Source organism: Paramormyrops kingsleyae, chromosome 16, assembly GCF_048594095.1.
Source record: "Paramormyrops kingsleyae isolate MSU_618 chromosome 16, PKINGS_0.4, whole genome shotgun sequence".
Lineage (NCBI taxonomy): Eukaryota > Metazoa > Chordata > Actinopteri > Osteoglossiformes > Mormyridae > Paramormyrops > Paramormyrops kingsleyae.
The window spans coordinates 15,737,971-15,791,197 of NC_132812.1; the positions used below are offsets into that span (position 1 = coordinate 15,737,971).

The window sequence follows — 53,227 nt, forward strand, 5'->3', positions numbered from 1 at the left end:
TGAGTTGTCTGTCAAAATATGTGCAGCTTTAGTGACCTTGTGTTTTAGGCTTTATGAGATTTTTATCTTCTATATTTTATCTGCCTTAGTTATTTTTTAAATGTGTGCCTCTGCACTCACTCAGATCCAGGTTTCTCAGCATTAATGGAAAAATACAGAAATTCTTTTTAATTTTTTCTTGCTGTGCAGTGACTCACTGTCTCTTTAAGGGTATTTTCCCTGCTGTGCGTCCTGTGTATCCTTGGATAGGTTCCTGCCCCCTTTGTGATCCAATACGGAACGCGTGGATGGATGGATATAAGGAAAAAATGAAAGGTCATGGTGATGGATGATGGCTAGATAATGAAAAGAACATTGCCAAGCTAAGATCCCTTCCCGAAGAGTGTTTAAAATCTGTCCACAACCAAAGTGAGGAAATTCAGGCACATCGTCAGATATCTATGCACGTTATATGTAACAAAGGGATTCCAAGAGACAGTCACACCATTACCTGTTTCCTCCTGAAAATAAGCATAGATAGAATTCTAAAGAAACCCACATAGACAGTGATTCCAGAACACATTGTGATGTAAGCTTTGTTATGAAAATCGTTGTGAGAATTGTATAAATCAGTGTAAATATTCACATGACTCTATGTCTCCTACACCTGTGAAAAACACCAAAGGACACAGATATGTGATGTGAAGATGTGAAATATAGGGTATATATTTTTTTTGGTTACAGTTCACACCCCTAAGTAAAATCAAGTCGAAATAAATTATAAAGAAACAGAGTCTGGAAACTGCATCACGATCTCCATTGATATTCAGTTACCCCACAGTATAAGGGAAAAGAAACCTTTGCAAATGCTCTGTCAGTAGCAGAGATGATGAAAGCACAGCGGCACATGAAAGGTTACCGAATGAAGAAATCATAAAAGGCGGGAGGCAGATCTTCACAATCCTCTGTCAATCGCTAGAACTTTTAAGGCTGTGGGAACATCGGCTACAATGGCAGGTAGGGCGCGAGTTCACAGCGGCCCAGCGCGCCCCGGCGCAGACGATCTGACACAAAATCTCCAAGCAACAGCTGGAATTCCTGGCAGGACTTTGGGGGGGGGGGAGGTGCATTTGTTTTAACATGATGTCACCGCCATGAAAATGGTCTTCATGGCATGGGATCAACAAGTAACATCTGTAGTCATCTGGAGAGATGACTACAGTTTGATTAATTGTGAACCAGTTTGATTAATTGTGAACAGTGTCCTACATGGCCAGACATGGTATCTTTGCTCTGACAAAAGCCTTGAGATGAATTCAATGGCCACTTTATTAGACATCCCTATGTAGTATGTCATAATTCTACAGTTATTTATTTAAGAGACACCTTTATCCAAAGCAGACTACTATTTTTTGAGGAAATAGGGTCGGCCAATCCCTGCAACGATTAGGTCATAATCACACTGCTGAGCCTGGTATTCAAACTGGCAACCTTCCAATTACAGGCATAGCACCCCAAGCTGCTGAACCACACCTAGTACCAAACAGGGTTACAATGTGTTTCCAGAACCACTTCAAGGGTGAACAAATCGTGCATTGGCCTATGCCTTCCTACACACCACTGTTGTAGTGAGTGGCTTTTATGCACTTGTTTGCTCTAATACATCCAGCCATTCTTCTTTGTCCTCTCTCATTAATATTCTGTTTTTTGGCCCTGAACGAACGTGTTTGTTTATTGCGCTGCAAACTCTACACACTGTAGCGCATGGAAATCCAGGCAGGTTGGCTCTTTCTCCCTGAGTTCCTGGAAGCACCACGTCTGGCACCAATCACACCATATTCAAAATCGCTTAGATGAGGTATCTTGGAGAATGTGACGCTAAGCCCAGAAAGTCTGCAGTAACTAGCAAGTGTACCTAATAAAGTGGCCATTCACTCTCTCTTGCTCTCTCTCTTTCTCTCATACACACACACACACACACACACACACACACATATATATATATACATATATATATATATATATATATATATATATATATATATATATATATATATAATTTAACTCCATATGATTTCTGCAGACTTGGCTGATTTACCATAATGCAGGTTTTTAAATCCGCCTCAGGAATCCGGATTTGGGCTATTCTGGCCTATCAGGCATATAGCAGGTTATTAAACAGCTCTCCCTGCTGACAGCAATGAGTAATCCTTCCTGGAAGGGGGCATATCTTGCTCAGTAGGAAAATGTAGGTCCTTGCAGAAATTATAGAGGCAGAAATGATTTGAGGTGCAAGCTTAGGAGCACGGCACGACCCGACTGGAATGATATTATTATGAGGAGACTCAAAGGAGAGAAATGGATGGCACAGAAGAGGAGAGAAGACTGACAGTAAGGATGGTGCAGCTTGTCTGATCTTAGCGGAGAGCAGCTTTGATGTCAAAAGGAGCAGAGCAAGTGGTTTATGAAGACAGGAAAATGCACCCGAAACGTATAGAAATGAGCATGTGTCTCCACTCCGTTCCTCTTCCAGAATCGATTATCCAGAACAGGTCACAGTGACCAGTGATATTAGCGGTTTGATTCTCTCTTTTTAGTTTTTTTCTCTTATATTATTTTCAGATTTCATTTGAGATCCAGATTAGTTTTACTTAGTCTGTAGTTGGGGCTTATTAGTTTTTATTTTAAAAATATATTTATTTAAAGAAATGTTCGGGGTATTATTAATGATCTAAAGAAAATATAATGGATTGTGTTTCCTCGGATGATGTCCATCAAGGAGGAAAGACACATGAATCATTACTGTAGCTAAACAGTATTAAAACTGTAATTGAAAGTATTTGATGTTTGTGTTTTGATTTTAGGGAAATGTTTCGTTATATTCCTAGTTAACGACAGTAACCATGGTGCTGACCCTGGAGCACATGGCAGGAGCACAGGTTACGAGGAAGGGAACTGCAGGAATGGGATGGCAGCCCATCACAGGGGAGACCCGATCACAGGCAACCACAGACAGGCTTAGACACAAATCACACAATATGGGCAATTTGAAGACAAGGAAAACCTACTGACACATCTTTGGACAACAAGAGAGCACATATATATATATATATATATACACACACACACACACACACACACACACACAGTTGTGTAATCATGTCTTTTTTCTATGCTGCTTTTCTATGCTTTTTTCTATGCCAGAAAAATGCTAATGCTAACTATAACCTTAATCCCTACCCTGCCCTAACCATAACCATAAGTAACCAAACAAAATATAAGAGTTTTTGCATTTTTAGTTTTTTCATTGCACAGATTTGTAAAAAGGGTTACAAAATATCCACCTTTTGGTGAAGTAGCTTCATCTCACACTGAAAAAAAAGAAAAATCCAAAGAAAACGAAATCCTTCATAAAGAAATATTTATTTTCTAATTTGCTTTCTAGTTGAAGCTACTTCACAAAAAGGTGGATTTTTCTAACCCTTTTTATAAATCTTTACAAGATGTTCCAATAATTGTTTGTGTGTGTGCGAGCGGGTATACCCATCCTTATGGGGACACAATGTCCCCATAACGTGATAAATATCCATTTTTTTTCCTTTGTGGGGACCAGTTTGTATGTGTGTGTGTGTGTGTGTAACAATTTGAAATTAGAAAAGAAAAAATAATATTAGATGATTTGGACACACTGGAGCAAGCAACAGACACAGAAAGACTTTTACTGGGAGAACTAGGGCAAGATGTAAAATTGAGCAGGACCTTTCCAGAATCCCATCATAACCTGAGCTAGGGGGATGTTAGCTCTTGATGGGAAGTTTAGATTAGGGATTAGGTAGAGTATTAGAGGAGCCTTGAATTTGGGGCTGAACAGTAAAACCCCAGACAGGTTAAATTCCAAGATGAGGCTCAGATGGATGTTTTTAAATACCTTCCCCGAAAAATCCTACTATATACACAAGTGAAGTGCATAACTCACACTGTGTAAATTATTCTGGATTGACCAAGCATATCACATAATAGCGTAAAGTGAGCGCTGAGTTAATCGGTGTGTCTGTTACCCAAAGTGGCACCACGTGTTGTTATTAGAGAGGACAAACTGCTCATCAGGACTTCGCAGGTTCTGTCTGGCTGAAGGACAGGCTAATGCCACAGCAGGCAGCCTCCTTGGCTTCGCCTTATTCCAGTGCTAAGGGACAATTTGTAATCAAATGGCCAGGGGAAGATTACCAATCAGCCTGGCATTCTGGGAATGTACTGCTCTCCGAAGCAGAGGTGAGACAGTGGCCTGGAAACCAATGAACATCGACAGGGGGCTACAATTTACAGAATTTTAATTATACTTAATTTTCCACTGCGGAACTGTCGTAACGGGAGACCGCAATAAGACAGGGAGATGGACAACAAGACTAAGGTTTTAAACAAAATATTAAACTTTACTGAAAGTATCCAACTCAGGCAACTGTAACTGGGGGATGAAAACTTGGAAAAAAAGAATAGCTGCTGAAAACCTGTGTGTGTGTGTGTGTGTGTGTGTGTGTGTGAGCGGGTTTACCTATCCTTATGGGGACACAATGTCCCCATAACGTGATAAATATCTGTTTTTTTCCCTTATGGGGACCGGTTTCCTGGTCCCCATAAGGGAAAACTCTATTTTATAAAAATCGGTGACTGCTATGAAAAAACTAAAAATGCAAAAACTCTTGTATTTTGTTAGGTTACTTATGGTTATGGTTAGGACAGGGTAGGGGTTAAGGTTGTCATAGTTAGCATTAGCATTTTTCCCATTGAAATGAATGAGCGGTCCCCATAAGGATATGTTTACCCTACATGTGTGTGTGCGTGTGTGTGTGTAAAAGAGAGGGGCGGAGCTTATGCCCAGACTCCATGCATTGCCCCTGCAATGTCACCACAAGGCCACATGGGGGCACAGGGGGTGATTTACATACACAGTGTGTACGGGTTAATCAGTCTTAAAAAGAGATTTACAAAGTGCAGGACATTTGCCTTGTACCTTGTGGCTTTCAAAGGCAGAACAGTCATTACCTTTTGGAAATTAACAGCTGGGTTTAATCAGTCTATCAGTCTTTTATCAGACATGCAGGGAGGAAACGTTTCTAAAATGTCAGTGGTCTGGCCTCAGTTCTCTGATGTAATGCGAAAAAAACCCCAATGCTTGACTATCTAACTTTCAAAAGTGGCCAACAGTCTGAGGCCAGGACTGAAGAGGAACCTTGATATATGGAGGGAACAGAATTTGAGTCAGTTTTATGCTGAGAATATGTCTGAAAGGTTTTTGACCTCTGATGGATGAGGTCATACATGGTCTTAAGTGGTTGAGTGCTTCTGCTATTTCACAGGGTAGCGACTAAAAGGGAAAAAATCAGAGCATTTAAAATCTCTGCACAGCAAAAGGGTAGAAGCTGTGAGGCTTGTCTTCACATATTTATGCACCTGTTATGTAAGAAGTGGATTCCGAGAGACAGTTGTGACGCAAGCTGTATTATGGGAATTATATAAACCAATATAAATATTCACCTGGCTAGAGAAGTGACACGGCACATTCCTGTCACGGCCTAAACTGACCTGTGTCATCCACACCTGTGACGAACATTAGCAATAGGGCTGTCTTCAACAGAAAATCAAACCATCTCCCCCACCCCCCAAATGGAATGTGAATAGTCGCAATGCACACGGGGGTGTGGGGATGCAGAGGACCCTGTTCAGCTGAGCACAGGCTTGCTTTCACGTAGCTGCGCCAAGACGTCAGTGTGACGCTGACTGGAATGCAGTCCAGGTACATTCAGTTCCTCATGGATGTGAAAGTCCTCAGTGCCACTAAGGGCTGTTTGGTGCAACATAATGAACTTGTGTGAGGATATAAACCTAATGGACTCCTACCATCAGTGCCCTGTGGCTGCGGTAAGAAACCAACAGCACTGTGGAGGCTTTCGGTCAAACTTTTGAAGGCTTAAGTCGGGTAATTTGTGGCAATAAAGCTGTTATGAATCATACTAATTGACCTCTCGATTCTACTTGTCATTTCCCCACTACTCAGCGCTAAAGCCCAATCACCACTTCAACACATCTGAGGGATCAATCTCATGGATGAATGCAATGGGAAATGGCGTGTCCGTAAGGCACCCCTCCTGGGAGCCAGGCAGGCTCCGTGACCTGGGGAGAGGATCATGTCTGAACCATGCCACCCAAGATGGGGAACATGGTGTTTGCTGTGCTGCATGGTTGCCATGGTCCTCTTCCTCCTGCTGGTTTCCTATACACACTCTCCTTCAAGCCTTAATGAAATTTGCAGCACTGCATACTGGAAGCTTTGGTAGCTTTAAAGCAGGTTTTGTAGAGCTGACCTAGTTCTCCCTCTCTGTAATTTTAAATAGAGGAAAATTCCAGTATTCTATGCCAATGATCATTATTAATGCGTATTATCCACTTATTGAAATGTATTCCTATTCACTGACAACTGAACACGACGCACACGTGGCTAAACCCGCAAAGCTACCCCCGAAATTCCTGCGCTTTTCCTTAATTAAGGAAAACACGAAGAGAAACATTGGCTCGGTGAATTTAAATGCTAATTATCGTAATTCGGTAATTTATACATGAAAGGCGGCGCCGGCATGTTTTACAGGGAGACGAACGACGTGCCTGGCATCCGATCTATGCGCATTACTACGGTCTGGGGACCAGGGCAGTTACGTACACATGAGTTGAAATGAAGAATGCATGCCTTACACGGGGATCGTGTAAAAAAAGTCACTGGTGACCAGAAAAGCAGTATGATAAATGACAAATGACATAGCATGAATAACTTGTATTATAACGCTAATTACGGTGCAGGATCAAAGATTGCCCGCTGCAGTGGCAGCAATTAACGCATCGGCCCGTTATTGCCTTCGTCTCCCTATAAGCATGCACCCATACCCAAAAATGCACTTTGAAGCTTGGATAGATATTTTAAAAATTAAACCATTAACATTATTCTTCCTATTCAACTAAATTAGTGTACTGTATTGAATTTAGTTTAGCAGCCTTTAGTTGTACTTCTCATTTTAAAATAAGGAAATTGGAAAATATAAATAAAAAGCTTGCTTTCGATACAATGCCATTTTTTAGACTACTTATCCAATCAGTTAATTATTTATCAGACCGTAGCTTTAGTAGTTGTGGTTCTATTATGAAAATGCTACTATGGGCATTTAAGAGGTTTTACAGCCATTGCTACTTTTACATAAAATCGTTCAAATGCGACAAAATCAGCCTTTGGTGGTATACTTTATTTGGCATCGTCTTTATTCGTAATATTAGCAAAAACAAACATACTCGCAGAAAAAGGTTAAACTAATCCATCAGTAATTCACTGCTAAACCAGAGCATCTAGTAGCTGTAAATGCTCTGCCTAAACTTTCAGTGCTGAAATAATTACAGGAATACCAGAAAGCCATACAACTTCCCAAAACACCAGTTGATAATACGACGAGACTGCTAACTGTAGCATTAGATGTGTTGAAAAAAGCAGAAAAACATCTTTGAAAGCCTGAAAACTCAGTTAGCTTGTTTGGTTTGGCCCATTTCCCAGACATGCATTTAAATAGGCGCACAGATGGTCAAAGTAGATTTTTTGGCAATTTTAATGACTGGAAAGAGTGACTTGATTTGATGTTTTTCATATTACTCACAGATGTCAACATTCATTTACAACTCCAGTAATAATCTGACACCAGCTGTATATGAAAATGAATCGGGGGTCATAGACACTTTTTCTTATTAAGAAGGAAGTGAGCAGTATGAAAGAAAAAGCTGGACAAGTTCCCACGTGGTACAGGTACAGGTGACGGTATCTATTGTTCATGACACGTGTGCGCCCCCTGTCGGTGAGGCGTCTTTTCCCCTCTGAAGTTAATTATGTTCTCTTAGCACCCTCTGCTGTTCGTTGCTCAGATTTTCATCTTTTGCTTAAACTGGCAATGAAAGTCTTTAGGAGACCGGAGAAGACATTCCTCATCTTGCATTGATTGCATACTACACATGAAAATATCTACCTGATTTACACACGAAAAACTTCTGATCAATTTCATTAAATATTTAGATGATATATGACGACACAACTATAGGCGTTTCTTCTTAACTGCTATTAAGTATTATATGGGTGAAAAAAATTCGTAGTGTTAGAGTACCACGTTCGTCTAATGTACCACCAGGGGGCACTGCGAGTGCAGTTTGATATCCACTGTTCTACATTATTATGGAGCCGCAGGGAACCTGTCTGGTGGCCTTTAGCCTTTAAATAGCGTCAGACAAACACTTCAAGTCTTCATGAAAAACAATATTCTTACAATGTATGCTTTTCACTTTAAATGGCAAGACTTAATAACCAGAAAAAAAATAACAAGACAAAAATTTAATATAAAAAATCACAAAAGTAGGGAATCACGCAGTACAATGGTAAGTAAGGAAAGGTCATAGTGCTTTATAGAGTCACCTCACCCGAAGGGATTTTGTCTTTGCGGTTTACGTAATTTTATATAAAGGCCACTAGATGTCAGTATTTCTGTGTCTTAACTGAATATAGATAAAATTGACACAGTATGCTTGACTTTCCATCCACCCATCTATGCATCCATCCAAACATCCATCTTCTGACAGCTTATCTGAGTCAGAGTTTGGGACCTACAGCCCAGGGCACAGGAATACACCCTGGGTGAGATGCCAGTTCAATGCATCTGGATTTTAGCGAATTTTCCATGGGCAAAGAATTAAAATTCTCATATTATGGCCATTTTTGTTAAACATGTTTCTTTTTATTAACCTTACCCCACACATTAATAATTACGGTAATGCATTAATGCCCTTGCCTGGATTAGAAAAGAAAGTAATACTACCTTTTCAAGTCTTTCACAAATCTGAGCTTTACCCTTGTCGACTTGGCGTTCCACAGCTCCAGATGAACATGGTGATCCAAGGCTCCAAATGAAGCACGCAGTTCCATACTTCCAGAAGCAGTACATAAGCTTCAGATGAACCATGGTAATCTGGAGTTCCACCATAATGACCCAGAGGTCAGAAGGCCCATGATCTCAATACGATCCTTTGGGATGACATACCAGATAGGGCACAGTAAACATCCCACATCCATTTTCTGTTGATTATCTAGTTGGGGATTGAAGTCTCAGCAAGTGCTTTTACTCCATGTAGGTTGTATGATGTCGTCTTAAACTATCGACATACTATCAGACTCATCACAGAAGTAAATAACCACATATAATAAAAATATTTCAATTCCAAAATCTCATAAGAAAACCTGGACATAACTACATACAAACTGTATATAAAGAGAAGAGGAAGAAATCCCCTAATTTGGCACTATGCATTAAATTTATTAATTAAATAACTTTTTCTGTTTTAAAAATATTGAATGCATGTCCTCCATCTTGGGTTGTTCCCTGCCTTGTGCCCATAGACTCCGGACCCCCGTGGCCCGGAATGGGACAAGCAATTACAGAAAATGGATGGATGGATGGATGGATGTTTTAAAGCACAGATAAAGTTTAAGAAGCCACTTATCATGTTAGCGAATTCTTTTAGGGCATTTGGCAGGGTTTTAAAATATATATTTTTGTTTAATTTGAATGTTTCAGGTGTTGCGGGATGGACTCCCCCAGTAAATACTATGGTGTCCCATGAATGGAAGTTATTATAACCATAGGAGAACATTTACACCTAACATCACATCAAGCCATCTTCCATATCCTTTCATATAATGCAGGTGGTGGCGATCAAAGGGAGATGCACACACAGGCCTGCACACACACACACACACACACACAGGCCTGCACACACAAGTGCACACACACACAGGCCTGCATGGACACTCACACACACACAGGCCTGCACGCACATGCACACACACACAGGCCTGCATGCACACACACACAGGCCTGCACATGCACACACACACACAGGCCTGCACGCACACACACACACACACAGGCCTGCACGCACACACAGGCCTGCACATGCACGCACACACAGGCCTGCACGCACATGCACACACACACAGGCCTGCACGCACACACAGGCCTGCACGCACATGCACACACACACAGGCCTGCACGCACATGCACACACACACAGGCCTGCACGCACATGCACACACACACAGGCCTGCACATGCACACACACACAGGCCTGCACGCACATGCACACACAGGCCTGCATGCACACACACACAGGCCTACACACACACACACACACAGGCCTGCACATGCACACACACACAGGCCTGCACACACACACACACACACAGGCCTGCACACACACACACACACACACACAGGCCTGCACACACACACACACACACACACAGGCCTGCATGCACATGCACACACACACAGGCCTGCATGCACATGCACACACAAAGGGCAATTTAGTGACACCGATCCACTTAAGCTGTATGTCCAGTGCTATTGGAATAACCTACGGCCCACAGAGGAAATCCATGCAAAGCCATAACCCTGCAGGTGTGAGGACTCAGCACTAACCAGCCGAACCACTAATTTAGGCTCTTATTGACTTACTGAATGTCACACACTTTCTAAAAGCTACAGTACAACGTAACATTTACCTTTACTTAAGTTAGTATAATGTCATTATTATGACAAACTTTTGAGTTACACACCATATAAATACAAGGTCATTCCTCTTCAAAAATGTTCCATATATTCTCTATAATTATGTATATATAAATATAATATGTTCCAGCTTCCTCGTGACCCAGATGGATCAAGCAGTATGGAAAATGGATGGATGAATGGATATAATATGTTACCTTGTGGGGACATTTTTACACAAGGGAAAACTCAATTTTATAAATATCTCTTAATGCAATCAAAATAATTAAAATAGGCAATAGTCTTGTATTTTGTTTGGTTACTTGTTACTCATTTGTTTGGTTAGGGCTGGGTAGGGGTTAAGTTCATCATAGTTTGGATTAGCGTTATGACCATATAAATGAATGGAGTCCCCACAGAGATATAGATATCCAATGTCTTTCTCTCTGTGTGTGTGTGTGTGTGTGTGATTAAAAACCTCTTATTTTTACATTGTGGGGACCACTTTTTTCGGGGGAAACTCATATTTATAAAAATCAGTGACTGCAATGAAAAACTAAAATAGCTAAAAGTGTTGTATTTTGTTTGATTTGTTTGTTACTTATGGTTAAGGTTAGGGCTGGGTAGGGATTAAGGTTGTCATAGTTAGGATATGGGTTTTTCCCATAGAAATGAATGGAGAGTCCCTACAAAGATATGAATACAAAGCCGTGTGTGTTTGTGTGTGTCATAGGTCCGTGTATAGAAAGACGCCTCTTCCTCAGATGCGCTCGCCAGCCAGCTCCCACCGCTCACTGCAGCTCGTCCGCTTCCTCACGCCTCCCTGGACGGCTCCATATTTTTAATCCGTCTGGGGAGGGTTGGCCAGCCGGAGTCACGTTGCTGGTGTAACTCTATCAGCCCGATCCTGCACCATTGTTTCTCCAAAGAGCCGGAAGAGCTCTCCTGGCTGCGGATCCAGCGTGCGGGGCGGTCAGGCGGCTGCCGGCCACTGAGCCCCATTTCACAGGCGTTATTCCGCGTCTCAATTCTGTTCCGTCGTGTGGTGTGTAGATAAAACATTTAAACCACCGTGAAACAACTAATTCGGGACGATGTGTTAAAATATTTTAAAATACGTTCTCTTTGATATGCAGTCCTGCGTGAAGATTTGACAAGATGAATGGTAAGTTGCCCATTGATTTTTGCCGTATTCATTGTCGGGTATCTAAGTTTTTCATTTGTGGGGAATTGCGTTTGCGTGATTTTTTTACAGCGTGCACTGCGTGATTTGCACCAGTTTTCTCATATTATGTGACAGTGAAACAAAAGCCGTTGCGAAGCAGGGCGCCTTGTCAGCGATCTATCTGTTAAGATTGTGTGTTTTAATAATTAAGTAACAGTGATGGGAAATGTAGTGCATCATCGCATATACAAAGCGAGAATGTCCTTAAGCTCTTCTCTATCTCCAGTATGTCATGAAGCTTTATTTTAGCTAATTTCTTTATTAAAAGACTTAATGACCACAGATTGATAAACTGAAATGATATTCTTCCGGATGTGTTTATGTTCACTGAAGATTGGATAAAGCAATGTTTTTTGATAGTATTCCTTCTATAAAGAGAAATAACAGATATGCATAACATTATCTTGATAAGTCGTATGTCTGTATAAGTCTGTTCTGTAAATGCTAAAAAAGAGAGACAAAAATAAACAAATGTAATATAAATCCAAGACAACTGTTAATATATGCATATTACATTATGAATACATACAGTTGAAATCTATGTTTTTAATGTGGTGCCATGATATTCATAATATCAAATTCTATGGTGAACCCTGAGAAGAATATTTTCAGTAAAATAAATATATTAATAATTAATTGATTAATTCAATATCAACATGTAAATCTATTATATGTATAGCATTTTTGTTTATTTTAATTTTACTTAAGTTTCAATAATATATTCACATCTTGCTCTAGTGTTTGGGATGTATCATTTTAAGCTTAATGGTTGCATAATTATTATTCATAATTTAAAAATAATGTTTGCCTAAAGGGTTCAGTGGTATACAGTGGTATACAGTGGTGCACTATTGAACTCTTCAGTAATTGTGAATTGCAATGCAGTCCCATTACTGAATATATAAGGCAGGATTCTTCCTCATTTACATGTGTGATGCACATGTATTACATGCATGTGTTAGCCATGCTCTCCAGGACAAAAGCCAGCATGGCTTTGTCAAACTCTGTCTCCCTCATAGTCTTTATTTTACTCTCTTGACGAAAGGAGCTCCAATGTGAACGACATAAACGAAACAAACACACCTCTCGCCGATTGTAACAGTCATGCAGACAAAAGCTCTGATTCCCAGGGATTCCAAGGGAAATCCTGGAAATCCAACCTGCTCCGGCAGCAATGCTGTTTATCTGAAGATCACACTGATGTCGGACAGTGAATCACGCATGAAACGTGACGAGAGGCTGGTGACGTTAGCGGTCGAGTGGAGGTTGCACTTTCGTTTGCCGGGCTAGTTTAATGTTTGGTTGTTACAGCGATGCCGCCTCCTTGCCTTTGGCGCAGGTCTCCTACACACCACAGCCACGTCTCACTACCTCTCCGAATCACAAGAACGTCGACACAAAACAAGCTTGCGTTTCACGCCCGAATCGCATGTGGTCACCCTGCCATGGCTGACGGTGGTAATTCTGTCATGGATGGAGGCCAATTCGCTCATCTCTCTTTATTTCCTTGTAGGGCCCAGACATTGGAGAAGGTCATAACTCCATCCATCGCTCATCTGAGGTAGGAGAATTCCTCTGCAGGAGCATTTTGTTTGGGGCGGGCTTGCTGCTGTGCACGGACACTCCCTGTGATTTTGTGCTGAGCTGTGGGATGTGGGATGCTGGTGTAGTGGTGATATGTCACAAGAGTGTATTGGATGCAAATAACAAGGAATCAAAGTACTTCAACCACAAACCCAGAAAGTTCTCAGATGGAATTGGCTGGTCTCTATTTAGTTGTCCGAGGTTCTGGAAGATTCTCAGAGCAATGTTGGTGGCTTATGAAAGAGCGCAGAAGTCGAGCGGATGGTCGTGATCGCCTGGGGCTTCAGGCTGCCTGGATGCTCTTCTGTTCTTCTTCATTGGGAATGGATTCAGAGTAAGGGGTGTTTCCGGAAAGGCCGTCCATCCCACTTGATTTTCAGAGCATCGCAGAAGAAGGAAGCCAAAGCCTTTGTTTCCATGTGGGAGGAAGGAGGGTGTAAACGCCCAGCATGTCACCATTAGTGACGTGAAGCATATTAACAGTTTTACCGCGTCATCCTTCCATACCGTGTGGGCAGTAATCAGTCCATCCCTGGCCAGCTTCTCTGTGATCACAATCCATTTATTACCACACTCAGCAGGCAGCAAGCCTAGCATAATTGAAATTACCTGCAAGGATTAATTACTTTTCTGAATGTCTAATAAATATCCAAGTGACCATCCCCCCCATCCCTCCACGTGTTCTTGTGTTTAAGTGGCTAATAAAGGCAAGTTATCACAGGGGATGAATTTGCAGATATGGATGAGACCAGCTGGGTCAGGCTGGTTCTGGTGGTTTTATACCAGTGCTGGCTCCTTCCCTGTCTGAGTCTGCTGCAGTCTGCTCCTTCTGACAGGAAGTGTGACCTCATCGCATCCACTCAATCCACGTGCTCAGGCTGCTGGGTCGAGAAGTTGTTTATAATGTGAAATGTTTGCATTTCTTCTGCGGGCCGCCTTTTGATTCCCTGTGAAATTGTACCTCTGCTTTTTTTTTTTTTTTTTTTAAGTACTTTTGGGCGGCTTTCAATTCATACGAGCTTGGAAGGCGGAGCAAAGATGTGTCATGACAGGTGAAAGGTCGTCACGCAAAGGTTAGAGGTTTGCGGCACGGCCTGCTAGCTTAACAGTCAGCAGCACGTATGAGAATCCCCCCCCCCCACGCAAACACGGAATCATGTGTTAAGTCCAATGAACCCGGGTTGGTTTTGTTGAAGAGGGGATATGTTTCATCCCTGGTCGTGGCTTCAAGATGGCGCTGCCTTCGGGCGTTCTGGGGGAACAATGGAAAATGATTGGTTTACAGATTCCCAGCCGGAAACGAGAAGGGGAGGAGAGAGAGTGGTGCAGAGTTGTGTGCTTTGGTTTGGGCGGATCTAAAACATAACTGCCTTTTGGGCAAAAACAGCCCAAAGTTTGGGACTAATCTGATTTTAATTAAAGATATAAGGAACACATTGAACTAAATGAATTTGACTTTGGAGCACGAGTCTGGTTTTATATGTTGGTGCCATTTTTATTTACTTTTGTGTTTTAAATTTTTTAAGCATGATATTACATTTTCTAATTGAAACCATTCTAGTAAGAGTCCAAGATGTAGATCAGGCTGAAACATGAGTGGCCTTGTTTTAAAGAGGAAGGTCCTTCTTGAGTTCTGTCCTGTATCCTCAAGCAACACGTGAACGTATAAGCAGGCCAGCCTGTTTCAGGCTGCAGACACTGATCCTTAAGAAGCCATGTCATTCCCAGTAGCTGTAATATAACACTAGAGGTCCAGGGTTGCTCTTTTGGCTTATTTCTCTCTCTCTCTCCCTCTCTCTCTCCCTCTCCATAACTCTCTCCATCTCTCTGTCAGTCTCTCCCCCCCCCCCCCCCCATCCCTGCTCCCTGCCCCCTTCTCGGCACGTTGCCATGGCGGCTGCGAGGAATGTTCTGTCTGTCTCCAGCTTATTACGTGTTCGCCCCAAGGAGGGAACATGCTTCTTTTTATAAGCGATTGATAGGCTGGATGCGCATGAGGTCCCTATGTAGACCAGGTGGGCCAGACCAATACAGGCCATTACCCGTTTTCAACAGTTTTTTTCTATATATTTGATGCTAAAATAACCTTTTCCAAGGACAAATACTATGGTCTTTAACATTTTTTCTCCCACTATGCCCCAGGAAATTCTCATAGCTTTGTTACTGTATCGATACAGTAAGTGACGGCTAATTTTCCGAATTTGTAGGACCGTGGAAAATATACTACGATGTAGTACGAATGAAGTATTGTGACATGAAGGAAGTAATATAACAAGAGCAACGCATTCATATGGATATTGAAAGCGGGATTGCGGAGTATCCGTTGCTATAGTGCATATTTAAATTAGAAGACAATGTGCAAAAACCTCCCGCAGATTCCTTAGTTAAATGAATTACTATACATTCTGGCTCCCATTGAAAGTAAAGCACTGCAGTGAAATTTGTTACAGCTGCTGGAGGTGGGTTCAGTGCTAATTTTGTGTCCATTTATCTTAAGAAAGTCGGACATTAGAGGAATCTGGCTTTAAAAAAACACAGACGTGCCTCAAATATCTAGGAAGCGTCCATGAATGAACGCAGCCTTTTCATAAGGTGTGAGGGGTGTGGCTGATTTTTCACTGTTTCTCTCATACGCCCTTTTTACTGCAATACACTGTGCTTTGATGTTCCGCAAACTAACCATGAAAAAAAGGAATCACATATTAAATAGCACTCAAGGTGTATAGCCTATGTGCAGAGTGCATGACTCATTAATAATAATAATAAAAAAAAATAGCATATTGCCTGAACACATCCTGAAAGTGCGCAAAGAAGAAATGTATGCGTTTCATCACTGTAAGACTTGTCTCCATTGTGGCCTACTTAATTCCAATAATACTACATAAAGTATTACATAATTTAATGCTTTAAAATTTCACCAGCAGTATATCTAAAAATACTCTGAGGTGTGTACCCATTGTTGGTGAGAAGTAAATTGAACAAAACAAGTAAAAGTTTTATGGCGAAAACAAAAAGTAAAACATTACCTTTTTAATGCGAAATTTAAATTAATTGTCACTCTTTTTACTGTTTTCTTTTTTACTGGGGGGGGGGGATTACAGCGGTTATGAATATTCTGATTGGTGAAAAATGATGTGTTCCAAGCACAGGGCGCATGATTGGTCTGAAAAAGGAGGATCGTACAAATGTAAAATCAGGCCTGGTGTGTTTGTGCCGCAGTGCTTTAGCCTGCAGTTAATGGTGACTGGCGGAGATATCATGACTAACGCTAAACCAGAACTCAATGGACATCTGTCCCGAAAAGCAGTCGAATTCACCACACCTGTGAAAAGCAAACAGAAACCGGAGTGATGCTAAAATGAAAAAGGGAATGGGTGGATATAAAAATAGTGTGAGTACCTGCCACTTGTTGGGTATCTGAAGGACGGAGAGAATCACATCCGTGGATATGGCCTTTCTTAACCTAAAGGTCGTAAGTTTGTATCCCATGCGGAAAAGGCTCCTGCATATTCAGCTGGGCACTTTCTATAATCTAATATCGTCCTGTAGGAACTCACCCAAATGAATGTGAAGCTGAGTAACTGTTACCAAACTAAAAACCAAGTAAACAATATGATTTATGATATGTATTCTTGGTCTGAGCCTTTACATAGAGCAAAAAGTGTTTGACATTCAGAGCTTTATTTATGGAATTGTACCACGTAAACAGTACAAGAATTGACCTGTATTTATTATACAAAATGTCATTTTTAAATTATTTTTTTTTAGCTAGCAGACTCAAAAGGTTAGAGTAACACATTTATATTGTAAGATAACACGTGCAAAGCGAATTACACTGATCTTTTTAAAGGCTGTTTTACAGTGTACACAGTGACTTTTATTGAAGAGACATAAATGGTGATTGTGAAGAAACTATTCCTTCAATAAAGAAGGATTTGAGTACAATATTTTGAAAGGTCATTAATTAATCTGAAGACATTCATAGATGTGCAGTGCTTTGCAGACAAACGTACGGACCTCACCCCAACAAAACATTTTACTTCAGTATTAAAGGGTGTGGATATGAATTGTCTTATAAACAAACAATTAAAGCAATTGGTTACTCATCAGAAAAAAATACAGGGATGGAAAAGGCTTTGAAATTTGAGGTAGGTGAACGTATGACCAACCTCTATATAGACCTACCTGGTTTAAACCAGTACAGACCAAAAAAAAAAAAACATTAAGTAAGTTAATTACATTGATGGATTCAGTTTATTGTGGGTTCCACTATGCAATGGAAATCTTATTTGGATCGCTACTAAGCGTTGGAAACCATCAATGAATTACTGGTAAAACAAGTATTTAAATACAATTACAGGTAAAATAGGTAAGCGGGTGAAATGCTCATGTTATAAATTAGGAAAAAAGGCAGTTAAAATGTAATCCAGTGGCAAGTATTTTCCATTAACTTATTTTCATCCCCCTTGTAAAGATAATTATTTCAAATCTTATTTTTCTTATTCATTGTATTGATTATTATAGTGACTATTATTATTAACAAGTGCAACATTATTATTATTATTATTATTACTGATGATGATCTTATGTCTACTTCTTGTGTGTCATGTTCAGCAGTTATTTTCCACGGGAAAAATTCCCTAACAATCTTTCGCGTCACTGCTTTTTCATTCCCGTCATCTCTATGGCAACCGTGTTTTAAAATGTGGGAAGGCTGTTTGGTGAGGGATCACCAGTGGCTAATTATATTTCAGCCTGTGTAACAGCCAAACAGTAGACACCACGTTAATTAAAACCATTTTATTCTGCTGCGCCGGGGTAATTTGACGGTGACGTTTACGACACTAAGCTGTGTACGGGTCCATTTAAGGACAGCCTATGTCGGATTCTTCGCAAGGTTACGGTGAATTACAATGTTAAAAGTACTGAGAAGTTTATGCATGATTTAACCAAAACTGCTCCCAAAAGACTAAGGCAAGCACTGGTAATGGTTGAGTAACCCAGGTGCATTCGTTATTGCGGCATCCTCGCCACATTTAATCGTCTACAGTCGCTCTTATTGCGATGTCCTGACTTTACACACCACTATCGTTGCGGCTGTTTCGCCCTGATGGATGGTAAAGCCGCAGCTCCATGCGGGCTTCGTGCGGTAACCCCCCCTCGGCGAGATGCGGGATCGCCGGCAAACGCGCTGCTGGCCACTCAGGCCGGCTGTTGAGTCATTTTCTGTGGCGTGTGCTGGTTCTCCGCGTCTAATTTTAGTCCCTTAACGTCCCTCCGCTGTGACTTGGATTTAACTTCAGCGCTGTCTGCTTCAGTGACTGTCCCCTGCCTGCGCTTATTGTCGCATGTGTAAGACAAGCAACACCGGCGCGAACTCCATTTAAACCTCTACGTCTATCCACATATATACATATCCAGTTATATATTTCTGTTACGTTTAACGAAAGTATGTTTTCTATTTGCTTGATGAAACAAAATAATCTGGGTTTATGTTTTGCATAAAATGCATGGGGTTTTCTCCAGGACGATAATGAGAGTCCCATAGACCATTGAAAGAGCTCTGTCTTTGCAACTGGGTTTGGCAGCTCTGTTACTGCTGGAGTGGAGATTTTTTTTTTATCTTTTTATAACTTTTTTTTTTTTTTGGAAGCCCGGGAACATGCAGTCATAAATAAAATATACTTTTATGAATAATTCAGGTAATCATTGTGATTGACACCTAGGTGAAAAAGCCTGATTATGGCACTCCGTGACTGGAATTACCCAGAGTGCTGGAGAGCCAGCGAGAGAATATGGCTTTGGGTTTCTGCAACTGATTCTTCGCTGATATGAGATTATAGTTCTGCAATTAAACCTAAAAAACCAAGGATAACGGTGTCAGTGTCTTTCTGGTTTATGTGCCGCACAAGTGTGTAAGTGTATGGTACAGTACGTAAAAGTGGTTTTGCTATATATATATATATATATATATATATATATATATATATATATATATATATATATATATATATATATATATATATAATATATATATAATATATATGTATGTACACACACACACCATATCTTGGAGAACATTCTAGATTCCATCTGCACTGTTTACAGTGATCCTGTTTTTCCTGTTCAGCGGTGGGTCCTCTTATTGCATATATAGCACCAGCTCTGCCTACAGAGATTCCCGTATCATCTTTCTGTGTCTTCATACGTGTGGCTTCATTTAGAGTCTGCTTGGCGAAGGATGAAAAGGCAGGAGACTCTAAGAGGCGAGTCCATGCCTTGGTCACCTCGGATCTGAAAGAGCAGGCAGGAGACGGCAGGACCCCCGGTATCGAGCCTCAGCCTCGTTTCCACTCCACCTCTCCTGGTTGTCATCCAGCCTGGCATCCACTGCATCTGCGAATATTACGTGTGGAAGACAATTGGTGTTTTTTGTCTGGGGAGGGGACTGGGGAATATCGATACATTTGTGCTTTACACAGAGCACCCACGCATGGGGGGAGCGGGTTCGACTGGGCCGACAGCCTCGCATGCTAGTGAGTCCACACGCATGCTGATGAAGGCGACTGGAAGCCTTATTTAAAAAACAAAACAATCCGTCCTGCCTTAAGTTGCTTTAGCGTGCACTGCTCTTCTTCAATGTGTGTCTCAAACAGAATGGAACTACAATTACAGCCACTCTCTCTGTCACGTCATCTCGATAGGTTGGCTTGTGTTGCATAAAAGGAATTGGTTAAACAGAGGATTTAAAAGATGGTTTGATGTGTCTGTCCTTCTTTTCCTTCTGGTCTCTGCCTCTCAAAGACTTGGAGATGTTGGAGTTTCAAAAGAGGATCCTTGACTCACAGCATGACGTCATGCACTTTGCTTCAAGCTCAAACTTTATTCAAAAAAGGCTTAATGGTAAAAACTTTTTGATTTGGTTCCTTGGGCTGAATAAAAATCACCTTCAGGAAACCACTGTTGGATTGTTACTTGGTGTACCCAAGTGACGTACGTGTTGTGGTATTATACATGTGATACAGCCATCAGTCTTGAGGTGTAACTAAATGTCATTCCTTTTGGAAACTATGTCACAATGATACACTAATCTAATTGATAGACAATGTGAGCCCTATGATGTTATGTTGAATCAGAGGAGTTAAATTAAATGAAATTTTCTTCAGAGGTCATCTTCTGCACCAAAATTACATTTAAACTGTCATCCAATCTTCACTATAATGAAGAATGAAATATGACACTTTGTGTTATGTTGCGATATTTATTACTGTGCAACATTTCCAGCTATTAGGAAACTAGTGAATATAGTAGTTTGTGTTGCCATTCTGCAAGTCATGAAAATAAAGATATCTAGCCTCAGGTTTATAGGTCAGCAGATGGAATCTGTTCTGTTATGTGCTGAAAGTTGCATTTAAACATCATAATATTTAATCTTCTGGGGTCCAGGGTGGCCCCAGGGACGCTGAAATGGAAAGCGTCTTGCAAATCATGTCGCTGCACATACTGCCTATGATGATGAAACAAGAGACTAAGCTGAAGAGGCTGACCCCTGACCCCAATGACAAATTCCATTGTGGTATTATTCTTGTGTAATTTAGGACAGTAGAAGTAATGCAATGAATACTTGTTCAGTCAGCCTTTCGTTTGTCTGCATTGATCCTTGGCCGTCCTCTGATGCACGTTTATGAAGCCGCCACCCCCTCTCTGGGGACCCCAGCAGGCTGCCATGCTTTCAGGCTCTGACTAGAGCCGTTTGTCTGGTTTAGTGAAGCGTCTGACAGCTACATCTTTCTAGCTGAAGGATTTTTTTTTCAGACTCTTGATTTCCCACGATTCCGTCGTCTTTCCGCTGCTTTTTCCAGCTGGAGTTCGACCGCGTGACGCCCTGCCAGGAGGAACGTCCTGTCACCTGAGCTCCTGGAAGGCTGATGTCATCTCTGACAGTGACGTTGGTATGGGTTGCAGTGAGCTTAGCTGCTCTCAGCCCTGCTTGAGTTTGCCAAGGCCTCTATGGATCATGGGAGTCTCCTCCTCCTCCTCCTCCCTGTCACACCTACTCCTCACCTCTGACCAATGCGTGTCCTCAGCTGCCCAGATTCACGAGACACACCTGCTTGTGCTTCTTCTGCTCTCAATGTCACACCAAAAACCTTACATATCAGCAGGTGAATAAGATTTCCTTATTTTTGAATAAAAAGGAAGAATTTTGAGTTTTATCTGGCTGCAAATGACCATCCCATGTTACTCATAGAGCATTGGCATTCAATAACTCCAGCAAGACTTCCAAATCATTCATCTGAAATCAATTATTCAAAGGGCATTCAGTAATCCTTGACAAGAATGTAAAATGCCTGGATACTGTCTACATTTCCCAATCAATTTTCATTTTAAATTCCAGGATTAAACTAAAATGGTATCACTGGTCCCTTTTTGGCGGAACGCAGCCTGTTCTTTCTTTGGCTGCATGCAGGGAGCCCATAGATGGCATGTTTCCTGAGTGGCACTTCCTGTTTCCTGGCCTTGGGGCAAATTGGAGGTTAGGCCATTGTTAATTAAACCCAGGCTACCTGGAGGCAGGGGTGGGGGAAGGGGGCTGTCAACTGGTGAAGGGGGCATGGGACTGAAATTCCTGGGTCTCTCGCCTGTGTTGTGAGTGTGGAACCTTTAACCCCGACAGTGATTGTGGAAGAAAAGGAGTGTGGGGTCTTCTGAGGTCAAGGTTAACAGCTGGTCCGACCTCCCCCACACTCTGGCAGTCTGCTAACTGCCCCGGTTTCGAAAATGGTCACAGCCCGGCGCACAGAGAGATGCTGACTGTCTACTATTGTTTTCTGGTTTGGCTTCGTAATGCAGTTGAGGTTATTTCAAAGGTCTCAGTAAACATTTTCGTAACATTTTCGTAACATGGGTTTTAGGGGGATTATCACTCATGCTGTTTGTGTGATGTTCTCCTTCACATAGTCATCACCTTACACTAAGGGGATCTATTTAATGCCTTGGGTGAATGTTAAGACAGATTTGCAACCATATGGGTGTAGATCTTTAAATGGAAACTACTCAGCCTTTGGATTGAACAGCTTCTCTGGTATTTAATGCACAAATTTAAATTGGATTTGTCTAAAAGTTTGTCTTTGAATACTGATACTGCCCTCAAGGTGCATTCAATCTTTACAACGCACCACATTTTAAAGATTTTTGTTTTTCCTAATTTGTAAAACACATAGTCTGGTTTGTAGTATGCACAGTGTATAGAGAATTATAGAGAATAGAAAGTATAGAGAATTATTTTCTGCAGGGGCAGAAATTAATTAGGAGGAGCTGAGAGCACATTAACACGATTTGAAATAGTAAATTATAGTCGTGAGCTTTAATTATACTGTGAATGTTTATGTTTTGGATTTTTGATAAGTGGTTAAACAAAGACGAGTACAGCTGTATGATGCAAGGGAGCAGCGTGAGCACGCAGCCGGTGCGACCCCGTGGGGATACTGCCGTGTTTCGTTCCCTCACAGGCCGCACGACTGGATTCCGCACTGCGCAGTGAGAGGGAGCGGACCTGCGTGCGGCAGATGTCCATGCGATAGGCCCGCAGCTTTGGCCTTGGCAATGGGAGGTCATTACGCATGTTACACTGCGGAGAGACTGGCTCCAGAGGGGAAGACTAGATTGAATTTAACTTCTGCCAGGCTTGGAAAATGGAGTGACTGAGAATCAGTGTTGCGCTGATTCAGATCCAGACCAAAATACAATTACAATCAGAATCACAATACAAAATACAATTTAATGTGAACCATGTGACCAGAGGGTGGTTATTTTTTCAAATTAAATGTGGGGTGCCCATTTAGATGTGACGCTAATGCCAATTAGTGCACAGCAATCATGATATTAAAACTAATTAAATTAACCTTCACCAATGTCAAGCATATATAGGACTTTATTTCAGTGTGGCACGCCATTCACTGAAAACATGGTCTCCACAATGATTAGCATCGCTCTGACACGCTGTTTCGCGAACAACTTGATACATAAAGTGTTTTTCTGCAGGGGTCGATTATGCGCAAATACAGTTTTGCGTCGCTGCGTAACTTGAGCTCCCCGTTGCCCCAAAGTACGCCTGAGCGGAGGTGATTAATCCTGCTACAAACAGCCGGTGTGCCGGGCCGGCGGAAACGTGGTCTCGTGACGCTCTGGAGCTGAGCAGGAAACGCACGGGGCGGCAGCACGGGAGACGGGCGATAGTCGTCGATTAGCATTTCTGCACAACAGGTTATTGCTGATGACAGATAAGGGGCCAGTGTTGAAGGCTGTATCACAAACGTAGGCAGGTGGCCTTCCATCTTCATTCCCGATATTCGATCTATGCAGCATTACATAAGTATACACTGCATGAATACTAACACTACTTGGTGCACTTTCAAAGATTGAGTAAGCTGACACCCGGATCATGACTGTACTACGGGATAATATCTTGTACTACTGAACTGGTGGTGCATCATAGATCCTGAGGATGAAAATAAACGAGTATGAAGGCTCGTGTTGAAGATATGCATGATGTATCTTGTAGTGAGGCTATACAGTGACCTACAAGGGGTTCTCTCTTGCAATTGTTGCGTCCCAGAAATACAGTGGAACCTTGGATTACGAGCAACGCGGTTTATGAGTGTTCCACAAGACGAGCAAAGATTTTTAATAAATTTTGACTTGGAAACCGAGCACGTCATCACAACTGAACCAGTGGTTATTCACTTTCTCACGCTGCGGAGTTGTGGGTAATCGTCTCCCATGCTCGGTCTCAGTCGGCATGCCTCTCTCGTATAGTCAAAATTTAGTAGAAAAGCACCACCTGAATAAGGGCGTAGCAGTGCGAGCGATGAATCTGTTTAACGACAATGCAATGTCCACATTTTTGCGAAATCGAAAAGGAGGCAAAAGAGGGTGTCATTGGATGGGTTCCTTGTTAAAGTCGCACAAACAGAAAAAGATTCCAGTGAGCCAACAGATAGCAGTGATTCCGTTAATTATAGTGAAAGTCGTCCTACAAAATAACCCTCCTCTTCTTCTCTCTCGTCTCCCTCACACCATCCACGATTCTTTTCAAAGGTAAAGCGCAGGTTAATTTGTTTCATATATTTTACTTTATATTTTTATAAACTTTTTATAAACTTTTGTATATATGAAACCATTTTTTCTTACTGAAAAATAAAAATGTGCAGTTATAATTGCATATAAAAATGTGAAGCTGTTGTATTTATATTTGGAAATTAATTATATATACATTTATATATTCTTAATGCGCATCCATTCTCTCAGCCCTTGAATGTCAGCATGAAGGACGAGGGAGGTGAAATCTCAGGCCTCAGCTGATCTGAACGACCCCCACAAGCACGATTCTGCTGCATCCGGCATTAATGTGTGTGTACCCAGAGGTGCCCCCCCATCCCCACCCCCGTTGCCCGCTATAAATCGCTGTGACGATGTTGTCCTGTCTTCTGGCCAGGCGTGAGGATGATGTCACTGTCCTGTAGTATATCAGCTATAACTCTTGGCCTCCGTCGGGAGAGAGCCTGGACAATAATCAATGAATTATGTGATTCTTGATTCTTATAAGGAGGGATCCATCCCATTTACACTGACCTGGGCCCATACTCTGCTTGACTGTTAAATAAAGTTTAATAAAGCACTCTGAAACACACATAACACAACAGTACGTGCATTTATGGAGAGCCGAGAAGTTTGGGAGTGGAATGAGGTAGTAGAATGCCTTTGCATTCAGGCCCCTCATCTATTCATTCATAACGTAACAGGAAATGGGCTCATTGACTAAAACAGAAGGGAGCCTAAAAGGAGTGAAAAACAGCCTACACACTGCCAGTTGTTCCGTAACCCCCCCCCATTTAAAAATGGCGCGCTGGTTACTCTGGACTGGCTTTGGCACCAGGTCTGGTAGTGACATCCATCCCAGCCCCCCCCCACTCCTAGCTCTGGCTGGTATAAATATCTGCAGACAGGAGCAGCAGGACTCGTAGCTCCCTCTGACATGGCGCCCATGTGATCTCGCAGGATGCCTCCTTCTCCCGTCAGACTCCAGCATTGCCTGATGATTCTTTGTGTGTGTGTGGGGGGAGGGAGGGGGGTAGAGAGAGGGAGGGAGGGGGGTAGAGAGAGTGAGCGAGCGAGAGAGAGCGAGTGAGAGAGAGAGAGAGAGAGAGACCACCTCCCGTTATTAAACTGTAAAGCATATGGTCCCGGCAGTAGAGTGGTGGCTGGGAAAATCAGGTCTCTCTCTCTGTCTCCGGTGCCGTCCTGAGGGTCAGCGCACAGCAGCAGGCCGAACATGGGAGCCGGCTCGGCTCAGTTAGTCCGCTCGCTCTAATTAGAGCCCCACGCTGGGTGTTTGATCAGCCGGGGGAGGAGGGCTAGGGCGTCAGAGGCTGGCATCAGAGACAGGTGAGTGTGCGTATGCCTGCGGGGCCCCCGGGGGAGGGGCTGGCTATAGTGCGGTGCGGGTACAGGTTCAATCGGGGCGAGGCTTACGTGTCCACCCCCCCACCCCCCACTGGCTAAATCTTTGGGTCAGAGAGCCGGGCATCCGTGGGATTGTGTGTTACTGCAGGTTACAGGGAGGGGCCACTTTGCGTAAGCGCGCCCCCTGCTGGCACACCTTAGTCAGGTTAGGCAGGAGCTGGCGTGTTTGGCAGGCAGAAGAGGAGTGGGGGGGGGGGCGGCTGTGGACATGGAGGCGTTTGCTGTCCACACCCACCATGCCTCTGTATGACTCCATGCTAGGGCTGGCAGCACTCTGTCTCCCTGGGCTGGGGGTTGGGGGGGGGGAACTGCAGGAGAGAGTGCGGCTGGATGAAGCCAGACCGTATATCGCACAGCAAGCTAAAGTAGATTCGATCCCCTGCAAATGAGCTTGATGCAGAAATGAAGGTCATTTATCCTAACGGATGGCAGACAGGGTTAGGGCGCGATTCCTGGGTGTATGGATCATGAATTATCCCAGCGGCTCTGGTGACTCCTCAATGGAGAGAGTCCATCTCGCTACGAGAGTCTGTCATCACTGCTTCGGGTGGTTCGGCCGCTGGGAGGTTTGTGCAGATTTTCTTTATTTTACCATTTTATTTTTTATTATTAATTCGAACAAAAACACTATTTTAAAATTGATATTGAATGTAGAGGCCACAATATTGAGCCGCTTCATATATTTAACACTGCAATTTATTAATTTTCTGCGGTGCAATTACTATCACATGTAAAATCACCAATCACGTAGGTATAATAGCATCTCCATGGAAACCATTAGCTGTGGGAGATTGTAGTCGATTTTGTTGGGAAACACGAAGATTGTGAATGGATCTCCTGCACGGGGGAGATAATTACGATGATCCGAAAGTAATGGAAACAGGCTGCGTCGGAAGAAGGAGTCAAGCCATTTTCTGTTTATGTTTATGTTAGACCATTTCTCTCCTTAAATTATGACCGGGGCAAGGAGCTATCGTGTCAGTTTTATCGGTTTTAAAGATTACGAGGTCAAAGGTCATTTATTGAATAGAAAACACACACACAAAAGCTCACTATAGTACTACTCGGTAAGTGAGAGGCTTATGTGCTGCATATCTCCATTAATAATAATAATTATTGTTGTAATTATTGAGTATTATGGGGTAAATAAATAGTGAATTTGTTGATTAATAGTTATTATAATAAATGTTAAAATAAAAATCAGATTTCGTATTTAAATACCAACACTACACTTTGGGGGATTGTTAGTCTTATAGAAACAATTTAATTTCATAATGTGATCTTTCAGAAGGTCTAGCAATGGGAAGTGACCATACAGTAGAATGTGTGAAGTGTTCCCTATGTAGTGTGATTGTTTTGTACGGTTCGTTTTGCACACTCTCTGTGTTACTTTGCCCTTTGTGTCTTGGCTGCTATTACGTGAGAGCAGGGCTACATGCCGACTCACAGTGACCTGACAGGCAAGGGGCCTCTTCTCCCCGGAGGCACCAAGAATGGCCCCTGGAGCTTGCTTGAGGGCCCCCTCCTGGCAGGGGCCAGAGTGTATCAGCATCAAAATGAACTAGGAGCATCCCCCCCCCCACACACACACACACACTCCTGCCACCCATGGATTAGACCGAGTGACTACGAACGAGTTGGCCTCATCCCCCTACTCATCAGGCTACCTCTCCACCCTCCTCCATCTCCGCCATCCCTGCTCTCATTCTTCTTCACGCCTTTGTCTCTCTCGCTTTATCTACACAACAGCGGCTCTGTGTAAATGTAGAGGCACATTTAGTCAGTGTATGCTAGAAAAAAATACACTACCCATTCATTCATCTTCCAGCTGTTTTTCCAATGCAGGGTAATAGAGTATTTATATTTACATTAGGAACATAAAACGTTAAAAGCTCAGTGTGGTGTCGCATCATTGTAAAAATAACAAGTTGCTCTGAGAAATTAGCTTTGGGCTGTGTTTTAATTAGCCGTGTGCTAATTATTTATGAAATCATAGTTTACACCCTGTTAAATATATACGCCGAATGCTTCAGGTATTTTGAGGTGCCACGTCAGAGACATCTAATGGTTTTGGTGACGGCTGTGACCAAATATTACAAATTGCATTATCAGATTACACACACAGGGCATACGCTTTGCTAGTGAGACAGCATCAGCAGTACCTGAACTGGTGTAAGACCTTCTCATGATAAACTGATAACCTTTGTAGTATTTAAGTGTAGCATTTAAACTCTGTCATTTTTTTTTGATGTTGTGCTCGCTGTGTAACGATAGTCTCCCTGATGGACTGAGCGAAGTTTTAAAGGAGCGGTCCCAGTGAATCACAGACCGGGTAACCACGGGGGGCCTCGTGCCCTAAATCTGTACCGTCTTTAATGAAGCTGTGCCGCTCACGGAGGGGGGGCTGGCCCTGAGAGGCCTCACCCGGGCATCCCGGCTCACCCCCCATTCCAGATTGGTGCTTTTCCACTTCACAGCAGGCCTCCTGTTCATGGATGAGGAAAGGGCAGGTCTTCTGTTATGGTCTGTGCGACTCGACCGATCGGACTCTCCGTCCATCTTCTAACCTCTTATTCCCATCAGGGTTGTGGGGGGTGGGGGGTGGGGGCTGAAGTCCATCCCAGTCAGCACAGAGTCCAAAGCTGAGGTACAACCGGGTATAATACCGGTCCATTTCGAGACGTGCACACACACACACACACACACACACTGTAGTACCGCTACAGCACAATTAGAGGCACTAATTAGCCTAACTGCATGTTTTTGGACTGTGGAGGATGCCCAGATGTACTCAGAAGATACCTGTGTGACACATTCAGTCTTAGTGTTAGCCCATCTCCCTGGTTTGAACTCTACGTGTCTCCAACAATACTTAAAAATAATAAAATAAACACATGGCACACACACGGGTGGCATGTAAATTTCAATTGAAATTCATGGCTGCCATATTGTTAGGCAACTCTAATTTCCCATAAGAAGCAAATTAATTAACTCTGCAGCCAGTGGGTATTTTCAATCATGAGTTGCACCGCCTGCACCGCTATTTCAGCTGTGACGGCAATTACATTTCGTGCTGCCACCTCAGACGAACGCTGATGCTTCATATTCTGTGTTCAGGCTTCACAATCCACCTGGAGGTGCTCACACCCCACCCCCAATTTTACTGTTTTTCTAACATGTACGTTTTTATTTTTTAAGATGTGCAAATGGAACATGGCGTCGGAATATTAAACGGATCATTTTGGAATCCTAATCAAAGACAACTTGACTCTAAAATGAGTCTGAAAATGAAATTAATTTATGGGAATAATGGGTAACTTAAATTGCAATAACAAGTTCTTCTTCCGTTTTACTATGGGGTTGTCTTCAGCCAGACAATCAGCTGCTCCAGACTGAGGAGTTGGGGTTGGGCTGGGGGGTGGGGGCTTTAATTGAGAGCGTAGAGGATTCCAGGAGCCTCCAACATGGAACACAGTGTTGCCTGTGGTTACGTAACAGGTGCAGAGCGTGGCCATGAGCGGAATACTGAAGAGGAAGTTCGAGGAGGTGGATGGCTCCTCGCCGTGCTCGTCCCTCCGCGAGTCCGAGGATGACGTCTCCAGCAGCGAGAGCGGCGACAGCAGCGACAGCGCCAACCCCTCGGCTGCCAGCCACTTCGCACGTAAGTCACCAGCCGCGTGCTGCTTTCCCTCTCTCTCTCCTGGCTAAGGAGCCATCCATCCCGGGCTGTCAACCTTTATGCCCACGCCGTGTCTGCATCGATGCTGACAATGCTGGCAGGAATCCTGAAACAAGTTATCAGTTACAGTTAGAGATGTAACAGGTAAGACAGACTGCAGACACACAACGAGAAAACACCCCCTTGGTTCCCTTCAGATCGATAATGTTGAGTCATGTAGAGATCTAACCCTTTACACTTAATGAGGTAGAGCTATGTAGAGATCAGTCTTTTAATTAAGTAGAGTTATGCAGTGACCAGCCCTTTAATTAAGTAGAGTTATGCAGTGATCAGCCCATTACTGAAGCAGAGGTGTGTAGCGATTAACCCATTAATGAAGTAGCGTCTATGTAGAGATCAGCCCATTGATGAAGTAGAGTTATGTAGAGATCAGTCCTTTAATGAAGCAGAGTTATGTAGCGAACAGCCTCTTCACATTTAATGAAGCAGAGTTATGTAGAGAACAGCCTCTTCACATTAAATGAAGCAGAGTTATGTAGTGATCAGCCTCCTCGGATTTAATGAAGCAGAGTTATGTTGAGATTAGCCTCTTCACATTTAATGAAGCAGAGTTATGTAGAGATTAGCCTCTTCACATTTAATGAAGCAGAGTTATGTAGCGATCAGCCTCCTCGGATTTAATGAAGTAGTTATGTAGAGATCAGCCTCTTCACATTTAATGAAGCAGAGTTATGTAGAGATCAGTCTCTTCACATTTAATGAAGCAGAGTTATGTAGGGATCTGCCCCTTACATTTAATGAAATAGAGTATTGCAGAGTATTGTCATTAGACATTGCTTGGGTAGGCGAAACTCTGAGTATGGTACAGAGTGTGGCGCACTCGAGAACCTGCCACGATTTACAATGAAGCCCGAGTTTAGTTCAATTAAGGGAATGTTCTCTGACTGCCCTTGAAAGCAGAGTTTATCAGGCGAGCCTCATTGTACAATAACCTCAGGAATGAGATGAGTCCCTCTGACCAAAGCCACCAGGCTTTTTCCTTCTTTCGCTCCTTTCCCTGAGCCCTCGATTGGTGTTCCTCCCCAGCTCACAAGAGGAGGGAGATGCCCCCACGGGCACTGTGCCCCCCCCCCCCCCCCTTGCTCTCTACTTGCCATGTCTGATGCTGAATGGGTGTGAGGTGTGGTAACTAGATTTTTTTACTGAACTCTGCAGTTGGATTTTACTGCCTTTCACTGCATGTTCAGGGGTGTGACATGGGGAAGCCCCTCTCAGATTGTCACCAGTGTGACCGCACCTACTGAGACAGCCATCTCATGGGTGATGCAACACTCAAAGATCATTGCGTAGGCGGATGGTCTCATGGAGGTGGAATTTCCTTTGAAGCTGTAGATACGTGCAAGAAAACGGTCACATCTCCTCCATCATATTACTGCTGGTAGTTATTTAAGGAAAGTATTATGAAAGTTGCCTTATGTTTATTAAGTAAGTAATTGAAAAATTGTAAAAATTTTAAGATCCCAGATTATTTAAAAGATTTAAAAGTTTAAGATCCCAGATTATTATTTTTCATATTTAATAGAACATAAGGAAGTACCCAGTACTAAAATAGTATCTTATCAGATTAAAGCAAATACTTAGAGTCATGGCAATGATTCTAAAAATAAACCTTTAGACATAATATTGATCAGTGTTATACAGCATTAAATATGGTTGATTAAGAGAGGCTCATTGAGTCTTCATCCCTGACTTTCCTAAGCTGTCCTGTCAGATCCCTCTTTCCTGAGGGATATCTACATGAGCATCTTCCCGAGCAGCCGGGCTCCTGTCTCCGCATCCTGACTCCCAGTGTGTAGATCAGCAGAAATGCCCTCCAGTGGTTATGCTGAGCCGGTCTAAGTGGCACGTTTCAGTTACAACAATAAGCCATGCATTTAGGCTGTCCCTAGAGGCCGTAACATCCTGTGAGTTCCGTCTAAAGGACTGTAATTTATTGGCGTCGGGATCCATGTGAAAGAGTTTGTAACTTCCTGCGGATGCGGTTACACGCGGATAGCAAGCTCAACTAATCTTGGATCCCTTCATAGATATGAGATGAGGTTATAGCGCATGATGTTATTGTGTACTGCCATATGCCCTTCAGTCATAAGCAGGGCTGGCTCTAGCTATTGGCTGGATAGGCAGTCACCTTGGGCCCCTGAATTACCTGCAATGCGGAGGAAGTGAAATGATCATTTTCTCGGAAGAGGGCCTCCCAAGTAAGGCTTTGTCTGGGGGCCCCTGAAGATTTTAGCACCATCACTGGTTATGCGTGGTACAGGTCTGTAGCTATACCTCGCTCAAAACTATAATGGTTATAATGGTCCATGTTACAATATTTTGACTTTATGAGATATTCAACGCTTTATTATAAAATAGGCTTTGTGTTAATGATTTTGCCCGACTGCAGGCTAATGCAAGTGTTCTAAGCATGTTTAATGTAGGCTAGGCTAGGCTATGATGGTTGTTGGGTTACATGTAGTGTATTGAAATGCATTTTCGCCTTACGATAGGTTTATCGGAACATAACCCCATCGTAACCTAGGGAGTGCCTGTACTTGTAGCTGGGTTCCTGCTCAGATGAGATTCTGCAGACATCAAGTGCTCAACCACCAACTAACCTCCTGCCCTCAAAGAACCCCGCAGTCTGGCTGCACTGTGCCAAGAAAATAAGGAAGGGATGGCCAGCACAGCATAGCAGAGCCGCTTCTGTACAGGAGATGGCGCTGTGTCCTCTAGTCTACCACAGCTTTTGCAGATCTGTGCCTGGGAAAGGTGACAAAGTTTATCACGCATCTATTGTTCTGCAGAGTCATACCAGTCCAGTAATTCACAGTCGGTATTCTGTATTCAAGAGAAGCGTGTGATGTTTTCTGTTTGTCAGTTTTTTTCCCCCACTCCACCAATTTCCCACTCGTAATTTAATTTTGACGCAGATCAGCCAAAATTAACAGGAAATGCAAATACAACAAATACGACTTTGCGCGATTTCAATACAATCTTTTATGTTTGGTATTTCATTTTTTTGTTCTGCGGCATTCAGTTATCGCATTTCTTTTATATAATTGTGCACCCCCCCCCCACGTCAGTATGGTAGCGCTGTCGCCGCGCAGCATGTAATGAAAAGCATTGTCCTCACGGCGCCAGCGAAGAGTCAGCCGCTCGTAGCAGATGGTCCCGGTTCACGCTGACATCACGTATGTCTGGCAGCGGAGCGACTGGGGAAGCCATACAGAATGTCACATCGGAACTGGGACGGCAGGGGGGTTAGGTGTTAGCCATGCCCCCCCCCCCAACATTACAGGAGCCAACTAGGCATGATCAGCAATAAACGAGACAGTTCCTGGAAATACAGCACTAATATGATACTAAGACTGCACATGAAGTCAGTGATGGATATCCTGCACGATACGTAATAGACAGGAGGTCTTTAATGTGGTCAGATTAAAGTCGAAATGTAAGCACATTAGCAGTGAGGCTTAGACTAAGATTACATTGATCAGCCCTTACGGGAAATAAGCTGCCTTTCCTTTCGGAAGTACCGCGTTGTCATTGACTGAAAGGGAATTTGCGCTCACATGTCATTATCAGAGGCTGAGGAATCCCTATGAGGAATGCTGTATGACTAAGAAGTGATGGAGACTCGTAACCTTGCAATTTCATAAGGACTTTAAACTCATCCTTTTCATGTGGAGAAGCGCTCAATTGGATCAGGGAGTTAGCTTTCAGATTTACCCTTATTGGCAAAATTGGATTTTCACGTATATATTTTTTTTAATGGTCTTTGACGTAACTCGCTTCATTACACAGCTAGTACAAACGCCGTATATGAAATAGAAATTGTCTGAAAAAACAGAGCTTTCAAACATCCATCAGAAATAAATCAGGTTAAACGTTCCTAAGGGTGATGGACTCTCCTCGCTCCGTACGTGGTCCTGTATGTAATCAGTTTACACTTTGCACCCTACGTTTACGGTTTTTTATTTATTTAGCAGATGCTGTTTTCCATATAAAACGGGCTCTGAGCAAACCATTTCTCCAAGCAGCGCCATGTACTTTTAAGTTAAAAGACGGTTTGTAGCGCACCAAAAAATGAAGAATTGTCTCAACAAATTTCAGTAAAACATTCCACTTCTAAAAATAAGTGCTGACACTTGAGCCATTTCAAATTTCTATTGGATTCATGTCAGTTAATCATTATGCTTTATAAATGTATTCAAAATAGGGCACTAATCGGCCAGTTAATTTGAAGAAAAAAATAAGCACAAAGGCTGCCTGCTCTGATAAACACCTGCTCACAAACACTACGTACAGATACACTATATGGACAGAAGTATTGGGACCCCTGGCCATTACACCTACAGATAGTTTTATGACATCCCATTCTAAATCCATAGGCATCAATATGGTCTCCTCTTTGCAACTATAACAGCTGCCGCTCTTCTGGGAAGGCTTTCCACAAGATCTTGGAGTGTGTCTGTGCAATTTTTACCCATTCATCCAGAAGAGCATTTGTGAGGTCAGGCACTGAAGTTGGACGTGAAGGCCTGGCTCACAATCTCTGTTCTAGTTCATCCAAAAGGTGTTTGATGAGGTTGAGGTCAGGGCCAGTCAAGTTCTTCCACACCAAACTCACCCAACCAGGTCTTTATGGACCTTGCTTTGTGCACTGGGGCACAGTCATGATGGAACAAAGAAGGTCCTTCCCCAAACTGTGCCCACAAAGTTGGAAGCATAGAATTCTCTAAAATGTCTTGGTATGCTGAAGCATTAAGAGTTCCCTTCACTGGAACTAAGGAGCCTGGCCCAACCCCTGAGAAACAACCCCATACCATTACCCCTCCTCCACCAAACTTTACAGGTGGCACAATGCAGTCAGGCAGGTAACGTTCTCCTGGCAACTATCAAACTCAGACTCATCCATCAGACTGCCAAACAGAGAAGTGTGATTTGTCACAGAACACGTTTCCACTGCTCCAGAGTTCAGTGGCGGCGTGCTTGGAATTGCGTTTGGTAACGTGAGGCTTGCATGTAGCTGCCCGGCCATGGAAGCCCATTCCATGAAGATCCCGCCTCACAGTTTTTGTGTTGTGGTTAATGCCAGAGGAAATTTGGAACTGTACAGTTACTGAGTCAGCACAGCGTTGGCACCTTTTACACATTCGGTGACCTGCTCCGTTACTTTACACGGCCTGCCACTTCATGGCTGAGTTTCTGTTGTTCTTGAATGCATACTCTTTGCAATAATACCACTTACAGTTCACTCTGGAATATCTAACAGGGAAGAAAAAACTGACTTATTGCAAATGTGGCATCCTATGGCAGAACCACACCTGAACTCACTGAGCTCTTCAGAATGACCCATTCTGTCACAAATGTTCATAAACCTGACTGCATGGCAAGGTGCTTGATTTTATACACCTGTGGCAATGGGGCTGAATGAAACAACTACATTCAGTGATTAAGAGGTGTGTCTCAATACTTTTTTCCATATAATGTATATGCATACATGCTCATTAACACAGTTACTTTGGTTTGAACACTCAGTACTGGGTCGTTACGTAGTTTGATGCTTCCTTGGAAACACCAGTTTTAACCGGTTATTCTTCACTTCAGTATAACTCTCCAAAAAGATCAGTGGGCAGTGGTGCAGTGGTGCAGTGTCATCGCTCAGTCCAATTTGCACACAAGTAAGGGAATATTTTTTGTAATTCGCACACATTGAATTTTAGTTGAATATGGAACGAAAATGTCACACTATAGAGGCCTGCATACGAGTGAGGAAAGTTTGGGGTCAGGGAGTAGGGTTAGGGCAGCATCCAGCACTTATGGAGCTGTCGGGTTTAAGGACGTTGCTCAAGGGTCCAACAGCAGTTTGAACCCACAACCTTCTGGGCATGGGCAAGGAGTCCTATAGCTCCTATACCTCTTCTGATGGCGTGCCAGTGAGTCCTTGGGGGCACACTGTCAAGCTCAACGATCCCTCACCTTATCCATCCAGCTGCCTCCATACTGAAGCGAGAGAAGAGGATGAGGACGAAGAAGGTGCACTTCGAGAAGGTGACTGTGTATTACTTCAGCCGGCGTCAAGGCTTCACCAGCGTGCCCAGCCAGGGCGGCAGCACCCTGGGCATGTCCAGCCGGCACTGCGGCGTGCGCCAGTATACCCTGGGCGAGTTCGCCCTGGAGCAGGAGCGCAACCATCGCGACATGCTGCGTGACCACCTGAAGGAGGAGAAGCTGAACACCATTAAGCTCAAGGTATAGTAAGGCCGCACTGAGAAAGAGGACTGAGCACCTATTACACATGCTACGGTACTCTCATCTCCTCACCCATTTGTTGAAGGAGAATTGACAGCATGGTTAATGCTGAAATTTATGCTTTATTTGCCATTTGTAATGCATTTGTTAAACCGACAACCTTCTGATCCCGCTAAAACACGCTGAGCCACACAGTTGCAACACACTTAAAAATATAAGCTCAATATAACTGGGATTTCCACCATTAAAGTCTATGATTCACCTGTGGCGTTATTCCCAATATTAATATTATTTATGGTCTAAAAAGCAGCCTGACATCAGTTTGATAAAGAAACGTGTTTTAAACCATCTCAAGTGGCCCAGACTCTGACAGTGCAAACGTTAGAGATATTCAAGATATCAGAGGGCCAATTCCCAGACACCCTTCAAATTTGTTAGGGTGAATATTAAGTTAAATATGAGTAGTTATATTAAATAGGTGCTAAATGTTAGCCTACATAAGCTCACATTCTGCATAAGGGCAGTCCAGCTATTGCCACATGGGAAATTTCCCTTTCTTGCTACAGAAATGATAACAATGCTCAGTTATTTAGCCACCAGAGCACCCCCCAGGTCCACCACTTTCCCAGTTCATGTCATCCTGTCCCCAGCTAACAAAAAACGGCACGGTGGACTCCAAGGAGGCCAGCGTGCTCACAGCGGAGGACATCTCCGACGACGACCTCGACCTAGACAACACAGAGGTGGACGAGTACTTCTTCCTGCAGCCGCTAACCACTAAGAAACGAAGGGCGCTGCTGAGGGCCTCGGGCGTCAAGAGGATCGACGTGGAGGAGAAGCACGAGCTGCGGGCCATCCGCGTCTCCAGGGAGGACTGCGGCTGCGACTGCAGGATCTTCTGCGACCCTGAGACTTGTGCTTGCAGCATGGCGGGGATCAAGTGCCAGGTGCGTGTCATTTCCTGTCTTGTCCGCTTCCCTGCAGGCCTGCATGAAACAGGCCGTTTCCTGTTTGAGCAACATGTCAAAGCGCTGTGGTCCAGCAGAGCTCTGCATGCACGCTGCATTGTGTCTGTCTCTCCTGTGGTCCCTGTAGGTGGATCGCATGTCATTCCCATGTGGCTGCAGTAAGGAAGGCTGCAGCAACACGGCAGGCAGGATAGAGTTCAATCCCATCCGGGTCCGGACTCACTTCCTGCACACCATCATGAAGCTGGAGCAGGAGAAGAGCAGGGAGCAGCAGCAGACCTCTATGGCGGATGGTTACCATGGCGATGTCAACGTGCATGGAAACGCCCTGGTCCAGGGGCAGCACGGCCTGGAGTACACGCTGACCGACGCCGTCCCCCAGGCTGCAATCATGCACCTTCAGGCGGCCAACGAGATGGACGAGGCTGTGGAGGAGGAGGACGAGGAGGAGGAGGAAGAGGAGGACAATGAGGAGGAGGAAGACGAGGAAGATGAAGATGACGGTAGCAGCCTGTGCAGCGGGCTCACCGACTCCAGCACGCACAGCCTTGCCGCAAGTGACTCCGAAGAGGAGGAGAGCGGCAAAGAGAAGCCGGACGAGAGCGTGGAAGAGGTGACTACAGCCCATGTGTCTCACACTGAAGTGGTATCGCTCTCCTCCGAGCTACGCTACCCGGAGGAGCCATCGGTGCAAGACAACCATAGCAACGGCAGCCCATACTTCTCAGCCTCCCCGGCTGAATATTATCAGATGAAGAACTCAAGCAGCATAACTGACGTTTCTATGGGTAACCGCTGTAGCGATTCCTTTGGTGAAGCCCCGCGGTTTCAGGACGGACTCGTGTCTCTGGACTCCTTCTGCGTGGGCCCCGACCCATACCACGATTACTCCCAGCAGGCTGAGGGCCAGTACGCCAACCAGTGTTTCTCTGTCAGCAACGGAGCCTCTTCTGTCATCGTCTGCTGCTCTCCCGACCAGAACGACGACGTCCAACCCGGACGGGGCTCCTGCAGCCCACCAGCAGGCCATGTCGAGCTCCAGAACTTCTTGAAGGAAAACGGTGAGGAGCTGTACGTCAGGCAAGACGGCTGTTTCGGGGCTGAGCCACAGGAAATGTCAGATGGACTTCCGGAGACCCCGGCCCCCTCTGACAGCGTGCAGGTCGCCCCATCCGTGGAGTGCTTACCCCAAGTCTCCTTTGTCTAAGTCTTTCAGTTAGTCCCAAGAGGTTTGTACGGTTCATTTTTTAAATCCAATTCTTGGCTGATTGGTTAATGTTTCAATGTGAGAAGTGGATGTAAACAATGTACAAAGTTAGGGTTTTAATTACCTGCAATTACTATAGGTACAAAAAAAGTAAATAACCTGCAAATGAATTCATTTTATGCCAATGGGTCCAGACTCTAGGTGTATGGAATATAAAAAATACAAAAAGGGTAATTCATGTAAAATAACGCTGAAGTGCAAAATTAAAAGCAGAAAAAAAATGTAGGCTTGTGCAATGTACTGTAATTATCTTGTAAAAGTTCTAGTTTTCAGCCAATTCTGTGAAGACCTTTTATACGTCTGTGTCCATTGCTGAAAAAGGAAAGTATATTGTGCAGTTTATTTATGGAGTCAAAGTGGATGTAAAATAACATTTTGATAATGAAAAGCATGTTATTTTTGAGGTGTAAACGTCCTCTCTCTGACCAATGGATGAAAGTGGGTCTAAAATTCTGTATCAATGTACTGTATGGGACGGTATTTTAAAGTTGTCATCTGTGCTTTTTATAGTTTGTAAAAGCATGTGACTTTTTTGTGGTCCTTTGCTTTTGGTGAAACGTCCAAAGCCACAAATCTGACCTTATGGAAGGTAAGGTGTTGAAAATGTATTTGCACTTTTTTAAAGACAATTCTGAGGACAGATGCCATGGAATGACTAATACTTGAAACATGATATAAAAACGAGTATTCAGTGGTCTTGTTTCTCTCCCTCATTCAGTTCACTGTTCATTACCAGTGTGTTCTTTACATTTGCTGATACTTAAAGCACTTGTTTTTATTTGGAAAATCACATTGTTATTTTAAAACAAAACTGAATGAAAGCCAAGCGGGAAGTGATTATAAAAAGGTTTTAATGTTGGGGAGGCATACTTAAGACACAAATTTGTTCTCAGCTTTGTACAATTTCAAATACTACACTTATACCTCATCAAAACCACATGCCTGCAAATTTTCTGCTGTGAAAACCTTCTGCAGGTCGTTTTTACAAACCTGACATTACAACGGTTAACTAGCTCCATAAAGAACATCAGCCTGCATATTGGAGTCGGGTCATACAGGAATGCAGCGGTGTAATTACAATCACGGTTGGTCTGTTTTAAGGTGAGATCGCTGCTTTTCTTTACATTAACGTGATCCTATTTTAAGGGGGGGTCAAATTCATAGAGGGGCCAGTCTTTTTATTAGCCAATGATATTTTTTGAATTGGTAAGTGACCGGGAGGGGCACTCTGGGGGCCAATCAGCTTTCAGCTGGAGCCAGAGCAGCCACTGTGGCCCCAACCCTGTGTACAGGAGCTACCAATATGAATAAAGTTTTAGTCATTCCAGTCTAGAAACAGTGAGGAAACTAACATTGTCAGTGCTCTAAACCAACAGAAAAGCATTCTGGGAGTGCTTGGAGAATCATAGCATCCCGTTATTGAAATGCTCTGAGTGCCGGAATCATTGACAGCCAGCTACTGCAATGTGGTAACAGAGCACATGGCTCTGAGACCAGGCCGGAGTCTGCTCTAAGCTGCGGTGTCGCTGGTTCCTGCTGTGCCCCAAGCCTCTTGGACACCTTGGCCAGTAGGGTACCATGGAGCTATGTTCAACACATGCACTGTTTCTGCTAGACCCTTCTCAGATGTGTGCTTGGCACTTAGTCAGTCTATATTGATTTTTTAAAAAAAAATTTAATCAATCTTGCATTCCATGACTCTAGATTGCATTGTTTTTTGTTTTGGGTATAGATTTGGAATTTTTTTTATTAGTGACATTTATTTATACTTGGTATATGGGTTTACGTTATGGGTGGTTTTTAATCACCTTTCAAGGATGACAGCCACTACCCCCCTCCCCCCCGAAACACCAGTTTGAAATAAATAAAAAGTGAATGAAACTCTTGCTTCCCTACGGTTATTGTATGTACTGCTACTACAGTGTCTGAAGGCTAAATGTAAACAAGTACAGTGAAGAAAAAAAAAGAACTTCAAATATGTTCCAATTACAAATTGTTTCCTCCCAGTGAAATATTGACTTATGCACTTTACACAAGGGTCCTTGTAGACCATAAGAATTAGAAAAGACAGTCTGCCGCCTAGTGGTGGAATTGTATACCACACACTTCAAAAGGTAGAGGCTCACAGTGCAGGCCATTAACAATGAGATGGGAAACACAAAGACTAGAAGTCAGAGTATATGAATGTAGAAGTAAAAATGGGGATAGAGAGAGACAGTGATTTCACAACTGAAAAAGTGTGGCCATTGTCCATAGAATCCAGCTTATCCTACTGCTGTGAGCACAGGATCCAGCTGCTCTGGATGATCATGTGACCTCCGAAGGTCTGGACACAAATTTACAGCTGAGCCTGAAACTGTAGGCAAATGCAGTACAGCCTGTCATATTAAACACATACAAATAACACAACAAAACATGTAAAAATCCGGTACCATTTTGAATTCAGCTAGATTTTCAGTCTGCCGTTTTCATGACAAAGCAGTGAGTCATAGATAACTGCCTTCAAAATTCTTTGGTACTCACCACTATTGAGGAGAACTAATTGTTTATATATATAAAAAAAATTATTGCCACATACTCTGCTGCAAAAGAGAAAATTCTAGAAGGCATCTTTGCCATTTACATTTTGCGGATACATTTGCGTATCCAGGGACGCTGATGATATGTTGGACTGATTCTCAGGTTATAAAACCAAGTAAGCAAACTGACTTTAAACTCAAAATCAGCCTGGATAAATTCAAATTTAGGTAAAATTATTTCTTGGTCCTTAACACAGAAAGTACATTTTAAAAATCACCCACTTCCGCCCTGGAAACTACACATTTTGGCTTTTCCACATCTAAAACCATATAATGGCTAAGGGTTCAATTCTGACACAAAGTACACATCTCTATGGCAAAGTGAAAATTGCCCACCCATCTTTTTCCAGAAACCACCAATATGTACAAACTGGACTGTTCTATTGGAGGAATGCAATTTTAAAACCTACAGGGGGCAGGATTAACACCCGCCTTCAATCACCACCTGGTTCAAATGAATGAAGTCTAATAAAGTAACAGTATTTTGACTGACAGTTCAAGTTAATCCCACCATCTTATGATTTAAAGGCTCCATTTGTTAGCTACATGCTAACAATGAGGGGAAAAAAAAGGAAATTGCACAAAATATCAGTACTAGAACCTGCCTTTGTGTCACCCCTCCAAAGAGTGTCCAAAAATATTCACCATTGCACATAAAAATAAATTAACATGCAAATCTCTTTATAAAAAAAAAAAAAAAAAAGAAGTAAAACAAACTCGTGGGGTCTGTTTTGGTTGGCTGGCGTGCGACGCCACGCCCTCAGCTGAAGACCCACAGCTGGTACCTGTCAGAGGGGTCACATGGGACCAGGGACGGGTGCTCGTGGCGGGCAGAGAGGCAAAGCTTCAACCCTGGGTTCCAGAGCAACTGACTCTGCAAGGAAATCAGACACAGAAAGTTATCATTCCTCAAGAGCGTAGACTGATGGGTTAACTGCAGCACCCATGTAGAAGTCACTTATTAACTGACCTTAATTGTCCAGAGAGAATCGCAAAACTGTTTGCTTGTATTTGTTATATGAACTACATCATATTTTATTTATGTAGCAAATGTTTTTCTCCAAAGCGATGCATACTGTTGAGAGAAAGCAGCCTCAGACAGTCCCTGGAGCAAATTGGGGTTAAGGGTTTTGCTCAAGAGTCCAACGGTGTAACTGCTCTGCCGAGTCAGGGTTTGAACCAAGGACCTTCCGATCGCACTGAGCCACTCTCCGTCCCGCTAACGGCTAATGGAAGAGCAAGGCTACCGAGGAAAGAGTCTCCATCTCGCACGCATTAGCACCAGCCTACCTCTCTAAGGTCCCACTTCTGCTCGGCTCCGACGAAGGTGCTCCTCCCCTTGTACTGACACTCCTCCAGCTTCACCGCCTCCTCCTTCCCGTGGAGACACAGCTCCTTCTGAATGTTGTGACGGATCTCACGGTGCGTGGAATACTCAAAATACTGGCCAATAAAATTAAAGAGGGGTTTTTAGGCAACGCTACCACATGCCAGGGCAAAGGTGACAGCAAATTAGCCAACTAGCAAATCAGGCGTGAGGACAGTGTTTAAGCATACATGAACATCGTTACTCCAAATCAGATTAACCATCTTTAAAGATGTCGGCCGAGGAGCACCTGATTTCCTCCAAGTCCATGGCATGGGTACATGATCAACTCTTTTCCACCCTCATTGTTCTCCCCAGCATCCAGACAAGAGTCTTTACCTATGTTCATCACCTAGGGAGAGGGTGGGAACATAGCTTAACTGAGAGATGTCCAGGCCGGGGTGAGGCTTTACTGTGGAGGAGCCTTGACGGTAAGTGAGAAGCTTTACCGCGCCGAAGTGGAGAGGGTTGAGGTCGGGCATGAAGACCTCAGGATACACGTTCTTCAAGTACCAAGCAAAGCTCTTGCATTGCAGGCGCTGCCGGAGCTCCAAGCGCTTGGAGATGTCACCAAAAGCCCTCTGTAGGAATATGATTCCAGGGATTGGTTTGAAGGTGAAGCACTTTCAGAAGTGACCCTCTTTCTCCTAGCAGATGAAAACCTCAGGCACGATTCAGCCAAGACTTCAAAAGCCTTAGCAGGACAGTTTGGAGATAATATTTCAGTTTATATTGCAGCCCACATTCTTCTCAAATGTATGATCCGATCTTTAGTACCACCTCAGCTGGCTAACCTGGGGGGGGCGTTCCATGAAGTCATGATCATCCAATAAGAGTTCAGGTAAGGAGCAATCGTACTGGACAATCATGACTTCTAGCTTAAGTTAACCCATTTCCCTGAGAGATCCGGCTTTGTGGAACACCCCCGGTCTTTAGCAGTACCCAAACAACAGACAAAACAGTTAAATCAGCCAGTCAAGATAAGATTGTTATAGTTTAAGACTAAGTTATACACACAGTAATACTGGACAAATGGTTAGCAATGGTTATCAAACCACTGAATTATGAGAATGACACTGAAGAGACTGGCAACTTAATCACATTTCAGTCAGATGTATGAATATTTAATTTCTTATTAAGATGAAAGTACAGTCTATATAGGCACTGTGCAGTAAAATGAGCAGAAATGCCAGCTTCTCAGAGATGACGTGCACACCGACCAAAGGAGTGATCCCTAGGAGTGATCCCTCGCACACGCTTCTAAAAAGCCCCCAAGTTAAACCATTTGTAGAAGATATTGAACGAAGAAACCGTGGACTAAGGAACACTTAGGTAAAACAGCAACAGGCACACGGTAAGGACCACAACATGCCAATGCGGTGTTGAAGAATGTGCCTTCCTGCCGCTGTAATTGATTCGACAGTAATGCATGTACTCTCTCTACGGTGAGGGAGGCATATTAGAAAGAGCCAATTAAATTGGAGCCGTGCTTAGCTTAGGGTTTGTAGTGCTGCAACCTTTTTTCAAAATCTGTTCAGGTTAGAACAGCCACTGATGGGGGGGGGGGGCATCCCAGCATGTGGCTGCCCAAACAAGACAAACACAGGAAAGGTGACTGACCCGCAGAAACCCCTAACCCCCCCCCCCACATGCTTGGAAAAATAGGAGCATTTTTATCCCTGCTTGCAGCTGGAAAAACATTCCAGAGCTGCACTGGATAAGCACCCCCCCCCCAGCAATTTGCAGTGTTCTACGCTGTGTTTGCATGGACACACACACACACACCATGCTGTTGAAGGTCTTCCCACCACCATGGAGAAAAGGGGGCTGGGATCGCAAGACCCGCCACATACTTCTCTGGCCATCTGGAAGGCTTGCTGGTTCCTGCGGTAGAAGATCTCCTTGTAGCCGTCCATCCAGACCTCGGCCAGCCGCACCTGGTTGCGAGCGATCACCTGCGTGCCCTTGGGAAACGTGTGGGGGCTTTTGGTGCGGAAGACGTGGCCCACGACGGAGCAGGGGATGATCTCCAGCTGCCCCCCACACTGCCACACCTGGGGGGGGGGGGGGCACAGTAGGTCAGTGAAGGCCCATCCTTCCTCATCCAAGCAGACATGGCAGCCATGAGCTATGCCAATGTGAGACACTGGGTCAAGTCAAATCAACCCTGCTACCATCACAGCTACAAGATGATGGCTGGAATGAGCAGAACACATAAAGTTCTCAAATTACACGCCACTCCAATGTGTCACGCATCAACACAAACAAAAGACTAGTTATAGTGGGCACTCAAACAAAAACAATACATACAAAAAAATACACATTTGGGTGGTTTGAACTTTGTTTTCCATGTCGACTTACCCTAAATGACATTTCGATATTCTCTCCTCCCCAAATTTCCATTTCCTCATCGTAACTTCCTATGTAGTAGAAGTACTCTTTTGAGATCGAAAACAGCCCCCCTGCAAATGTCGGAGTTCTGTAAAGTATATGGGTAAATATTTATGTGGCTTGGAGGATCTGCAGTGAGGGAATCATTCCCAGAACACAAAGACATAACAGTAACAATGACAAAGGCAACCATGAACACACATGTTTGGGTAGACAGTTAAGACACAGATATGCTTGTTGTGTTTGCATATGTACAGATATGTATCGATGTGTTATAGAAGCTACATTTTAATCAGTCAGTAACAGATACATTTAAGTTCTCAGCCCATTTCGATGCACATCTTAAATTCTTAAATGAGAATGGAGCCCCAAGGCGTGTGTCCTCACTTGATGGGGTAGGTTTCATCCCTCCGCCGCTGTTTCTCATGGTCAGGAATACTCTCCCAGCCAAAGGACAAGCCCCAGTCGAAATTTCCCCGGTTGTGGTTCTGCCCGTACGGGGACGGCTTCACAAACTCAAAGGTGTTGAGGTCGATGGTGGTGATGTCAGGACTCACCACGGCTGTGCGGTTCTCGGCTATCCGGGACAGCAGCGGTTCCAGCCAGCCCTGGAAGCACTCGCCTGGAAGGGACAACGCCCGTGTCAAAGCACAGGCCTCACCACGCAGCTGTGCACAGACGTGCACGGGCCTCGTCACTAGGTTTCACAAGTATTTCCACAAGACCTCACTAACAAAATGGAAAGCGAATACGCGAGACAGACATACACATCAGCAGCCTCTTCGTTTTGCTAGTCAACTATGAGAGAAAAGTCTTCATTTTCTCTACTGACAACCAATCTCGTCCATTAGGAATGGGGAGGGGGATGGAGGTTCGAGGTAAGAGCTGGACACTGGGCACAAGCACTCACAGTGAGCATCCAGGAAGGTGAGCACGTCTCCAGTGGCGACGGAGGCGCCCAATAGCCGGGCGGTGATGAGCCCCTTCCTCTCGTGCTGACGGACCACTCGCACGACGTGCAGCCGGTTCAGGTACTCGTCCAGCTCATCCTTCAGGACCTCTGTCAGAAGTCAGAGAGCCGAGACAATAAAGGCTAAGCACACATGCCTTTCCCATCAGTGACCAGATGTGACAATCCAATGCTTTCGTGCAACCGCTCCTCATTTCAGAGTCGAACTCATAAAAATCCCTACAGCTACAGCTGTGTCCAGGGAACAGCCATAAACAAATCATACGGTTATAATTGGCACGGCATCTCATTGGGTCGCCTCACACCTCGGGTTGGCGGTTTGAATCACATCCCCACGGACTGCATGGATTTTCACCACAGCAGAAAGACACGCAGTAAAGTTAATTGGCATCTGTGAGTTGCCCATTGCATACATGGGTGTGAGTCCAGCAATGGACTGGCATCCTGTCCAGAGTGTAGCACCTGCCCTTTCGCCGTGCATCCTGGGATAGACTCCAGACCCGCTGTGACCCTGTACTGTTTAAGAGGCTACAATATTGATGGATGTTACATTGTTACAGAATCTGCTTAAATGGCTAAAGATTTGATTTAATTAACCAAGATTCATATCATAACCTATGACTTGAGCTGGACAGTTCAGGTCCAGAAAGTAAAAATACAGACCAAGATTTTGTTTTAACCAACCAGTTGAGTACAAAGAGTCACAGTCACAGAGTACTCAGCTGGTTGGCTGAAACAAAATCTTGGTCTGGATTTTTATTTTCTGGACCTGAACTATCCTCCTCTGCCTGTGATCCTGCATTTAAGAGACCAAATGCCCTGTACAAGATAAATTCTGACTAGCCAGTCAGATTTACAGTACTAGTTTTCATCTACATTTAAATATCTACCTGTCGCTTCTATTCAAAGTGACTTGCAGTAGAGAGAAGAGTTAGAATACTTTGTCTGCGCTCCCTGGGGCTAGAACCAACAACCTTTGTGTTGATAGAGTAATGCTCTACTTGTTGAGCTACTGACCCGCTGATCACCATTGTCATTAAAGCAAACTGAGATTGATGCTACCCCCCCCCAACTGTAACCCCGACAGTAACCCAAGCTGCAGCTATGGAGTGCTGGACCTCACAGCGAGCAGGGTGCTGAGGAGGAGTGGTCTGGTGTCCTCATGTTTACCGTCTGAGCTGGCATCATCCACCAAGATGATCTCCTTCAGCAGGATGGCGGGGGAGGTGTGAAGGACACTATACACAGTCCTGAGCAGAGTGCTCCATGCCTCATTATGGAACACGATGATCACGCTGGTCGTCGGCAAGGCGGGGCACCGCTTGAAGGTCTGCTCAATGCATCTGCCAGGGTAAGAGATGGGGGGGGGGGGGGGGGGGTACGAGCACAGCAGGTCAACGCCATACATCTCCAGAACTGACTCATTCCCAACAGGTGTACACAAGACATCCATTGTGTAAATTGCCTCATTTAAAACCTGAAGAACAGCTTGTTAATTGCAGCTTGTTAATTGCCTGACTAGACAGATGTGCTTAGATGTCTGGAAGCAGCTAGTGAATTCTAATCTCTCATAACTGAGCTTTTACAAGAACTAGATAATAATGAATCTCAAAATTTCTTTTAGTTAAACTGCACTTTTCTGTTAGCACTGCTCTGTTGAACTGTACTCAACCTGCGGGAAAATTTAACATTTTTACATTGAAGCTGAACTGCGGAAAAGCTTCTTTATATACACACACACACACATACACATATATATACACACACACACATATATATATTATATATATGTGTGTGTATATATATATATATATATATATATATATATATATATATATGATATATATATATATATATATATATATATATATGATATATAGATTTGTGCATGAAAGGCTACGGCCACAAGGGGGTGCTGCTACCAACACCGGAGAAATGTCATTTCAATAGTTGGCGTAATAGTGCCGGTACGTGACCACTGTCGACCTTACAGCTGTCATGTGACTGAATGTCCAGCACAGAGCCCATCATCTTTACACGTATTTCAATATTACGGGACCGCATGCGCGAGGATCGCTCTGCAGCTTTCTGAATACACACTCCGGTGGTCTGGTGTCAGGCCCCAGGTCCCGGCTGAGCGAGATGCGGTCACTGGCGAAGAGGTTGAAGCAGTGCTTCTCCTCCCCGGCTTGCTTTTCCTTCTCCTCGGAAGGGCTCAGGCTGCCCATGCGGAAGGGCTTCCCAGAAGCCCCCGGTGAGCTGGGGTTCTGGGGGGGTCGCTCCAGGGAAGGCCGGAGCTCCGCAGCAGTGTAATGTCCGGGCAGACAGGAGGGGTTCCCGGCCCTCTCAGGCTGGCGCACGGGGGCTTTGATCTGCATTTTTGGCACAGCGCCCCGGAAGTTATTGACGGCCCCCATCACTATTCCCAGCACGCCGTCCTGCTTGCCCACAGCACCCCCCAGCCAGGCCTCCTCTCTGGGCCTCTGGCTCGCCACCTCACGTTGGATGAGGAACAGGAACGTGAGGAACAGGAGAGCCAAAATCACCAGCTTCCAAGGGTACAAGCGCCTTCTGAAGAACCTAGAGAAGGCAGTCATGATGTCCGTCAGATGAACTGACCAGTATCTTTGCGGTAAGGCTTCTCCAAGACACGAAGGCTGTTGGAAACATCAGCAGGTAATGCTGAAAAGTCACAAAGATGGTAAAGTTAGATCTACAATATTTTGCAACCATTATAAAGAAAGCAGAGAACGTATCCCCATTATGAGCAAACTACTGCACAAATAACAAGAACAAATACAGAATAAACGTTGTACATTCAGTCACAACCACACCAAACACTGTTATTTAAGCTATAATCTAATATCTTTGCCTGAATAAAGGCCGCGTGTTTAAAACTTTAAGTTACTAGAACTGCATTCTTCTAATAAACCTATTTCTCATTAAAAACAAAAGAACAAACTCTGATTGTTACTCGGTTGCACACATTAAACATTTTCATGGATGGAATACAAACGTCTACAAGTTATGCCTCTGTAATTATCATAACGTGATATACATGCGACTATACGCAAGTTAATCATTGCACATGCTGACTTAAAAAGCGTTTATAGATATACAAGCTCGAGACCATGACGTGCATAAAAGGCATCTTAAGTAACGAAAACTCCAAAGCTGTATATTGACTTTTACTCCCGTTCTGTTAAACGAACATACTTACTTTCTGTACAAGACGAAGTATGCAAATAAGTACAGTTAATAAATGTGTTCCCGAATGTTATGGTGAATAATCCGCAATGAAAAAGCACTTCCGTCTCGCCGAGATCCAGGTGCGCGGCTTCAGGTGCTGGGAGGGGTCTGATGGGGCCTGCGTCAGCCAGCACCCCCGCAAGGTAAATCCAAATGATCTGCATACTGTAGGTGTTCCTGAAAGCTGATCCCTCCCTGTTTTTCCAGGTTTCTAAAATTCGTGTAAATTTAGTGCAATCTGCAAACTGTTTGAAAGCCAGTGTACAACGAAAACTTTATTGGCTACATATAACTGAACAGCAAAACAACGTTTAGAGATGTTTTTATCAATTCTGGGTTACATTAACATCGTCGACTTACGATCACGACTTTTAAGTCTCCTGCATTTCAGAATGAGAAGCAAAATGTATAATTTACTTGCTTTTTCCTAACGAAAATGCACAAGAGTCACTTTTATCAATCTGAGCATTATGAATAGTCTCACCCTAGTAGACTATTACTAATCTGGCGTCACTGATTTATTTAACAGATTTAGCCAAGTTACCCATATTCATTTAAAGTGTTGCCGGGTTACTAACACTCAAGATCGTAAGGTCTGCTGAATACAGCCCAACCAACTGCCCCAAAAGATAAAAATAGTTCTGGTACCCAAAGAAGCCAGTCAATTAAACATACTTGCATTTATTTCAAATAACTGTTATGCACAAGAAGTATGTACATGTCAGTATGATGTTTTGATACTTAGTATCAATCTTCGGTATTATATTGGAAAAAGAAGAAACGTGCATTCGAAATATATATGAGATTTGCACTGGTCACTTGATACAGAAAACGGATATCTAAAGACCGCACTGCCAAAAACTAAAGTTTCGTTTTTAATTCCAGCCGAAAGTGCATTAAATTACGTGAGATCCGCTTTGATCGCCAGGTATTAATTGCAACCCCTCAGATTTATTTCGCAACTTACCCTACGGAGCGCTCCGATGCATGCCTGCAGACCGCAGTATCCCCCTTCTCATGTCCCCACAGATGATGTTTATAAAAGGGTCTTTTAATAATAAGAAGCCGAGCCAGCGGTGAGTCGGCTAGAAGTGGGTACGAGCGACTGCAGAACCTGGAACAAAGTTAAAGAAACAGCATATCGCCGTAACCCGCCGCTCTCCCCCGGCACGCAGCATTAAACACCGCTCAAGTATTATATTCATTTAATTGGTACATTACTTGAACGGTACAGGAGAAGCGGAGAGGAGTGTGCCCCTGCTTCCATTTGGCATAAATACCGTTTGTTTTCTTCTGATTTTGATCAATAACAGATAGCGCAGTGTTTGGAGCCAAAACTCGGAACAATGAAGAAATTGTGCTCACAGGGGTAAAGTCATGCTTTAGTGGTTGAGCAGAAAGAACTATCTCCAGTCGGTTTTATTAGCATATTACATCCAATTTAAACAAGTTTTCGAAATGCCCATAAAGAATGAGAGTCTGGACGCTGGCTGTCGTTGGTTTGTATTCGTTTATTACTCATTGTAAAACAAATGACTAATTAGATTTACGACGTTTGTAATTTGCGTTATTAGAAGAATAACCGAATCGCCTCTAAAAATGTCTGAGTACGTTGCCAGTGATTTTATGATACATAGATGATACGTTTGTCCAAAGCAACTAACGTTTTTATGCACTTGGTATTTTGCAGGAGCAAGTCAAATGAAGTATTGTTTTTCCCCCTCAAAGGTATTAAGTTAAAACCCTCCTGGGATATGAGTCAGCATAAGAGAACCAACTGCTGTGTCACCTGTAGTAACTGACTGCTTTAAGTGGTAAAATGGAGTATAGAATTGTTGACCTTGGATGAAGGAGTTGTAAACAATGTGGTTCTTTTAGAGAGACAGAATTTTCTTGATAAGGAAACCAAATTTAACTGTACTACAAGATGGGCTGTGGTAACTATATCCTACTAAGCAAGCTTCAAAGCGGGACAGCTTTGACTTATATTAAACCCTAGTACCCACTAGGTAACCTTAGTAACCACTCCTTCCCAGACTTCCCAGTCTCCATGCCATGTTCCCACTCCTGAACTCCAGTCGTTACCTTCTGGGAATCTCTTTGAATCCCATTCATCCTACGTTAGGCAGGGCTTCTCTTCATCCAGTCTGTGGTAAGGGATGGAAATTCTACGGGCTGTGAGAAAATCTTAGATGGAGCAGGTCCCAGCAAAGTCCTGAGAGAGCAGACTGCCTGAGCGGTATCACCGTGCAGAAGCATGCTGGCAGTCTGCAGTCTGCACACACAAACACAATGAGGCAGAACATGGGCAATGAAAACATTCACTAAAATAATAGCTACAACTCCCTTTTCTCCACCCCCAGACATGTCCCCAGTTAATATATCTGAGACGGTCTGGATGTCTGGTTGGGCTTTAATAAGATCGCCCCCCCCCCAACACACACACACACACACACACACATACAGCTATGATCCTGCACTACTTTAGAAGAATGAGGTGAACATGCTGTAAGAGTTAATTAAGCCTTGTTCAGCCTTTAGTCAAGTTCTTAATTAATTTACTCATTATAACTATACATATATAAAGCATGTGACATTGGCTTGCAAAAGCAAAAATGTAGAAGTGGCAAGATTATCTAAGAAATAAACATAAAGAAACAATTGCAAACATGCAGCTTGGTTATAGCGAAGGTGTGAAACTTTCGCAAAGCCAGATTTCTTGCTTAACAGGATAACTTGTTGGATTTAAGGCACCGCAGTGTAAATGGACTTTACCTTAAATCCAACAAGTTATCCGGCTAAGCAAGAAGTTCTAGTTTGTGTTACAGCCCCCTGGTGGAGAGGAAAACAAAGCTGTCAGACTGTACTGGACAGACACTTCAGGTTATTAAAAATCTGATAGTTCCATAAATATTTACTGCACATATCTCTTGGAAGCCGGAGACCGATAACCTACAGGTCATATCATGAAATTTCAGTTTATTACATGCCAGCCTCAGAGTGACATTTAAGGTTCAGCCACGCTATGACGTATGTTTAATACAGCCTGTATGGCAAGCCGCCTCAAAGGTCATACTTATAATCTTTGAAGGACCGACATCTATACATTAAATGTAAGTCCCCTGAAATGTAGACTGTTGACATCAAACGCAGAGACAGTACAGAAGAGGTCAGTGAAGTACATGATACATGGTCAGTGTTGGACATTGAATCCAAAACTAGCTAAATGTTAAGTGTCACCTTCCTGTAAGCCTACGTCTCTGTAATTTAACCCATACAACCATATGTTTTATAGCCAGAACGAAACACGTTTGTAAAGTTTAACATCAAAGTACAGGAAATGTGTTCTAACTTAAAATATCCATTGACTTTTTTGCTTACTTGATTTCTGCAATGGTTAATTATTATTTGGCAATAATAAATGTCTTGAAAATGCTTTTTACATAGATATAAAAATAGATCTGCTACTTTGTTGTGAAAAGCTGCTTTGTAAATCTATATTCTCCTGCCTAGATATTTACATTGACCCTGGGAAAGAACTTTCCTGCCTTATTAATCTCTAGCTGATCCAGTTCATTTTGACTATGAATGATGATGCAACACCACTTATGTGCAGGTGCGGGTTTGAATGTTCTTCCCGTGTCTTACGGGTTTTTCCAAGTTACTGTTTTCTTCTCATAGTCAAACACTCATATTTTAGTGAATTGACAGCTGAATTGCATGTCCATTGTGCATTTTGGGTCTTCCCCTACCTTGTGTCTCGTGCTGCCTGCAACCCAGTACTCGAGGATGGGTGGGTGGGTGGATGGATGGTGCAAGTTACAGTGCTGATCGGTATTATAGATAAATGCTTTATTACAATTATTTTGTTTATTTTACAAACATTCAGTTTTACAATGAGTTCAAATGAATTACATATTACTTGCCAAGTAAAACAGTGCAACCATTAATGTGACTTACCCTTGTAACAATCTAAACAAATATGCTGCCGCCTTCTATGGATTTTGAGATGCTGTGAAGTTCAGTGATACATGTTGACATTAAAGAAAAACCAAAGGGCATCGTCCAAAATCTAGAATTTCCCTCAGTTTTGTTTGTGTGTATTAATGGTTTCACATGAAAGTCTGGAGGAAACTACAAACCTGCTGAAAGGTGGAGCCGGACTCGAGTTTGGGGTGTCATTCCCGAAACACCAGGTGCATCATCATCTTGAAGGACAGACCAACGCATCACCAATGTTGGTGCTTGGAGAGCTTAAGCTAGTCCTGCATCTCCTGGTCACAAATGGAAGGTTTCACCGTTCATTCACAGCTTGCTTACGGACACTGCTGAACAATGGGCCCTTTTTATGTTTCTGTGTTGTGTATATATAGAGATCGCTTTAAAATGAAAGCTGATGATGAATGGACCGCATTCATCTTAATATTTGTACCCAACAGCTCTCTTTGTAAACACAAACACATCCCACTCTGTGTGTTCAATGAAAGCAGTGGAGATGCATCCGACTTGATGGGTAGCAAAGA

At 43.4% G+C, this 53,227-nt stretch overlaps 2 protein-coding genes across 5 annotated transcripts; one reads left to right on the plus strand and one right to left on the minus strand.

Moving 5' to 3' along the window:
• Positions 1 to 11,345: 11,345 nt before the first annotated feature.
• LOC111852286 (cysteine/serine-rich nuclear protein 3-like) lies at positions 11,346 to 38,843 on the plus strand. 3 transcript variants are annotated; one of them, XM_023828021.2, is made up of 7 exons: positions 11,346 to 11,646; positions 11,738 to 11,766; positions 13,340 to 13,387; positions 29,434 to 29,596; positions 35,655 to 35,914; positions 36,565 to 36,861; positions 37,010 to 38,843. In XM_023828021.2, the coding sequence occupies exons 2-7, from the start codon at positions 11,764 to 11,766 to the stop codon at positions 38,087 to 38,089; spliced, it is 1,851 nt and encodes a 616-aa protein (XP_023683789.2). In that variant the 5' UTR covers positions 11,346 to 11,646; positions 11,738 to 11,763; the 3' UTR covers positions 38,090 to 38,843. The 3 variants fall into 3 exon arrangements, with proteins under 3 accessions (XP_023683789.2, XP_023683790.1, XP_023683787.1); XM_023828022.2 differs by lacking the exons at positions 11,346 to 11,646; positions 11,738 to 11,766; positions 13,340 to 13,387 and adding an exon at positions 25,621 to 25,857; XM_023828019.2 differs by lacking the exons at positions 11,346 to 11,646; positions 11,738 to 11,766; positions 13,340 to 13,387 and adding an exon at positions 26,212 to 26,501.
• Positions 38,844 to 39,288: 445 nt separating this feature from the next.
• Positions 39,289 to 50,208, minus strand: LOC111852287 (polypeptide N-acetylgalactosaminyltransferase 3-like). Of its 2 annotated transcripts, XM_023828024.2 has the most exons (13): positions 49,926 to 50,208; positions 49,672 to 49,818; positions 47,556 to 48,137; positions 46,626 to 46,798; positions 45,396 to 45,545; positions 44,873 to 45,107; positions 44,456 to 44,573; positions 43,948 to 44,148; positions 42,544 to 42,675; positions 42,345 to 42,446; positions 42,019 to 42,171; positions 41,514 to 41,602; positions 39,289 to 40,505 (listed from the first exon to the last, which is right to left on the minus strand). In XM_023828024.2, exons 3-13 carry the CDS (start codon positions 48,050 to 48,052, stop codon positions 40,457 to 40,459), a joined length of 1,899 nt encoding a protein of 632 aa, XP_023683792.1. In that variant the 5' UTR covers positions 48,053 to 48,137; positions 49,672 to 49,818; positions 49,926 to 50,208; the 3' UTR covers positions 39,289 to 40,456. The 2 variants fall into 2 exon arrangements, with proteins under 2 accessions (XP_023683792.1, XP_023683791.1); XM_023828023.2 differs by lacking the exons at positions 49,672 to 49,818; positions 49,926 to 50,208 and adding an exon at positions 48,676 to 49,654.
• Positions 50,209 to 53,227: the final 3,019 nt, after the last annotated feature.

What these genes read in the sequence shown, in the direction of transcription:
- LOC111852287 (XM_023828024.2), bottom strand. Translation starts at nt 48,052, where the DNA reads ATGACTGCCTTCTCTAGGTTCTTCAGAAGGCGCTTGTACCCTTGGAAG. An exon ending in CCTGACACCAGACCACCGGA is followed by an intron (nt 46,799 to 47,555) that starts GTGTGTATTCAG and finishes TTACCCTGGCAG; the next exon opens with ATGCATTGAGCAGACCTTCA. An exon ending in ATGGACTTGGAGGAAATCAG is followed by an intron (nt 42,172 to 42,344) that starts GTGCTCCTCGGC and finishes TTTATTGGCCAG; the next exon opens with TATTTTGAGTATTCCACGCA.
- LOC111852286 (XM_023828019.2), top strand. Translation starts at nt 26,361, where the DNA reads ATGGCAGACAGGGTTAGGGCGCGATTCCTGGGTGTATGGATCATGAAT. An exon ending in GGTGGTTCGGCCGCTGGGAG is followed by an intron (nt 26,502 to 29,433) that starts GTTTGTGCAGAT and finishes GTTACGTAACAG; the next exon opens with GTGCAGAGCGTGGCCATGAG. An exon ending in GGCTGCCAGCCACTTCGCAC is followed by an intron (nt 29,597 to 35,654) that starts GTAAGTCACCAG and finishes TTATCCATCCAG; the next exon opens with CTGCCTCCATACTGAAGCGA.